This window comes from Cervus canadensis, chromosome X, assembly GCF_019320065.1.
Source record: "Cervus canadensis isolate Bull #8, Minnesota chromosome X, ASM1932006v1, whole genome shotgun sequence".
In the NCBI taxonomy this organism is placed as follows: Eukaryota; Metazoa; Chordata; class Mammalia; order Artiodactyla; family Cervidae; genus Cervus; species Cervus canadensis.
In genome coordinates, this window is record NC_057419.1 from 107687715 (window position 1) to 107759803 (window position 72089).

The 72089-nt window shown below is 39.6% G+C and overlaps 3 protein-coding genes across 3 annotated transcripts; all 3 read right to left on the reverse strand.

Moving 5' to 3' along the window:
* Nucleotides 1-4715: 4715 nt before the first annotated feature.
* LOC122434296 (spermatid nuclear transition protein 3-like) lies at nt 4716-5364 on the reverse strand. Its single transcript, XM_043457481.1, has 2 exons — nt 5248-5364; nt 4716-5066 (listed from the first exon to the last, which is right to left on the reverse strand). Exons 1-2 carry the CDS (start codon nt 5362-5364, stop codon nt 4851-4853), a joined length of 333 nt encoding a protein of 110 aa, XP_043313416.1. The 3' UTR covers nt 4716-4850.
* A 9502-nt stretch (nt 5365-14866) lies between these two features.
* On the reverse strand, nt 14867-15520 carry LOC122436030 (spermatid nuclear transition protein 3-like). Its single transcript, XM_043460161.1, has 2 exons — nt 15399-15520; nt 14867-15217 (listed from the first exon to the last, which is right to left on the reverse strand). The coding sequence occupies exons 1-2, from the start codon at nt 15513-15515 to the stop codon at nt 15002-15004; spliced, it is 333 nt and encodes a 110-aa protein (XP_043316096.1). The 5' UTR covers nt 15516-15520; the 3' UTR covers nt 14867-15001.
* A 9497-nt stretch (nt 15521-25017) lies between these two features.
* On the reverse strand, nt 25018-25666 carry LOC122436033 (spermatid nuclear transition protein 3-like). The gene is made up of 2 exons (XM_043460168.1): nt 25550-25666; nt 25018-25368 (listed from the first exon to the last, which is right to left on the reverse strand). Exons 1-2 carry the CDS (start codon nt 25664-25666, stop codon nt 25153-25155), a joined length of 333 nt encoding a protein of 110 aa, XP_043316103.1. The 3' UTR covers nt 25018-25152.
* Nucleotides 25667-72089: the final 46423 nt, after the last annotated feature.

Below are 72089 nucleotides of genomic sequence, written 5' to 3' on the forward strand. Positions count from 1 at the left end.
ATTCCCTAATACCACAGTCTTATATTCTATTTCCATAATCCCTTATGACTACTGATTTCTTTTCCATGTCTCTAATTTTGTCATTTTGAGAATAATATGTACATGGAATCATCAAGTACATGCCTTTTTGAGGTTGGCCTCTGTTTTACTTTGGCATGCACTTGAGATTCATCCACGTTGTTACATGTATTAATATTTTCTTCCATTTTATTGATGAGGAGTGTTACTGGTATGGTTAACTGTGTGACTGGTATGGTGGTATGGTTATGTAACTATGGTTAAACCACAGTCGAACCATTCACTCATTGAAGGACCTCTAGCCTGTCTACATTTTTAGGTATTACAAACAAAGTTTCAATGACAATTCATGTAAAAGCTTTTATGTTCATTTCTGTAGACTAAATATGCAGGAATACAACTTCTGGGTCAAATTGTACTTGAATGTTTATAGCATGTTCTTTAATAAAGTGTCAAACTGTTTTCCAGGATAGCTGTACCATTTGATACTCTCACAAGAAATGTATGAATAATCCAGTTTCTCTGCATCCTTGCCAGTTTATTGTGTGGTCACCTTTTAAAAATGTGTAGCCACTTTGATAGATATAGAGCGGTTAGAACTCTTTATAGCTTTAATTTGCATTTCCATCATAGCCAATATGCTCAGCATCTTTTCCTGTGCTTATTTGCCATTGCTGTGACTTCTTTGGTCAAGTTTTTGTTCAAGTCTTTCAATTATCTTGATCGTTTTCTATTGAGTGTCTCTTTTCACCTGATGACTTTTAGAGTTTTCAATAAGTGTTTTTCATTCCCAATTAGTTTCCATGCAATTATATTTGTTGGAGCTTTGCACATGTAAAATTATTCATATTTTATGTTTACGCATTCAGACACAATGGATTTAGCCTAAATTTGAGGAACATTAGTTTCTGCATGGCTTTCTTCTAGAACTATATGATATTTTTACTTTTTCTATGTACATTTGGTTTTCCATATATATGCCAATATATACATTTGTAAGTATCTCTGTGTAAGTCAAGATAGTATACATAGGCCACATCCTAGATATAGGATACATCTATAGAAAATATTCTACTTGTTTTGCTCTTTGAGAAAGACCCTATCTCTGAAAAGTAATTTTAATACAGAAATGCAGGGAAGTTGACTATTGATTTACAGAATAGACAGGGTATCTTGGTAAGACAGCCAGCCAAAAGTCTGTCAAGTTCTGGTACGGTTGTACAGCTGAATGTAAGCATTTTGTAAATCTAAAGCTTTTTTTTTTTTTTTAATTAATGTTTAGGTATGGAGATTCTATAAATAGGAAAGTATTATCACATATTAAATTCCTACATTAAGAGCTTTGGAGAAATGTTCAATCAGAAAATCATGGAATATACTGATGATATTGGTGTAATTGCAGGTTGGACCAGACATTCATCAATACTGTATAGAACTGCAGTGTTTCAAAGGTTGGGGATGAGATTATGGAAAGAATCCATATCATTCTTAGTATTGATCTACATAGAAAAATAAATTATTCATCAGTAGTTGTATCAGTATAATTAAAAATAGATTGAAATCTGCAGAAAAAAGCAAATTGATGTCTACATTATATATCACAAACTAGAAATCTGTCTTCCATTTTAGCCATGCTAGCTCTTCAGAAATGAATAGTCTTTTAATGACAAATGGAATCGAGGACTAGTTAGAAGGGAAAATATTTCATCCTTTCCCTTGCTCCATCATGACTGAAGACAAATTCTGAAAGTTCTATAGAGATCACATAACTAGAACAAACAATTTCATAATTTGTAAGGAAATACAAAAAACTCCGGATAGCCAAAGCAATTTTGTGAAAGAAGAATGGAACTGAAGGAACCAACCTGCCTGACTTCAGGCTATACTACAAAGCTACAGTCATCAAGACAGTATAGTACCAGCACAAAGACAGAAATACAGATCAGTGGAACAAAATGGAAAGCCCTGAGATAAATGCACCCACCTATGGACACCTTATCGTTGACAAAGGAGACAAGAAAATACAATGGAGAAAAGACAATCTCTTTAACAAGTGGTGCTGGGAAAACTGGTCAACTACTTGTAAAGAATGAAACTAAAACACTTTATAACCCCATGTACAAGAATACACTCAAAACGGATTAAGGATCTAAATGTAAGACGAGAAACTATAAAACGCCTAGAGGAAAACATAGGCAAAACACTCTCTGACATAAATCACAGCAGGATCCTCTATGACCCACCTCCCAGAGGAATGGAAATAAAAGCAAAAAATAAATGAATAGGACCTAACTTAACTTAAAAGCTTTTGCACAACAAAGAAAGTGTAAGCCAGGTGGAAAGACAGCCTTCAGAATGGGAGAAACTAATAGCAAATGAAGCAATGGACAATGAATTAATCTCAAAAATATGCAAGCAGCTCCTGCAGCTCAATTCCAGAAAAATAAATGATCCATTCAAAAAATGGGCCAAAGAACTAAATAGATATTTCTCCAAAGAAGACATACAGATGGCTAACAAACACATGTAAAGATGCTCAACATCACTCATTATCAGAGAAATGCAAATCAAATCCAGGATGAGGGACCATCTCACGTTGGTCAGAACGGCCCCTATCAAAAAGTCTACAAAGAATAAATGCTGGAGAGGAACAGTGTGGAGATTCCTCAGAAATTTGAAATGGAACTTCCCTATGACCCAGGAATCCCACTGCTGGGCATACACACTGAGGAAACCAGAATTGAAAGAGACGCGTGTACCCCAATATTCATCACCGTACTGTTTATAATAGCCAGGACATGGAAGCAACCTAGATGTCCATGGGCAGACGAATGGATAAGCAAGCCATGCTACATGTGCACAATGGAATATTACTCAGCTATTAAAAAGAATGCATTTGCATCAGTTCTAATGAGGTGGATGAAGCTGGAGCCTATTATAGAGTGAAGGAAGTCAGAGAGCAAAACGCTAATACAGTATATTAACACATATAAATGGAATTTAGAAAGATGGTAACAATGACCCTATATGTGAGACAGCAACAGAGACACAAAGGTAAAAACAGACTCTTGGACTCTGTGAGAGAAGGCGAGAGTGGAACGATTTGAGCAAATAGCATTGAAACATGTATGTGAAACAGATCTCCAGTCCAGCTTGGATGCATGAGGCAGGGTGCTCAGGGCTGTTGCGGTGGGACGATCCTGAGGGATGGGATGGGGAGGGAGGTGGGAGGGGGTACAGGATGGGGAACACATGTACACCCATGGCTTACTCATGACAATGTATGGCAAAACCACTATCATATTGTAATTAGCCTCCAATTGAAATAAATCAATTAAAATAAAAGAACTTTAAAAAAAATAAAGGGCAGCACACCCAGGGGGTCTTTCACTCTTATCGATTTTAAATCACATTCAGTGACTGACTTTGAATCATCAGTGGGGTCTCCCAGGCGTTACAGTGCCAGAAAGATTGAATTAGGGAGCTGCAGCCCAGGTCAAAGATAACATATCATTGAGTTAAAATTTGAACTCAACTCTTTGGATGCTGATGGTGAAACTCTGTGTTTTGGTTGCTTCTAAAAAGTTTTCTGAAGACACACAGGATTCTCATCTTCAGAGCCTCTGCCTTATATATCTCCATATTTGTTTAACTTCTCCTTGGAATTTTTGAAACATTTCAAAATGAAAGTTAACACCAAATTAAATATTGCATACTCTTTCTTTTAAACCATGATAAACTTGTAGAAGTTGGACTAACAAAAGACTTTATTGGGGAAGAAAGTTTTACGACTGGAGTTGTTTAGAAATCCTAGGATATGGTGATGATTACAAGACCAAATTTTACTCAGTCTTATATTAATACTTATGTAAATTTCTCTGTACAGACTTCCATGACTGTCGAGTGGATAGAACTCCATGCTTTCACTAGAAGGGCATGGATTCAATCCCTGTTCAGGGAACTACGCCTCCACAACATACATAGTACCCCCCACCCCTCCCCACCAAAAAAAAATTCTCTGTAGAGGGTGCTCCTGTTTGTAATGTGCACCGGGATTGGGCCACAAGCACTGGCCTTCTTTGGGAATATAATGCTCTCCAAAGTTTTCTTAGCAAATAGGTGGCCTAATCAATATTTGGTTTGTTCCCTCCAAACATTATTTGAGTCCCTGGGAGTGCTGGTTGTGGGTTTTAGTTGTATCAGCACTTTGTGCCTTGTGAGCCCCTTTAGCTGACAGCATAGGTGAGTGATGCAACAAACCCCATTATGAGGTAGGTGGCCAGGAGGTGATTTCTGTCTGCCTTTCTCAGGGGGAGTTTCACATTCACCGCCCCCATGTGAAAACCCCTTCCCATCTGGGCCTGGCAATCTAGACCCTAATGTCTTTCCACACCCCAGACAAAGGCAGGAACACCACACCACTACTCCTGGCCCTTGAAATCAAGTGTTAAGCAGGGTTATCCATCTTCAGTGCAGACTCCTGACCCACTCCACACCTCTACTCTCTGGCTAACTGGGGACCTGAGGGTCTGTTCCCCAACCTCTTGGGACCCCATACCCTCCCGTTTCCAGTGCCCACCTCTTCTCTTCTCTCCCTCCCTTCCATCAGAAAATTCACACACACACACAAATATCATCTTTTCACCATTTGATGTTTCTTTTATTTGCAGCCATCAGCTTACTATGTTCGTGTGAGAGTCTTTTCTTGGTTGGCCATTGCTAAGAATGCAGACCTCTGGAGACACATTTCTAAACTGTCTGACTTTTGCTATTCACTTACTGGCTGCCCAGGTTGTACTTCTCCAGAGTCTCTTCTTTTGGGGCGGCTGAGCTTATTTTCTCCTTTGATTCTGCCTCCTTCCTTGACTCTGCCTCATCTTTTGGTACCTTTTTCGGCTTCGATTCAATTTCTTTCGTCCACAGCGAGAGAAGAAACAGTTTGCTTTTCTTGTTTTCTTCACCTTCGTCGATTGAGTGGCATACGATCGGATTTTCTTTCTGAGGGCACCTTGTAGGGGTCTTCTGGCCCTCATGGTCATATTTCGTGCCTGCAAGACAAGACAAGTGTATTAGTTTTGAGGAAAGGACATAAAACCTGAGGTGGAAGGGAGATTTCATGAGAAAGGGATGTGGGCTAATGAGGGCTTTTGTGCCAGGCATGGGCAGGGTAGAGGTCTTGGGCAGCAAAGTCAGTGGAGAACATGGGAAGCTTAGTTGGAGTCATCTTACCTTCATACTGCCTCTGCACCTCCTTTGACAAAGGGTCTTCTCTTTTCCATTCTTCCTTGAAGCAAACCGCGTTGCAACTCTTCTTGACTGCGGTGGCTTCCTGGTTGCCTTAGTCATGATGGTGCCAAGAAGTGGCCTAACCCAGACTCTCTGCCTCTGACCTCCCTATTTATACCCTTGGAGGACAATGAGGAGCCACACCCTTCAATCTGATTGGTCCGTTAGGCACTGCTCCAGCCAATAGTAGCTTGGGGGGCTTAGACATCACAGTGCACCACTGTGCCCATCAACATGGGCTAGTGGATGCTGAGGGAGGCCGTGATGTAACTTTCCCACTGCTGACATGTCTGTGTGTCTGATTCTGGGGAGTGGTGATTCAGGGGCATGGTGCTTCTCCTCATGACTTTCAAACTTCCTTTCTGTTCTCTTTATCCTTTGACTTATATGTGCCACTTCAACACTCCTGCCTCTTGCATCCCTCTATGAACATCTGCCGAACCCTTTCTGTCCCACTTCATCCCTTCAGAGTCCTCTAAGCACTTCATCTCTAGATCACCTTCTGCCTGTTGGGGGTTCCTGAGGGGCTTAAGGAACTTAAGAGCAAGCACTTAAAGTGGACAAAGGTAATTAAGAACAGGTTGGATGTTTTATCTACTGTGATGAGCTTTAGCGACCCCCAGACTTGGTGAATCCTCTCTGTTGCCCAAAGTTCAATACACAGTCTCCAGAAGATTACACATCAGAGCAAAGACAGTTTTAAATGTCTCCTCCACTAAATTTTTTGGGGACACTTCAACTCTCATATTGAGTAGGGAAACTCAACTTGCCCCATCTAGCAGAAATCAATTCCTGATTGTTTTTTTTAAAGGAAGTTGCTCAAAGTCAAGAGTCAGTTCACCAGTGCACCACTGACTCTTGACAGAATCACTTCCCCAGTCACTCCTCCTTGACCATTATCAGTAGGTAGGGCCCATTGCAGTGCTGACCAATAGCTGAGCAGGAGAAGTATCTGTAGGTAGCTCCCTGAGAGTTGGTTGCTTGTGGGTGGGGCCAGTGAGGGACTGACCAATGGCTGAGCAAGTCCTGTTGCCTAGTAACAGGAGGCGGAGTAATACGGCACGGCAATGGCTACCCGCGAAGGGCTCTGCCCATGTTGCTCTGTTACATAAGGACACTTTGGGTCCAGTGTGCCGGCATCTTTTTGACTGACTCCTTTCCAACCTCAGATTTTTATTTCACATACTTTTTTAACTTTTGCCTATCATTCCTTTTGTTATATTCCCAGGCATTCCTTTCACCAGCACTTATCTCTGTGCCCCTCCAACCGCTGGCACTTGATCACATGTTCAGCATATAGTATAAATAGTTCAAAGCCAACAAGAATGTGCAGGCCAGCCCACGTTGAAAACTACTTTCACAAACCTTAAATTCACAGTGATTCTTTTTCTATTTACAGTGTAACAGAGCAGGATGAGCACAGCCTTAACAGGTAGCCATTGGTGTGTTCCGTTTCAACCCACCCTGTTCCTTGGCAACAGGTGTTGCCCAACCATTGCTTGGTGCCTCAGAGCGCCCCAGCCACAAGCAAACAGTTGTAAATGAGTGACTGTTGGCTGTCCTGCTTAGCTATTGGGCAGCACTGCAGTGGGCAATGCCCACAGGTTACTGTCACTGAGGGACCATTGGGGAAGTGATTAAGTCATGGGTGGTGTGGTGGCAATCAGGAGGAGACTGAGATTAGAGGCAGATTCAGGCCTTCTTCCAGAGGCCCTGGAGCTCACGCAGACTTGGGCCGGTGGGTGAGCTGGAGGGCCCAGGGGATAGCCTGGGGACTACATGCTGTAGCGCTCTTTAGTTCCTCTTTGTGTCTGCCTTAAGGGTGGTGTCGCCTGCATATCTGAGGTTATTGATAGTTCTCCCGGCAATCTTCCAGCTTGTGCTTCATCCAGTCTTGCATTTCTCACGATGTACTCTGCATATGAGTTAAATAAGCAGGATGACAATATACAGCCTTAACATACCCCTTTCCCAGTTTGGAACCAGTCTGATGTTTCATGTCCGGTTCTAACTAATGCTGCTTTCCCTGCATACAGAGTTCTCAGGAGGCACATAAGAGGGTCTGGTATTCCCATCTCTTTAAGGATTTCCCACAATTTGTTGTGATCCACACAGGACAATGCTTGAGTGTAGTCAGTGAAGCAGATGCTTTTCTGGAATTGTCTTGCTTTTTCTATGATCCAACGGATGCTGTCCATTTGATCTCTTGTTCCTCTGCCTTTTCTTAGTCAAGCTTGAACATCTGGAAGTTCTTGGTTCATGTATGGTTGAAGCCTAGCTTGGAGAATTCTCAGCATTTATTAGGTAGTGTGTGAGATGTCCCTATCCCCACAGTCGTGTCAAATCAAGTTCCTTCTTACATTAGTCTGGATTTGTTTTATTTAGTTGCAAAAATGGACATAAATTCTTTGGTGTAATGCTTATTTCCCACTTCACAGGTATTCATTCACCCCCTGCGGAATTTCAGGCACTGTTGTGGGTGCTAGGCGCGCATCGGGAGCCAATACACAGAACCCTGGTTTCATGGGGCTTACATTCTAGTCAGTGAGGATGGAAGGTTAATACTAACCACAAATAGTCAATTATACAGTATAGAGAGAACCTTATGAGTTTTGAGAAATGGGGAGTTTTTCCTCCCCAGAGGATAATGACGGAAGGCCTTATGAATCCAGGACATTTGAGCAAAGACTTAATTAAAGAAAAGAGGGAGTGACTTTGTGGCTATCTTGGGCAATAAAGACTGGGGAGAGGAAATGGCCAGGGCAAAAGCCCCCAAAAGGCATTGTCTATGTCCTTTCAATAAAACAAGGAGGCTGGTGCAAGTGGGACCAGGTGAGTGAGGACAAGACTAGAAAGTGATGAGCTGCTGATGAGAGAGAACAGGGCAGGAGAAGGAGGAATGTAATAGTAAACATCTTTCCGTTTACATGATGAATTGGTTCACCATACACAAACCACACTGGGCTGTGGTGGTAAAGAGGAGAGGCATTTGTCATAGCCTGATGGCAAGGCGTTTGGGGAGGGGTACTTTTCACTAAAGACACCTGAGATGAATCCTGAGCCACCTAAAGTAGATAGATCACCAAGTGGAAAGCTGTGAAAGTGTTTCCCAGACAGTGGGGGAGAACCTGCACAGGCACCGAGACCCAAGAAAGCTGGTTATACATGCCTTGCATATAACTGGAATCTACGGTATGATGGGGAAATTGTGAAGAAACGTGGCCTTGGAGGAAGAGGGAAGAACTTGATGGGACACCTGGCATATGCTAATTTAATGTCTGGGTTACCCTGCTTCGAAAGAGCATTATTAATGTTTTCTAATTGTAAATATATACTCAAGGCAAAGCGGTATGGAAATTGCAAAAAGGAGTATACAAATGAAACTAGAGAACACCAATAAGTGTGTCAATAGACATATATACTGTTCATATTCTGTCTTTGTTTTTCTAGCTAAATGTTTATGACATATATATTATATATGTTATATAATGCTAAATGTATACATATAATACATATATTTTTGGATGAACATATGTATATCAGTGATTTTTTTTTTAATTTATACAAATTGAATCAATCTATATGCTATATTGTAGCCTTCCTTTTCTATACCATATGCTGGGAGAATGTTTCCACCTCAACAAACATGCAACTACCAGTATTTCTGAGGATTACTGGGGTGTTCAAATGCTTGCTTATCTCATACTCCAGGCAAGTGCTATGAAGACAGGAACCATGTGCATCTTGCTCACTGGTTGCTTCCATATCTTTTCTATTATAAACAAGGCGGTAATAAACTTTGGGGTTCATGTATCTTTTCAAATTAGTGTTCATTTTCTTCTGATGTATAGCTAGGCGTGGAATAGCTGGGTCACATGGTAGTTCTATTTTTAGTGTTTTTAAGAAACTTCCACGTTGTGTTCCAAGGTGAGTGCACAAATTTACATTCCCACCAATTATGTACAAGGGCTTCCTTTTGTCCACATCCTTGCCGCCGTATGTTATTTTCAGACTTTTTGACTTGATGATAGCCATTCTGACAGCTGTGAGGTGATATCTCCTAGTGATTTTGATTTCTATTTCTCTAAGTATTAGTGATGGTCAGTGTTTTTCCATGTGCCTATTACCTCATACTGTCAGTAGTCTTTCTGATCTGGTTCTTTAAGTTAAGTTGAAAAACTTTCAAGTTCTTACAATCATCAATAGCATGTCCCTTTTTCTTGTTGAATAGTATTCCATCGGATGGATGCACCATTTGTATATTGGTTTACCAGTTGAATAACATTTGAGTTATTCCCAGTTTGGGGCTATTATTAATAGAGCCACAATAAACATTGGCATGAAGGGTTTTATGTGAACAGAAATTCATGTTTTACGTGGGAGTTATTTAGGAATGGGATCACACAGTTTTCCAGTGTGCAGATATTTATGAGTGATGAAAAACATTTCCCAAAGGGTCTTTATCATTTTGCATTCTTATGAGTCACTGAGGAGAGTTTAAGTTTCCCTCTTTTCCTGAGAGTTGTTTTATGTTCTCAGTTATTTTATTTCTTTTATCCAAGATACAATTTGCATACTTAATATGCCTTCAGTACTAATTACTAATTATTTTAATTAATTTTATGTGTTTATGAGTCATCTGTACAACTTATGTCATATCTTATGTCAACAATTGCTATTCAAATATTTTCCCACATTTTAATTGGTTTGTTTGTTCTCTTATTAGTGAGTTTAAGAGCTCTTATGTATTATGGTTATAATATATTTTATATGAATATTGATGTAAAATATATGTGTATTTGCATAATCACCTCAAGATAGAGAACTATTCTGTAACCTTAAAGGAATTCCCTAATACCACAGTCTTATATTCTATTTCCATAATCCCTTATGACTACTGATTTCTTTTCCATGTCTCTAATTTTGTCATTTTGAGAATAATATGTACATGGAATCATCAAGTACATGCCTTTTTGAGGTTGGCCTCTGTTTTACTTTGGCATGCACTTGAGATTCATCCACGTTGTTACATGTATTAATATTTTCTTCCATTTTATTGATGAGGAGTGTTACTGGTATGGTTAACTGTGTGACTGGTATGGTGGTATGGTTATGTAACTATGGTTAAACCACAGTCGAACCATTCACTCATTGAAGGACCTCTAGCCTGTCTACATTTTTAGGTATTACAAACAAAGTTTCAATGACAATTCATGTAAAAGCTTTTATGTTCATTTCTGTAGACTAAATATGCAGGAATACAACTTCTGGGTCAAATTGTACTTGAATGTTTATAGCATGTTCTTTAATAAAGTGTCAAACTGTTTTCCAGGATAGCTGTACCATTTGATACTCTCACAAGAAATGTATGAATAATCCAGTTTCTCTGCATCCTTGCCAGTTTATTGTGTGGTCACCTTTTAAAAATGTGTAGCCACTTTGATAGATATAGAGCGGTTAGAACTCTTTATAGTTTTAATTTGCATTTCCATCATAGCCAATATGCTCAGCATCTTTTCCTGTGCTTATTTGCCATTGCTGTGACTTCTTTGGTCAAGTTTTTGTTCAAGTCTTTCAATTATCTTGATCGTTTTCTATTGAGTGTCTCTTTTCACCTGATGACTTTTAGAGTTTTCAATAAGTGTTTTTCATTCCCAATTAGTTTCCATGCAATTATATTTGTTGGAGCTTTGCACATGTAAAATTATTCATATTTTATGTTTACGCATTCAGACACAATGGATTTAGCCTAAATTTGAGGAACATTAGTTTCTGCATGGCTTTCTTCTAGAACTATATGATATTTTTACTTTTTCTATGTACATTTGGTTTTCCATATATATGCCAATATATACATTTGTAAGTATCTCTGTGTAAGTCAAGATAGTATACATAGGCCACATCCTAGATATAGGATACATCTATAGAAAATATTCTACTTGTTTTGCTCTTTGAGAAAGACCCTATCTCTGAAAAGTAATTTTAATACAGAAATGCAGGGAAGTTGACTATTGATTTACAGAATAGACAGGGTATCTTGGTAAGACAGCCAGCCAAAAGTCTGTCAAGTTCTGGTACGGTTGTACAGCTGAATGTAAGCATTTTGTAAATCTAAAGCTTTTTTTTTTTTTTTAATTAATGTTTAGGTATGGAGATTCTATAAATAGGAAAGTATTATCACATATTAAATTCCTACATTAAGAGCTTTGGAGAAATGTTCAATCAGAAAATCATGGAATATACTGATGATATTGGTGTAATTGCAGGTTGGACCAGACATTCATCAATACTGTATAGAACTGCAGTGTTTCAAAGGTTGGGGATGAGATTATGGAAAGAATCCATATCATTCTTAGTATTGATCTACATAGAAAAATAAATTATTCATCAGTAGTTGTATCAGTATAATTAAAAATAGATTGAAATCTGCAGAAAAAAGCAAATTGATGTCTACATTATATATCACAAACTAGAAATCTGTCTTCCATTTTAGCCATGCTAGCTCTTCAGAAATGTATAGTCTTTTAATGACAAATGGAATCGAGGACTAGTTAGAAGGGAAAATATTTCATCCTTTCCCTTGCTCCATCATGACTGAAGACAAATTCTGAAAGTTCTATAGAGATCACATAACTAGAACAAACAATTTCATAATTTGTAAGGAAATACAAAAAACTCCGGATAGCCAAAGCAATTTTGTGAAAGAAGAATGGAACTGAAGGAACCAACCTGCCTGACTTCAGGCTATACTACAAAGCTACAGTCATCAAGACAGTATAGTACCAGCACAAAGACAGAAATACAGATCAGTGGAACAAAATGGAAAGCCCTGAGATAAATGCACCCACCTATGGACACCTTATCGTTGACAAAGGAGACAAGAAAATACAATGGAGAAAAGACAATCTCTTTAACAAGTGGTGCTGGGAAAACTGGTCAACTACTTGTAAAGAATGAAACTAAAACACTTTATAACCCCATGTACAAGAATACACTCAAAACGGATTAAGGATCTAAATGTAAGACGAGAAACTATAAAACGCCTAGAGGAAAACATAGGCAAAACACTCTCTGACATAAATCACAGCAGGATCCTCTATGACCCACCTCCCAGAGGAATGGAAATAAAAGCAAAAAATAAATGAATAGGACCTAACTTAACTTAAAAGCTTTTGCACAACAAAGAAAGTGTAAGCCAGGTGGAAAGACAGCCTCCAGAATGGGAGAAACTAATAGCAAATGAAGCAATGGACAATGAATTAATCTCAAAAATATGCAAGCAGCTCCTGCAGCTCAATTCCAGAAAAATAAATGATCCATTCAAAAAATGGGCCAAAGAACTAAATAGATATTTCTCCAAAGAAGACATACAGATGGCTAACAAACACATGTAAAGATGCTCAACATCACTCATTATCAGAGAAATGCAAATCAAATCCAGGATGAGGGACCATCTCACGTTGGTCAGAACGGCCCCTATCAAAAAGTCTACAAAGAATAAATGCTGGAGAGGAACAGTGTGGAGATTCCTCAGAAATTTGAAATGGAACTTCCCTATGACCCAGGAATCCCACTGCTGGGCATACACACTGAGGAAACCAGAATTGAAAGAGACGCGTGTACCCCAATATTCATCACCGTACTGTTTATAATAGCCAGGACATGGAAGCAACCTAGATGTCCATGGGCAGACGAATGGATAAGCAAGCCATGCTACATGTGCACAATGGAATATTACTCAGCTATTAAAAAGAATGCATTTGCATCAGTTCTAATGAGGTGGATGAAGCTGGAGCCTATTATAGAGTGAAGGAAGTCAGAGAGCAAAACGCTAATACAGTATATTAACACATATAAATGGAATTTAGAAAGATGGTAACAATGACCCTATATGTGAGACAGCAACAGAGACACAAAGGTAAAAACAGACTCTTGGACTCTGTGAGAGAAGGCGAGAGTGGAACGATTTGAGCAAATAGCATTGAAACATGTATGTGAAACAGATCTCCAGTCCAGCTTGGATGCATGAGGCAGGGTGCTCAGGGCTGTTGCGGTGGGATGATCCTGAGGGATGGGATGGGGAGGGAGGTGGGAGGGGGGTTCAGGATGGGGAACACATGTACACCCATGGCTTACTCATGACAATGTATGGCAAAACCACTATCATATTGTAATTAGCCTCCAATTGAAATAAATCAATTAAAATAAAAGAACTTTAAAAAAAATAAAGGGCAGCACACCCAGGGGGTCTTTCACTCTTATCGATTTTAAATCACATTCAGTGACTGACTTTGAATCATCAGTGGGGTCTCCCAGGCGTTACAGTGCCAGAAAGATTGAATTAGGGAGCTGCAGCCCAGGTCAAAGATAACATATCATTGAGTTAAAATTTGAACTCAACTCTTTGGATGCTGATGGTGAAACTCTGTGTTTTGGTTGCTTCTAAAAAGTTTTCTGAAGACACACAGGATTCTCATCTTCAGAGCCTCTGCCTTATATATCTCCATATTTGTTTAACTTCTCCTTGGAATTTTTGAAACATTTCAAAATGAAAGTTAACACCAAATTAAATATTGCATACTCTTTCTTTTAAACCATGATAAACTTGTAGAAGTTGGACTAACAAAAGACTTTATTGGGGAAGAAAGTTTTACGACTGGAGTTGTTTAGAAATCCTAGGATATGGTGATGATTACAAGACCAAATTTTACTCAGTCTTATATTAATACTTATGTAAATTTCTCTGTACAGACTTCCATGACTGTCGAGTGGATAGAACTCCATGCTTTCACTAGAAGGGCATGGATTCAATCCCTGTTCAGGGAACTACGCCTCCACAACATACATAGTACCCCCCACCCCTCCCCACCAAAAAAAAATTCTCTGTAGAGGGTGCTCCTGTTTGTAATGTGCACCGGGATTGGGCCACAAGCACTGGCCTTCTTTGGGAATATAATGCTCTCCAAAGTTTTCTTAGCAAATAGGTGGCCTAATCAATATTTGGTTTGTTCCCTCCAAACATTATTTGAGTCCCTGGGAGTGCTGGTTGTGGGTTTTAGTTGTATCAGCACTTTGTGCCTTGTGAGCCCCTTTAGCTGACAGCATAGGTGAGTGATGCAACAAACCCCATTATGAGGTAGGTGGCCAGGAGGTGATTTCTGTCTGCCTTTCTCAGGGGGAGTTTCACATTCACCGCCCCCATGTGAAAACCCCTTCCCATCTGGGCCTGGCAATCTAGACCCTAATGTCTTTCCACACCCCAGACAAAGGCAGGAACACCACACCACTACTCCTGGCCCTTGAAATCAAGTGTTAAGCAGGGTTATCCATCTTCAGTGCAGACTCCTGACCCACTCCACACCTCTACTCTCTGGCTAACTGGGGACCTGAGGGTCTGTTCCCCAACCTCTTGGGACCCCATACCCTCCCGTTTCCAGTGCCCACCTCTTCTCTTCTCTCCCTCCCTTCCATCAGAAAATTCACACACACACACAAATATCATCTTTTCACCATTTGATGTTTCTTTTATTTGCAGCCATCAGCTTACTATGTTCGTGTGAGAGTCTTTTCTTGGTTGGCCATTGCTAAGAATGCAGACCTCTGGAGACACATTTCTAAACTGTCTGACTTTTGCTATTCACTTACTGGCTGCCCAGGTTGTACTTCTCCAGAGTCTCTTCTTTTGGGGCGGCTGAGCTTATTTTCTCCTTTGATTCTGCCTCCTTCCTTGACTCTGCCTCATCTTTTGGTACCTTTTTCGGCTTCGATTCAATTTCTTTCGTCCACAGCGAGAGAAGAAACAGTTTGCTTTTCTTGTTTTCTTCACCTTCGTCGATTGAGTGGCATACGATCGGATTTTCTTTCTGAGGGCACCTTGTAGGGGTCTTCTGGCCCTCATGGTCATATTTCGTGCCTGCAAGACAAGACAAGTGTATTAGTTTTGAGGAAAGGACATAAAACCTGAGGTGGAAGGGAGATTTCATGAGAAAGGGATGTGGGCTAATGAGGGCTTTTGTGCCAGGCATGGGCAGGGTAGAGGTCTTGGGCAGCAAAGTCAGTGGAGAACATGGGAAGCTTAGTTGGAGTCATCTTACCTTCATACTGCCTCTGCACCTCCTTTGACAAAGGGTCTTCTTTTTTCCATTCTTCCTTGAAGCAAACCGCGTTGCAACTCTTCTTGACTGCGGTGGCTTCCTGGTTGCCTTAGTCATGATGGTGCCAAGAAGTGGCCTAACCCAGACTCTCTGCCTCTGACCTCCCTATTTATACCCTTGGAGGACAATGAGGAGCCACACCCTTCAATCTGATTGGTCCGTTAGGCACTGCTCCAGCCAATAGTAGCTTGGGGGGCTTAGACATCACAGTGCACCACTGTGCCCATCAACATGGGCTAGTGGATGCTGAGGGAGGCCGTGATGTAACTTTCCCACTGCTGACATGTCTGTGTGTCTGATTCTGGGGAGTGGTGATTCAGGGGCATGGTGCTTCTCCTCATGACTTTCAAACTTCCTTTCTGTTCTCTTTATCCTTTGACTTATATGTGCCACTTCAACACTCCTGCCTCTTGCATCCCTCTATGAACATCTGCCGAACCCTTTCTGTCCCACTTCATCCCTTCAGAGTCCTCTAAGCACTTCATCTCTAGATCACCTTCTGCCTGTTGGGGGTTCCTGAGGGGCTTAAGGAACTTAAGAGCAAGCACTTAAAGTGGACAAAGGTAATTAAGAACAGGTTGGATGTTTTATCTACTGTGATGAGCTTTAGCGACCCCCAGACTTGGTGAATCCTCTCTGTTGCCCAAAGTTCAATACACAGTCTCCAGAAGATTACACATCAGAGCAAAGACAGTTTTAAATGTCTCCTCCACTAAATTTTTTGGGGACACTTCAACTCTCATATTGAGTAGGGAAACTCAACTTGCCCCATCTAGCAGAAATCAATTCCTGATTGTTTTTTTTAAAGGAAGTTGCTCAAAGTCAAGAGTCAGTTCACCAGTGCACCACTGACTCTTGACAGAATCACTTCCCCAGTCACTCCTCCTTGACCATTATCAGTAGGTAGGGCCCATTGCAGTGCTGACCAATAGCTGAGCAGGAGAAGTATCTGTAGGTAGCTCCCTGAGAGTTGGTTGCTTGTGGGTGGGGCCAGTGAGGGACTGACCAATGGCTGAGCAAGTCCTGTTGCCTAGTAACAGGAGGCGGAGTAATACGGCACGGCAATGGCTACCCGCGAAGGGCTCTGCCCATGTTGCTCTGTTACATAAGGACACTTTGGGTCCAGTGTGCCGGCATCTTTTTGACTGACTCCTTTCCAACCTCAGATTTTTATTTCACATACTTTTTTAACTTTTGCCTATCATTCCTTTTGTTATATTCCCAGGCATTCCTTTCACCAGCACTTATCTCTGTGCCCCTCCAACCGCTGGCACTTGATCACATGTTCAGCATATAGTATAAATAGTTCAAAGCCAACAAGAATGTGCAGGCCAGCCCACGTTGAAAACTACTTTCACAAACCTTAAATTCACAGTGATTCTTTTTCTCTTTACAGTGTAACAGAGCAGGATGAGCACAGCCTTAACAGGTAGCCATTGGTGTGTTCCGTTTCAACCCACCCTGTTCCTTGGCAACAGGTGTTGCCCAACCATTGCTTGGTGCCTCAGAGCGCCCCAGCCACAAGCAAACAGTTGTAAATGAGTGACTGTTGGCTGTCCTGCTTAGCTATTGGGCAGCACTGCAGTGGGCAATGCCCACAGGTTACTGTCAGTGAGGGACCATTGGGGAAGTGATTAAGTCATGGGTGGTGTGGTGGCAATCAGGAGGAGACTGAGATTAGAGGCAGATTCAGGCCTTCTTCCAGAGGCCCTGGAGCTCACGCAGACTTGGGCCGGTGGGTGAGCTGGAGGGCCCACGGAATAGCCTGGGGACTGCATGCTGTAGCGCTCTTTAGTTCCTCTTTGTGTCTGCCTTAAGGGTGGTGTCGCCTGCATATCTGAGGTTATTGATAGTTCTCCCGGCAGTCTTCCAGCTTGTGCTTCATCCAGTCTTGCATTTCTCACGATGTACTCTGCATATAAGTTAAATAAGCAGGATGACAATATACAGCCTTAACATACCCCTTTCCCATTTTGGAACCAGTCTGAGGTTTCATGTCCGGTTCTAACTCGTGCTGCTTTCCCTGCATACAGAGTTCTCAGGAGGCAGGTGAGAGGGTCTGGTATTCCCATCTCTTTAAGGATTTCCCAGAATTTGTTGTGATCCACACAGGACAGTGCTTGAGCCTAGTCAGTGAAGCAGATGCTTTTCTGGAATTGTCTTGCTTTTTCTATGATCCAACGGATGCTGTCCATTTGATCTCTTGTTCCTCTGCCTTTTCTTAGTCAAGCTTGAACATCTGGAAATTCTTGGTTCATGTATGGTTGAAGCCTAGCTTGGAGAATTCTCAGCATTTATTAGGTAGTGTGTGAGATGTCCCTATCCCCACAGTCGTGTCAAATCAAGTTCCTTCTTACATTAGTCTGGATTTGTTTTATTTAGTTGCAAAAATGGACATAAATTCTTTGGTGTAATGCTTATTTCCCACTTCACAGGTATTCATTCACCCCCTGCGGAATTTCAGGCACTGTTGTGGGTGCTAGGCGCGCATCGGGAGCCAATACACAGAACCCTGGTTTCATGGGGCTTACATTCTAGTCAGTGAGGATGGAAGGTTAATACTAACCACAAATAGTCAATTATACAGTATAGAGAGAACCTTATGAGTTTTGAGAAATGGGGAGTTTTTCCTCCCCAGAGGATAATGACGGAAGGCCTTATGAATCCAGGACATTTGAGCAAAGACTTAATTAAAGAAAAGAGGGAGTGACTTTGTGGCTATCTTGGGCAATAAAGACTGGGGAGAGGAAATGGCCAGGGCAAAAGCCCCCAAAAGGCATTGTCTATGTCCTTTCAATAAAACAAGGAGGCTGGTGCAAGTGGGACCAGGTGAGTGAGGACAAGACTAGAAAGTGATGAGCTGCTGATGAGAGAGAACAGGGCAGGAGAAGGAGGAATGTAATAGTAAACATCTTTCCGTTTACATGATGAATTGGTTCACCATACACAAACCACACTGGGCTGTGGTGGTAAAGAGGAGAGGCATTTGTCATAGCCTGATGGCAAGGCGTTTGGGGAGGGGTACTTTTCACTAAAGACACCTGAGATGAATCCTGAGCCACCTAAAGTAGATAGATCACCAAGTGGAAAGCTGTGAAAGTGTTTCCCAGACAGTGGGGGAGAACCTGCACAGGCACCGAGACCCAAGAAAGCTGGTTATACATGCCTTGCATATAACTGGAATCTACGGTATGATGGGGAAATTGTGAAGAAACGTGGCCTTGGAGGAAGAGGGAAGAACTTGATGGGACACCTGGCATATGCTAATTTAATGTCTGGGTTACCCTGCTTCGAAAGAGCATTATTAATGTTTTCTAATTGTAAATATATACTCAAGGCAAAGCAGTATGGAAATTGCAAAAAGGAGTATACAAATGAAACTAGAGAACACCAATAAGTGTGTCAATAGACATATATACTGTTCATATTCTGTCTTTGTTTTTCTAGCTAAATGTTTATGACATATATATTATATATGTTATATAATGCTAAATGTATACATATAATACATATATTTTTGGATGAACATATGTATATCAGTGATTTTTTTTTTAATTTATACAAATTGAATCAATCTATATGCTATATTGTAGCCTTCCTTTTCTATACCATATGCTGGGAGAATGTTTCCACCTCAACAAACATGCAACTACCAGTATTTCTGAGGATTACTGGGGTGTTCAAATGCTTGCTTATCTCATACTCCAGGCAAGTGCTATGAAGACAGGAACCATGTGCATCTTGCTCACTGGTTGCTTCCATATCTTTTCTATTATAAACAAGGCGGTAATAAACTTTGGGGTTCATGTATCTTTTCAAATTAGTGTTCATTTTCTTCTGATGTATAGCTAGGCGTGGAATAGCTGGGTCACATGGTAGTTCTATTTTTAGTGTTTTTAAGAAACTTCCACGTTGTGTTCCAAGGTGAGTGCACAAATTTACATTCCCACCAATTATGTACAAGGGCTTCCTTTTGTCCACATCCTTGCCGCCGTATGTTATTTTCAGACTTTTTGACTTGATGATAGCCATTCTGACAGCTGTGAGGTGATATCTCCTAGTGATTTTGATTTCTATTTCTCTAAGTATTAGTGATGGTCAGTGTTTTTCCATGTGCCTATTACCTCATACTGTCAGTAGTCTTTCTGATCTGGTTCTTTAAGTTAAGTTGAAAAACTTTCAAGTTCTTACAATCATCAATAGCATGTCCCTTTTTCTTGTTGAATAGTATTCCATCGGATGGATGCACCATTTGTATATTGGTTTACCAGTTGAATAACATTTGAGTTATTCCCAGTTTGGGGCTATTATTAATAGAGCCACAATAAACATTGGCATGAAGGGTTTTATGTGAACAGAAATTCATGTTTTACGTGGGAGTTATTTAGGAATGGGATCACACAGTTTTCCAGTGTGCAGATATTTATGAGTGATGAAAAACATTTCCCAAAGGGTCTTTATCATTTTGCATTCTTATGAGTCACTGAGGAGAGTTTAAGTTTCCCTCTTTTCCTGAGAGTTGTTTTATGTTCTCAGTTATTTTATTTCTTTTATCCAAGATACAATTTGCATACTTAATATGCCTTCAGTACTAATTACTAATTATTTTAATTAATTTTATGTGTTTATGAGTCATCTGTACAACTTATGTCATATCTTATGTCAACAATTGCTATTCAAATATTTTCCCACATTTTAATTGGTTTGTTTGTTCTCTTATTAGTGAGTTTAAGAGCTCTTATGTATTATGGTTATAATATATTTTATATGAATATTGATGTAAAATATATGTGTATTTGCATAATCACCTCAAGATAGAGAACTATTCTGTAACCTTAAAGGAATTCCCTAATACCACAGTCTTATATTCTATTTCCATAATCCCTTATGACTACTGATTTCTTTTCCATGTCTCTAATTTTGTCATTTTGAGAATAATATGTACATGGAATCATCAAGTACATGCCTTTTTGAGGTTGGCCTCTGTTTTACTTTGGCATGCACTTGAGATTCATCCACGTTGTTACATGTATTAATATTTTCTTCCATTTTATTGATGAGGAGTGTTACTGGTATGGTTAACTGTGTGACTGGTATGGTGGTATGGTTATGTAACTATGGTTAAACCACAGTCGAACCATTCACTCATTGAAGGACCTCTAGCCTGTCTACATTTTTAGGTATTACAAACAAAGTTTCAATGACAATTCATGTAAAAGCTTTTATGTTCATTTCTGTAGACTAAATATGCAGGAATACAACTTCTGGGTCAAATTGTACTTGAATGTTTATAGCATGTTCTTTAATAAAGTGTCAAACTGTTTTCCAGGATAGCTGTACCATTTGATACTCTCACAAGAAATGTATGAATAATCCAGTTTCTCTGCATCCTTGCCAGTTTATTGTGTGGTCACCTTTTAAAAATGTGTAGCCACTTTGATAGATATAGAGCGGTTAGAACTCTTTATAGCTTTAATTTGCATTTCCATCATAGCCAATATGCTCAGCATCTTTTCCTGTGCTTATTTGCCATTGCTGTGACTTCTTTGGTCAAGTTTTTGTTCAAGTCTTTCAATTATCTTGATCGTTTTCTATTGAGTGTCTCTTTTCACCTGATGACTTTTAGAGTTTTCAATAAGTGTTTTTCATTCCCAATTAGTTTCCATGCAATTATATTTGTTGGAGCTTTGCACATGTAAAATTATTCATATTTTATGTTTACGCATTCAGACACAATGGATTTAGCCTAAATTTGAGGAACATTAGTTTCTGCATGGCTTTCTTCTAGAACTATATGATATTTTTACTTTTTCTATGTACATTTGGTTTTCCATATATATGCCAATATATACATTTGTAAGTATCTCTGTGTAAGTCAAGATAGTATACATAGGCCACATCCTAGATATAGGATACATCTATAGAAAATATTCTACTTGTTTTGCTCTTTGAGAAAGACCCTATCTCTGAAAAGTAATTTTAATACAGAAATGCAGGGAAGTTGACTATTGATTTACAGAATAGACAGGGTATCTTGGTAAGACAGCCAGCCAAAAGTCTGTCAAGTTCTGGTACGGTTGTACAGCTGAATGTAAGCATTTTGTAAATCTAAAGCTTTTTTTTTTTTTTAAATTAATGTTTAGGTATGGAGATTCTATAAATAGGAAAGTATTATCACATATTAAATTCCTACATTAAGAGCTTTGGAGAAATGTTCAATCAGAAAATCATGGAATATACTGATGATATTGGTGTAATTGCAGGTTGGACCAGACATTCATCAATACTGTATAGAACTGCAGTGTTTCAAAGGTTGGGGATGAGATTATGGAAAGAATCCATATCATTCTTAGTATTGATCTACATAGAAAAATAAATTATTCATCAGTAGTTGTATCAGTATAATTAAAAATAGATTGAAATCTGCAGAAAAAAGCAAATTGATGTCTACATTATATATCACAAACTAGAAATCTGTCTTCCATTTTAGCCATGCTAGCTCTTCAGAAATGAATAGTCTTTTAATGACAAATGGAATCGAGGACTAGTTAGAAGGGAAAATATTTCATCCTTTCCCTTGCTCCATCATGACTGAAGACAAATTCTGAAAGTTCTATAGAGATCACATAACTAGAACAAACAATTTCATAATTTGTAAGGAAATACAAAAAACTCCGGATAGCCAAAGCAATTTTGTGAAAGAAGAATGGAACTGAAGGAACCAACCTGCCTGACTTCAGGCTATACTACAAAGCTACAGTCATCAAGACAGTATAGTACCAGCACAAAGACAGAAATACAGATCAGTGGAACAAAATGGAAAGCCCTGAGATAAATGCACCCACCTATGGACACCTTATCGTTGACAAAGGAGACAAGAAAATACAATGGAGAAAAGACAATCTCTTTAACAAGTGGTGCTGGGAAAACTGGTCAACTACTTGTAAAGAATGAAACTAAAACACTTTATAACCCCATGTACAAGAATACACTCAAAACGGATTAAGGATCTAAATGTAAGACGAGAAACTATAAAACGCCTAGAGGAAAACATAGGCAAAACACTCTCTGACATAAATCACAGCAGGATCCTCTATGACCCACCTCCCAGAGGAATGGAAATAAAAGCAAAAAATAAATGAATAGGACCTAACTTAACTTAAAAGCTTTTGCACAACAAAGAAAGTGTAAGCCAGGTGGAAAGACAGCCTCCAGAATGGGAGAAACTAATAGCAAATGAAGCAATGGACAATGAATTAATCTCAAAAATATGCAAGCAGCTCCTGCAGCTCAATTCCAGAAAAATAAATGATCCATTCAAAAAATGGGCCAAAGAACTAAATAGATATTTCTCCAAAGAAGACATACAGATGGCTAACAAACACATGTAAAGATGCTCAACATCACTCATTATCAGAGAAATGCAAATCAAATCCAGGATGAGGGACCATCTCACGTTGGTCAGAACGGCCCCTATCAAAAAGTCTACAAAGAATAAATGCTGGAGAGGAACAGTGTGGAGATTCCTCAGAAATTTGAAATGGAACTTCCCTATGACCCAGGAATCCCACTGCTGGGCATACACACTGAGGAAACCAGAATTGAAAGAGACGCGTGTACCCCAATATTCATCACCGTACTGTTTATAATAGCCAGGACATGGAAGCAACCTAGATGTCCATGGGCAGACGAATGGATAAGCAAGCCATGCTACATGTGCACAATGGAATATTACTCAGCTATTAAAAAGAATGCATTTGCATCAGTTCTAATGAGGTGGATGAAGCTGGAGCCTATTATAGAGTGAAGGAAGTCAGAGAGCAAAACGCTAATACAGTATATTAACACATATAAATGGAATTTAGAAAGATGGTAACAATGACCCTATATGTGAGACAGCAACAGAGACACAAAGGTAAAAACAGACTCTTGGACTCTGTGAGAGAAGGCGAGAGTGGAACGATTTGAGCAAATAGCATTGAAACATGTATGTGAAACAGATCTCCAGTCCAGCTTGGATGCATGAGGCAGGGTGCTCAGGGCTGTTGCGGTGGGATGATCCTGAGGGATGGGATGGGGAGGGAGGTGGGAGGGGGGTTCAGGATGGGGAACACATGTACACCCATGGCTTACTCATGACAATGTATGGCAAAACCACTATCATATTGTAATTAGCCTCCAATTGAAATAAATCAATTAAAATAAAAGAACTTTAAAAAAAATAAAGGGCAGCACACCCAGGGGGTCTTTCACTCTTATCGATTTTAAATCACATTCAGTGACTGACTTTGAATCATCAGTGGGGTCTCCCAGGCGTTACAGTGCCAGAAAGATTGAATTAGGGAGCTGCAGCCCAGGTCAAAGATAACATATCATTGAGTTAAAATTTGAACTCAACTCTTTGGATGCTGATGGTGAAACTCTGTGTTTTGGTTGCTTCTAAAAAGTTTTCTGAAGACACACAGGATTCTCATCTTCAGAGCCTCTGCCTTATATATCTCCATATTTGTTTAACTTCTCCTTGGAATTTTTGAAACATTTCAAAATGAAAGTTAACACCAAATTAAATATTGCATACTCTTTCTTTTAAACCATGATAAACTTGTAGAAGTTGGACTAACAAAAGACTTTATTGGGGAAGAAAGTTTTACGACTGGAGTTGTTTAGAAATCCTAGGATATGGTGATGATTACAAGACCAAATTTTACTCAGTCTTATATTAATACTTATGTAAATTTCTCTGTACAGACTTCCATGACTGTCGAGTGGATAGAACTCCATGCTTTCACTAGAAGGGCATGGATTCAATCCCTGTTCAGGGAACTACGCCTCCACAACATACATAGTACCCCCCACCCCTCCCCACCAAAAAAAAATTCTCTGTAGAGGGTGCTCCTGTTTGTAATGTGCACCGGGATTGGGCCACAAGCACTGGCCTTCTTTGGGAATATAATGCTCTCCAAAGTTTTCTTAGCAAATAGGTGGCCTAATCAATATTTGGTTTGTTCCCTCCAAACATTATTTGAGTCCCTGGGAGTGCTGGTTGTGGGTTTTAGTTGTATCAGCACTTTGTGCCTTGTGAGCCCCTTTAGCTGACAGCATAGGTGAGTGATGCAACAAACCCCATTATGAGGTAGGTGGCCAGGAGGTGATTTCTGTCTGCCTTTCTCAGGGGGAGTTTCACATTCACCGCCCCCATGTGAAAACCCCTTCCCATCTGGGCCTGGCAATCTAGACCCTAATGTCTTTCCACACCCCAGACAAAGGCAGGAACACCACACCACTACTCCTGGCCCTTGAAATCAAGTGTTAAGCAGGGTTATCCATCTTCAGTGCAGACTCCTGACCCACTCCACACCTCTACTCTCTGGCTAACTGGGGACCTGAGGGTCTGTTCCCCAACCTCTTGGGACCCCATACCCTCCCGTTTCCAGTGCCCACCTCTTCTCTTCTCTCCCTCCCTTCCATCAGAAAATTCACACACACACACAAATATCATCTTTTCACCATTTGATGTTTCTTTTATTTGCAGCCATCAGCTTACTATGTTCGTGTGAGAGTCTTTTCTTGGTTGGCCATTGCTAAGAATGCAGACCTCTGGAGACACATTTCTAAACTGTCTGACTTTTGCTATTCACTTACTGGCTGCCCAGGTTGTACTTCTCCAGAGTCTCTTCTTTTGGGGCGGCTGAGCTTATTTTCTCCTTTGATTCTGCCTCCTTCCTTGACTCTGCCTCATCTTTTGGTACCTTTTTCGGCTTCGATTCAATTTCTTTCGTCCACAGCGAGAGAAGAAACAGTTTGCTTTTCTTGTTTTCTTCACCTTCGTCGATTGAGTGGCATACGATCGGATTTTCTTTCTGAGGGCACCTTGTAGGGGTCTTCTGGCCCTCATGGTCATATTTCGTGCCTGCAAGACAAGACAAGTGTATTAGTTTTGAGGAAAGGACATAAAACCTGAGGTGGAAGGGAGATTTCATGAGAAAGGGATGTGGGCTAATGAGGGCTTTTGTGCCAGGCATGGGCAGGGTAGAGGTCTTGGGCAGCAAAGTCAGTGGAGAACATGGGAAGCTTAGTTGGAGTCATCTTACCTTCATACTGCCTCTGCACCTCCTTTGACAAAGGGTCTTCTTTTTTCCATTCTTCCTTGAAGCAAACCGCGTTGCAACTCTTCTTGACTGCGGTGGCTTCCTGGTTGCTTTAGTCATGATGGTGCCAAGAAGTGGCCTAACCCAGACTCTCTGCCTCTGACCTCCCTATTTATACCCTTGGAGGACAATGAGGAGCCACACCCTTCAATCTGATTGGTCCGTTAGGCACTGCTCCAGCCAATAGTAGCTTGGGGGGCTTAGACATCACAGTGCACCACTGTGCCCATCAACATGGGCTAGTGGATGCTGAGGGAGGCCGTGATGTAACTTTCCCACTGCTGACATGTCTGTGTGTCTGATTCTGGGGAGTGGTGATTCAGGGGCATGGTGCTTCTCCTCATGACTTTCAAACTTCCTTTCTGTTCTCTTTATCCTTTGACTTATATGTGCCACTTCAACACTCCTGCCTCTTGCATCCCTCTATGAACATCTGCCGAACCCTTTCTGTCCCACTTCATCCCTTCAGAGTCCTCTAAGCACTTCATCTCTAGATCACCTTCTGCCTGTTGGGGGTTCCTGAGGGGCTTAAGGAACTTAAGAGCAAGCACTTAAAGTGGACAAAGGTAATTAAGAACAGGTTGGATGTTTTATCTACTGTGATGAGCTTTAGCGACCCCCAGACTTGGTGAATCCTCTCTGTTGCCCAAAGTTCAATACACAGTCTCCAGAAGATTACACATCAGAGCAAAGACAGTTTTAAATGTCTCCTCCACTAAATTTTTTGGGGACACTTCAACTCTCATATTGAGTAGGGAAACTCAACTTGCCCCATCTAGCAGAAATCAATTCCTGATTGTTTTTTTTAAAGGAAGTTGCTCAAAGTCAAGAGTCAGTTCACCAGTGCACCACTGACTCTTGACAGAATCACTTCCCCAGTCACTCCTCCTTGACCATTATCAGTAGGTAGGGCCCATTGCAGTGCTGACCAATAGCTGAGCAGGAGAAGTATCTGTAGGTAGCTCCCTGAGAGTTGGTTGCTTGTGGGTGGGGCCAGTGAGGGACTGACCAATGGCTGAGCAAGTCCTGTTGCCTAGTAACAGGAGGCGGAGTAATACGGCACGGCAATGGCTACCCGCGAAGGGCTCTGCCCATGTTGCTCTGTTACATAAGGACACTTTGGGTCCAGTGTGCCGGCATCTTTTTGACTGACTCCTTTCCAACCTCAGATTTTTATTTCACATACTTTTTTAACTTTTGCCTATCATTCCTTTTGTTATATTCCCAGGCATTCCTTTCACCAGCACTTATCTCTGTGCCCCTCCAACCGCTGGCACTTGATCACATGTTCAGCATATAGTATAAATAGTTCAAAGCCAACAAGAATGTGCAGGCCAGCCCACGTTGAAAACTACTTTCACAAACCTTAAATTCACAGTGATTCTTTTTCTATTTACAGTGTAACAGAGCAGGATGAGCACAGCCTTAACAGGTAGCCATTGGTGTGTTCCGTTTCAACCCACCCTGTTCCTTGGCAACAGGTGTTGCCCAACCATTGCTTGGTGCCTCAGGGGGCCCCAGCCACAAGCAAACAGTTGTAAATGAGTGACTGTTGGCTGTCCTGCTTAGCTATTGGGCAGCACTGCAGTGGGCAATGCCCACAGGTTACTGTCAGTGAGGGACCATTGGGGAAGTGATTAAGTCAAGGGTGGTGTGGTGGCAATCAGGAGGAGACTGAGATTAGAGGCAGATTCAGGCCTTCTTCCAGAGGCCCTGGAGCTCATGCAGACTTGGGCCGGTGGGTGAGCTGGAGGGCCCAGGGAATAGCCTGGGGACTACATGCTGTAGCCCTCCAGAACCCTCACTAAGGGTCTCCACTACCCTTGGCCGAAGCCTTGAGAAGCAGTGTACCTCTCCCCCATCTCTGTCTCTGTGACATACTAGCAGTGGTTTATTTTCTGGGTGTCAGTCTGTGAGAACTGGTCTCCCCATTGGAGGCCCTCAGGACACTGAGGACCTGTTGTGTAGGATCTCTGTCTCTGTCAGGAATGACAGCTGTGCAGATTGTGGCAACCTGGCCCTGAAGATGCTGCTGACTGAAATCTGCTTCCCCTTACCCAGGACTGGGACACTGCAGGGTGAAAGCTGTGCCTTGAGACTGCCCTTCCTTGTCGGGACAGAGAATATCATTCATCAGGTTGAGATTCATAGGAACATCATTACCTGACCATGACCTCACCTTAAGCACAAAGCGTGTGACACCAAGAATTCTGTAGCAACTTACCACAACTCTAACATTTGTTTTTAAACGCACTTACTGAAAACTTTCAGGAACTTTGGCTTCTTAGGGCATGAGCTACCCATCTCCTTATATGAGGCTTTAACAAACCTTTCCCTGTTCCAAACATTAACGTTTAGGTTTGATGGGCCTCATTCTGTGTCAGGCACATGGACTTGCAATTTTGTAAAAAGAGTTTTGTCTAAGGACAGACTTTGCCTCTCTTAAACAACAGCAGAGACTGGCCAAGTGCTCACAATTATCCATAAGATACCTGCTGACTTGACTTGGCTAAACTTTAGCCAAGCTTCTCTCCTCTGAACTTCAGCTTTCCCCCAAGCTTGAGCAAGCCCTAAGATTCAAGCATTTCGGTCTCCCTTAACGGCTCATTCTGAGAATCAGCTCACTGCAGAGACAAACATTTCCTATTAAACTGCTCCATCATGCAGTCTGCTCAACCATCCCCACCACTTGTCCCATCATACACACACACACACACACACACACACACACACACACACACACACACACACACACACACACTCTCTCTCTCTCTCTCTCTCTCTCTCTCTCTCTCTCTCTCTCTCTCTCTCTCTCTCTCTCTCTCTCTCTCTCTCTCTCTCTCTCTCTCTCTCTCTCGGTTCCTGCTGGCCCTGCTTATCCTTCCATGTTAAAGAAACATCTTTTTCTGTTCTAGTTTGAGACATGTGAGGAACTCTGGTCAAAGCATTCTCCCTATTGCAATCAGTTCAGTTCAATGGCTCAGTCGTTTCTGACTCTCTGAGACCCCTTTGACTGCAGCACATCAGTCTTCACTGTCCATCACCAACTCCCAGAGCTTGCTCAAACTCAAGCCCATCAAGTCGGTGATGCCATCCAACCATCTCATCCTCTGTCGTCCCCTTCTCCTCTGGCTTTCAATCTTTCTCGGCCTCAGGGTCTTTTCCAAACAGTCAGTTCTTTGTCTCAGATGGCCAAAGTATTGGAGCTTCAGCATCAGTCCTTCCAATGAATATCCAGGACTGATTTCCTCTAGGATTGACTGCTTTGATGTCCTTGCAGTCCAAGGGACTCTCAAGAATCTTCACCAACACCACAGTTCAAAAGAATCAATTCTTCAGTGCTCAGCTTTCTTTATGGTCCAACTCTCACATCCATACATGACTATATGGAAAACCTAGCTTTGACTGATGGACATTTGTCGGTAAAGTAATGTCTTTGCTTTTTAATACGCTGTCTAGGTTGGTCATAGCTTTTCTTCCAAGGATCAAGCGTCTTTTAATTTCATGGCTGCATTCACCATCTGCAGTGATTTCAGAGCCCAAGAAAATAAAGTCTGTCACTGTTTCCATTGTTTCCCCATCTATTTCCCATGAAGTGATGGGACCAGATGCCATGACTTTAGTTTTTTGAATGTTGAGTTGAGCTAGCTTTTTCCATTCTTCCCTTTCACCCTCATCAAGAGGCTCTTTAGTTCCTCTTTGCTGTCTGCCTTAAGGATGGTGTCATCTGCATATCTGAGGTTATTGATATTTCTCCCGGCAATCTTCCAGCTTGTGCTTCATCCAGTCTTGCATTTCTCACGATGTACTCTGCATATAAGTTAAATAAGCAGGAGGACAATATACAGCCTTGACATACTCCTTTCCAGTTTGCAACCAGTCTGATGTTTCATGTCCGGTTCTAACTATTGCTACTTGCCCTGCATACAGAGTTCTCAGGAGGCACATAAGAGGGTCTCGTATTCCCATCTCTTTAAGGATTTCCCACAGTTTGTTGTGATCCACACAGGACAATGCTTGAGTGTAGTCAGTGAAGCAGATCCTTTTCTGGAATTCCCTTGCTTTTTCTATGATCCAACGGATGCTGTCCATTTGATCTCTTGTTCCTCTGCCTTTTCTTAGTCAAGCTTGAACATCTGGAAATTCTTGGTTCATGTAGCTTGGAGAATTCTCAGCATTTTTTAGGTAGTGTGTGAGATGACCCTATCCCCATAGTCATTTCAAATCAAGTTCCTTCTTACATTAGTCTGGATTTGTTTTATTTAATTGTACAAATGGACATAAATTCTTTGGTGTAATGTTTATTTCCCACTTCACAGGTATTAATTCACCCCCTGCAGTATTTCAGGCACTGTTGTGTGTGCCAGGCGCATATTGGGAGCCAATACCCAGGACCCTAGTCTCATGGGGCTTACATTCTAGTCAGTGAGGATGGAAGGTTAATACTAACCACAAATAGTCAATTATACAGTATAGAGAGAACCTTATGAGTTTTGAGAAATGGGGAGTTTTTCCTCCCCAGAGGATAATGACAGATGGCCTTATGAACCCAAGACATTTGAGCAAAGACTTAATTAAAGAAAAGAGGGAGTGACTTTGTGGCTATCTTGGGCAATGAAGACTGGGGAGAGGAAATGGCCAGGGCAAAAGCCCCCAAAAGGCATTGTCTATGTCCTTTCAATAAAACAAGAGGCTGGTGCAAGTGGGACCAGGTGAGTGAGGACGAGACCAAAAAGTGATGAGCTGCTGATGAGAGAGAACAGGGCAGGAAAAGGAGGAATGTAATAGTAAACTTATCTTTCCATTTATGTGATGAATTGGTTCACTGTACACAAACCACACTGGGCTGTGGTGGTAAAGAGGAGAGGCATTTGTCATAGCCTGATGGCAAGGAGGTGGGGGAGGGGTACTTTTCACTAAAGACACCTGAGATGAATCCTGAGCCACCTAAAGTAGATAGATCACCAAGTGGAAAGCTGTGAAAGTGTTTCCCAGACAGTGGGGGAGACCTGCAAAGGCACCGAGACCCAGGGCTGGATATGCATGCCTTGCATGTAACTGGAATCTAAGGTATGATGGGGAAATTGTGAAGAAACATGGCCTTGGAGGAAGAGGGAAGGACTTGAAGGGACACCTGGGCATATGTTAATTTAATGTCTGGGTTACCCTGCTTCGAAAGAGCATTATTAATGTTTTCTAATTGTAAATATATACTCGAGGCAAAGCAGTATGGAATTGCAAAAAGGAGTATACAAATGAAATTAGAGAACACCAATAAGTGTGTCAATAGACATATATACTGTTCATATTCTGTCTTTGCTGTTCTACCTAAATGTTTATGACATATATATTATATATGTTATATAATGCTAAATATATACATATAATACACATATTTTTGGATAAGCATATATATCAGTGAATTTTTAAAATTTATACAAATTGAATCAAACTATATGCTATATTGTAGCCTTCCTTTTCTATATCATATGCTGGGAGAATGTTTCCACCTCAACAAACATGTAACTACCAGTATTTCTGAGGATTACTGTGGTGTTCAAATGCTTGCTTATCTCATACTCCAGGCAACTGCTATGAAGACAGGGACCATGTGTATCTTGCTCACACGTTGCTTCCATATCTTTTCTATTGTAAACAAGGCTGTAATAAACTTTGGGGTTCATGTATCTTTTCAAATTAGTGTTCATTTTCTTCTGATACATAGCTAGGAGTGGAATAGCTGGGTCACATGGTAGTTCTATTTTTAGTGTTTTTAAGAAACTTCCACGTTGTTTTCCAAGGTGAGTGCACAAATTTACATTCCCACCAATTATGTACAAGGGCTTCCTTTTGTCCACAACCTTGCCACCATATGTTATTTTCAGACTTTTTAATTTGATGATAGCCATTCTGACAGCTGTGAGGTGATATCTTCTAGTGATTTTGATTTCTATTTCTCTAAGTATTAGTGATGGTCAGCATTTTTCCATGTGCCTATTACCTCATACTGTCAGTAGTCTTTCTGATCTGGTTCTTTATGTTAATTTGGAAAACTTTCAAGTTCTTATACTCATCAATAGCATGTCCCTTTTTCTTGTTGAATAGTATTTCATCAGATCGATGCACCATTTGTATATTGGTTTACCAGTTGAATAACATTTGAGTTATTCCCAGTTTGGGGCTATTATTAATAGAGCCACAATAAACATTGGCATGAAGGGTTTTATGTGAACAGAAATTCATGTTTTATGTGGGAGTTGTTTAGGAATGGGATTACACAGTTTTCCAGTGTACAGATATTTATGAGTAATGAAAAACATTTCCCAAAGGGTCTTTATCATTTTGCATTCTTATGAGTCACTGAGGAGAGTTTAAGTTTCCCTCTTTTCCTGAGAGTAGTTTATGTTCTCAGTTATTTTATTTCTTTTATCCAAGATACAATTTGCATACTTAATATGCATTAAGTACTAATAGCTAATTATTATAATTAATTTTTATGTGTTTATGAGTCATCTGTACAACTTATGTCATATCTTATGTCAACCAATTGCTATTCAAATATTTTCCCACATTTTAATGGGTTTATTTGTTCTTTTATTAGTGAGTTTGAGAGCTCTTATATAGTATGGTTATAATATATTTTAATGTATATTTATGTATATGTATATATATATGTAAAATATACATGTATTTGCATAACCACATCAAGATAGAGAACTATTCTGTAACCATAAAGAAATTCCCTAATACCACAGTCTTGTAACTACATTCTTTTTCCATAATCCCTTATGACTACTGATTTCTTTTCCATGTCTCTAATTTTGTCATTTTGAGAATAATATATACATGGAATCATAAAGTATATGTCTTTTTGAGATTGGCCTCTGTTTTACTTTGGCATGCAGTTGAGATTCATCCACTTTGTTACATATATTAATATCTTCTTCTATTTTATTGATGAGGAGTGTTACTGGTATGGTTAACTGTGTGACTGGTATGGTGGTATGGTTATGTAACTATGGTTAAACCACAGTCGAACCATTCACTCATTGAAGGACCTCTAGCCTGTCTACATTTTTAGGTATTACAAACAAAGTTTCAATGACAATTCACGTAAAAGTTTTTATGTTCATTTCTCTAGAATCAATATGCAGGAATACAACTTCTGGGTCAAAATATACTTATGTGTTTATAGCATGTTGTATAATAAAGTGTCAAACTGTTTTCCAGGATAGCTGTACCATTTTATACTCTCACAAGAAATGTATGAATGATCCAGTTTCTCTGCATCCTTGCCAGTTTATTATGTGGTCACTTTTTAAAAAGGCATAGCCACTTTGATAGATATACAGCGGTTAGAACTCTTTATTGTTATAATTTGCATTTCCATCATAGCTAATATGCTCAACATCTTTTCCTGTGCTTATTTGACATTGCTGTACCTTATTTGGCCAAGTTTTTGTTCAAGTCTTCAATTATCTTGATCATTTTCTAATGAGTGTCTGTTTTCACTTGATGACTTTATACAGTTTTACATAAGTGGTTTTCCTTCCCAATTAGTTTCCATGCAATTATATTTATTGGAGTTTTGCACATGTCAGATTATTAATATTTTATGTTTACACATTCAGATACAATGAATTTAGCCTAAATTTGAGAAATATTCGTTTTTGTATGGCTTTCTTCTAGAAATATATGATATTTTTACATTTGCTATGTACATTTGGTTTTCCACATATATGCCAATATATAAATTTATAAGTATCTCTGTGTAAGTCATAATAGTATCCATAGGCTACATTCTATATATAGGATACATCTATAGAAAATATTCTACTTGTTTTGCTCTCTGAGAAGGACCCTATCTCTGAAAAATAATTTTAATAAAGGAAATGCAGGGAAGTCAACTATTGATTTACAGAATAGACAGGGTTTCTTTGTAAGACAGCCAGTCCAAAGTCTGTCAAGTACTGGTATCATTGTACAGCTGAATCTAAGCATTTTATAAACCTAAAGCTATTTTTTTTAAATCAATGTTTAGCTATGGAGCTTCTATAAATAGGAAAGTATTATCACATATTAAATTCCTACATTAAGAGCTTTGGAGAAATATTCAATCAGAAAATCATGGAATATACTGATGATATTGGTGTAATTGCAGGTTGGAGCAGATATTTATCAATACTATATAGAACTGCAGTGTTTAATAGGTTGGGGATGAGACTATGGAAAGGATCAATATCACTCTTAGTATTGATCTACATAGAAAAATAAATTATGCATCAGTAGTTGTATAAGTATAATTAAAAATAGACTGAAGTCTGCAGGAAAAAAATATTGATGTCTACATTATATATCACAACTAGAAATCTGTCTTCCATTTTAGTCATGCTAGTTCTTCAGAAATGAATTGCCTTTTAATGACAATTGGAATTGAGGACTAGTTAGAAGGGAAAACATTTCATCATTTCACTTGCTCTGTCATGACTGAGGACAAATTCTGAAAGTTCTATAGAGATCACAAAACAAGAACAAATAATTTCATAATTTGTATGGAAATACAAAAAACTTTGGATAGCCAAAGCAATTTTGTGAAGAAGAATGGAACTGGAGGAACCAACCTGCCTGACTTCAGGCTATACTACAAAGCTACAGTCATCAAGACAGTATGGTACTGGCACAAAGACAGAAACATAGATCAATGGAACAAAATAGAAAGCCCAGAGATAAATCCACCCACCTATGGACACCTTATCTTTGACACAGGAGGCAAGAATATACAATGGAGACAAGACAATCTCTTTAACAAGTGATGCTGGGAAAACTGGTCAACTACTTGTAAAGAATGAAACTAGAACACTTTCTAACCCCATGCACAAAATAAACTCAACATGGACTGAAGATCTTAACATAAGACCAGAAACTATAAAACTCCTAGAGGAAAACATAGTCAAAACACTCTCTGACATAAATCACAGCAGGATCCTCTAGGACCCACCTCCCAGAGTAATGGAAATAAAAGCAAAAATAAACAAATGGGACCTAATTAAACTTAAAAGCTTTTGCACAATGAAGGAAACTATAAGCAAGGTGAAAAGACAGCCTTCAGAATGGGAGAAAATAATAGCAAATGAAGTAACTGACAAAGAATTAATCTCAAAAATATACAAGAAGCTCATACAGCTCAATTCCAGAAAAATAAATGATCCATTCAAATAATGGGCCAAAGAACTAAACAGACATTTTTCCAAAGAAGACATACAGATGGCTAATAAACACATGAAAAGATGCTCAACATCACTCATTATCAGAGAAATGCAAATCAAAACCACAATGAGATACCATTTCATGCCAGTCAGAATGGCTGCTATCCAAAAGTCTACAAGCAATAAATGCTGGGGAGGGTATGGAGAAAAGGGAACCCTCTTACCCTGTTGTTGGAAATGCAAATTAATACAACCACTATGGAGAACAGTGTGGAGATTCCTTAAAAAACTGGAAATAGAACTGCCATATGACCCAGCAATCCCACTGCTGGGCATACACACTGAGGAAACCAGAACTGAAAGAGACACGTGTAGCCCAATGTTCATTGCAGCACTGTTTATAATAGCCAGGACATGGAAGCAACCTAGATGTCCATCAGCAGGCAAATGGATAAGAAATCCATGGTACATATACACAATGGAATATTACTCGGCCATTAAAAATAATACATTTGAATCAGTTCTCATGAGGTGGATGAAACTGGAGCCTATTATACAGAGTGAAGTAAGCCAGAAAGAAAAACACCAATACAGTATATCAATGCATATATATGGAATCTAGAAAGATGTTAATGATAACCGTATATGCGAGACAGCAAAAGAGACACAGATGTATAGAACAGTCTTTTGGACTCCATGGGGTAGAGCGAGGGTAGAATGATTTGAGAGAAAGGCATTGAAACATGTATATTATCATATGTGAAATGGATCCCCAGTCCAGGTTTGATGCATGAGACAGGGTGCTTGGGGCTGGTGCACTAGGATGACCCAGAGGGATGGGATGGGGAGGGAGGTGGGGAGGGCGGTTCAGGATGGGGAACACATGTACACCCGTGGAGGATCCATGTCAATGTATGGCAAAACCACTACAATACTGTAAAGTAATTAGCCTCTAATTAAAATAAATAAATTTATATTACAAAATAAATAAAATGAAGCATAAAAAAAGAAAAAATATAAAGTGAATGAGTAAATAAATAAAAGAAGGTAAAAGGGAACAGAAGTGGAAAAGAGAGCAAGAGCACATTTTTGCTTTGCAATATAATTTTTAAGAGTTTTTTTTAAAAATGTGTTTAACTGTTTTGGTAGTTAAGTCACAGTAATTAATACATTCATGGTTTTTTTTTCCCTTTTAATTTTGGAAAATTATATCAGGTCATCCTATAATTATTTTAAATTAACTCTGAATAAGGGTCATTCTGGTACATTCTCAAAATGACATTTTATTTTTTTTAAATAAAGCATTGAGAAACACTCTTAATAGAAGAAAGCTATATCTGGCCTCACATACATGGATTCTCCTTTTCTCAGCAGTAATTTCTTCTGTGAACAAAATAAGCCTTATCTAATATTTGGGAATATACAATATGTTATAAATACTTTCACCTACCATGTGATTTATAATCTAGCTTTACTACTAGCATCTTTTACCCTATAGAAGTTTTAAATTTGCATACAGTCCAATCCCATAGAGGTTTTGCAGGTCATGTCCTGTTTAAGAACAACATCTTCAATTAGTTAACTCCCAAAGGCTACATTTTAAACAACATTATGAAACTATTATATTTTCTAGTAGTTTTGATTTTTTAAGCATATGAGAGATTTAATCCACTTGGAATTATTTTATCTCCTTGATGTGACATAAGAATTTATTTTCTTTTCCACTAAATCAGTGATACTCAACTGGGGCAGATTTTGCCCCCAAGGGACAGGTGGCAGTGTCTAAAGACATTTTTGGTTGTGACAACTGGAAGAGGTCATGATAATAGAATCTAGTGGGTGGGGGCCAAGAATGTTGCTAGACATCCTACAATACACAGCATAGCCTCACATAACAAAGAATTATCCAATGTAAAATGTCAACAATGATGAAGGTGAAAAACCCTGTCCTAAAGAGATGCCATTGAAGAAAAAGATTGGATTTTGGACAAAGCACCTCAATCCTTTGCTGAAGTGGCTGACAGATTTCCAGTTACATTAATTGGCTAAAACGAGAATTCAGCATTTTGACTGTTGGCCTTTTATGATCTACTGTGAATAGCTCCTACTTGTTTATTTTAGGAAATACATATTTTTCTATGAAATGTTGAAAACATGCATACACACACACATATACATGGGATCATGTGGGGCTACGTAGGATGATAGATTTGAGTTCAGATGTATCCCTCTGAAACCATATCATGAGTCTCCTTTATCACATCACTACTGTGGGCTCTATACTATCTTCCCCCATCCACATGGATAATAAGTTGAACAATACATTTTCAAGTAATCTTTGCTTGTTTGTTCTTTTTTATTGTTATTTTAACTAACTGGTTTTCCAATTTCATACTCTATGTCCAAAAGAAACACGCTAGAAATAATATAGATGCTCAAACCAAGATAAAATAAAAGCAACGTTCCAGAATAAATCTTTTCCTTACCTTTACTGATCAAACAAGGGAGATATAATAGACTCTAAAGCATTTATCTTCTTCTGAGATGATCCTGTCTATAATTTTGGTCTTGGATCAATGTTGTTTCCTGTTGTTGCTACTGACCTTTCTTAAGTACACAGTCTAATAAAATTGGAAAAGTTGGGAAGAATCTGCTGTTAATATCATAGCACTCCCATGGCTATGACCAATAAGGTATTTTAGGTTTTAACAGAGGAAAAACATAAGATTAAAAATGAAGTATAAATTTAGGGCTTTTTATGTATTCTACAAAACCCCAACAATCCTTTAAAAACTCTCATTAAGCTGTTTGCTGTTAGCCATATGTCAGGAGTGACCTTAAAATATGATGTAAACTATGGCCTGACATAGCTGGGAAAAATACACTGTAGCCATTGTTTTTCAATGTCAAACTGTAGTACTCTTTCTGAATCTGGCTTTCTAATTTAAATGGTAAAAACATAATTTGTCTGAAGGACTGGTGAAGACATAAGGCCCCTGATACCAGTGTTGGGGCAAATTTGGAGAAACTATTGCATTTCCAAGGTGGTACTGCTAATTCTGGAATGTTATTATACCAGGAGCCTGGTGTACCTGTGGACTTTGCCATTACCTTTGTCAAACTGGCATTGGCAATGAGGGTTTGCATACAGTATTCTTTGACTTTAGGAGATGGGGAGGGTACATCTGGGACTCTCTAGGCTGCCTGACCTGAGTATTCTGATTGGTAACTAGTACACATAAGGTAAGGCTGGATATAAACTTGTTTTTGCAGTATACCCAATACAGTGGTATGCTGGTAAATGTTGAATGATGTTCTTTAATTAAAAAAAAAAAAAAACCTGATCTGTGGCATTTGTTAATTTCCATTGTGTAAATACAACAGACATGGCTGATGTCCAATTAACAACTTGACTTAACAGAGTTGGGAAGAGATGTACACAACCAGTATGTACTCATTCCAACATGTTATCTTTGTCTTCAGTCAAAACATTTATAAAGTTAGCACTCACACATAGTATAGAGATCATATTTCTTAAGTCTGTCAATGTATAGAACCTTCTTCCTAGTCATTCAAAAATATGTTTGTTCTTAAGTTTGGGGGAGGCGGTTAGAATTGTGGCAAAAATAGAAACAAAATGTTTGGATATAAAGATTCTAATTATGAAAATAGGAAGCCAATCAGCTTGAAAAGCAGTGTTTGTTTAAGAAAAAAATCTATTCCCTTCTAGTCCTGTAGAATTGTAGGAAAAAAGGAGAAGATAGAATTTGAACAAAGAGATGATTCATCAGGTCTTTGCCTCACATGTTCAGTCCCACATCTGGGGATAGAGAGGGTGTGATTCTGAAATACATAAATCATTTTAAAGGAATACCAGATTCAGATAAGCTTAGCCCCACGATTTTCTCTGACAATACATTGCATACTGGTATCACCCCAGTCTGGAGGGAGGCTGTGACAGAGAAAAGGGTGTAGTACAATATGATCAGGAATTGCAGTCCCCACATGGTGCAGAAAGTATGTAAAACTGCAATTTCCTTATAGGGTATCAAAAAAGTACGGAATGGTACTTCCAAGAGAATTTGCAATAAAAGGCTACAGAGGTAGGGGTGATGTGGCTGTGAAACTAAGTGCTTACAGGGCAGATTGACTGTGTCAGAGTGCCATCTCTAACTCAAGGGTCTGAGCCACCTGTGCAAACAGAGGAGCAGACCAATTACTAAGTTAGAAATGGTCACCGAGAACCAAAATGCCAGGATGTGAGGGCATGAGCCAAACATTTTAGAATTCGGGAATAGCATGATACTACATGTTCAGGGAAATGAGAAATATACTTAAGGGTAAAAAGAAGCTCCTGGACAATGGAAGACATTATCCATGAGAATATGGGGCTTATCTCTTCTCTGCAGTCCCCAAGTCATGTAAGTTTGGTTTCCCCGTACATCTAAAATTCATCTTGGAGAAGAGCAGGGAGGGGGTGGAGGAATAAAATCACAACAGGTCTAAGCCATCTGAGTAGATACTTGTAACTTAAAGAGATATTTCCATGTTATGTAGTAGGGAGAGCTGTGTGTGTGTAAGAGGGGGTTACTCCTTGGAAAGTCACAAGTTAGAGAAGCTACATTTTTGTCTACTTGGGCAATTTTGTGATTTCCTGTACCTATAATTACCTTTGTCATGATTGGGGAAATGGGAAATGGCCATCCTGAATAGCTTTGGGCCAGAAGGAACACGTGAAGATGCTACTTTCTTCAGGCCTACTTCTGCAATGAAAAGGCAATAGAGTAAAGTTGGACTTGAGTCATGGGTAGTCATGGATGAGGAGTCAAAGGCTTGCAGAACCAATGCCTTAGGAAATATAGGAGAATATCTCTAAAATCTGTTTGCACTTTGCAAGGTGTTATGCAAACCTCATAATAAATGCTCTAAGGGCATAACCTTTGTTGCCAACAAAGGTCCGTCTAGTCAAAGCTATGGTTTTTCCAGTAGTCATGTATGGATGTGGGAGTTGGACTATAAAGAAAGCTGAATGCCAAATTGATGCTTTTGAACTGTGGTGTTGGAGAAGACTCTTGAGAATCCCTTGGACAACAAGGAGATCCAACCAGTCCATCCTAAAGGAAATCAGTCCTGAATATTCATTGGAAGGACTGACGCTGAAGCTGAAACTCCAATATTTTGGTCACCTGATGTGAAGAACTGACTCATTTGAAAAGACCCTGATGCTGGGAAAGATTGAGGTGGGCAGAGAAGGGGCTGACAGAGGATGAGATTGTTGGATGGCATCACTGACTCAGTGGACGTAAGTTTGAGCAAGCTCCAGGAGTTGGTGATGGACAAGGAAGCCTGGTGTGCTGCAGTGCATGGGGTCACAAAGAGTCAGACACAACTGAGCCACTAAACTGGAGGGCATAACCAAACCTATCATGCTCACATCACCAAGCCATTTGCTATAAGAATGCAGGGTTCTGGTATAAAATTGCTGCCCCTAAATCAGCCTATTGAGTTATCTAGTCTTTTTAACTTTTTTTCTTATCACTCTCCCCTGTTTTATTCCACTTGCTGCCCCATCCAGTGGGTCAGTTCCCCTCACCCACTAAGCCCAGTGAGTGGTAACCACTACTTACGTTATGTGATACATATCATGTTGAGATCTACGAACACAAAGGCACTGTTATCACAACATTAGACAGAGAAAAGAGAGCTCTTGCTGAGAAAGAGTAATGTATTTGGCTAGAGTCCCAAAGCAGCTGAGATCAGAGGGACAGGGTGGAGGACAAAAAAGAGAAAGATAGCTATACAGAGAGAAATTATAGGTATACTAAGAGAAAACAATGCCCAAGAGCAGTCTTAGTGGCTAGTCCCCAAAAGTGGCAAAATAAATGCCTGTCTACCTTCTTTGATGCTGTATGCATGTACTCACATCAATGTTACCCCATATGTTTTTTCCTGGATTTGAAAACTTTTTCCTGGGCCTTTGCCAGGCATATTAAATGACCTCTCCTTCTGTCATCTGCTGCCCCTATCCCACTTTAACCCATAGGTCCGAATAGCCTCATTTACATGTTTTTCTTTAGCTTGTACAAAAATACCCTACTTCACCCCCAAATCTTGGCATCTCTCCAAAGGTCAGCTTACTAGTTCTCCATGGTTTTAGCTTTGCTGGATATACCATTGAGAATAAGGTGCAAATGCTACTTCCTGGCTGTTTTTTCTGCCAAGGCCAAACATTCCCATGGTCATTAAGAATATGATCTAATTTTCCTCAGCAATTCTGAGAAAGTCCAGAGTCAGATTATATACCAACATAACATTAAGAAAGAGTGATAAATATTGACTATCGATGTACTAAGAAAAAAACAATGGGCTAGTTACCCTGTGGAAACGAAGAGAACAAATGTGAAGCCTCCATTTTCACAGAACTGTCTGTTTAGTTGGACAAATAGATATGTAAACAGATAATTTCTATAAATTCCACAATTACAATGATGGAGAAACTACAGAGCACTGGGGAGCAGGGGCACTAAAAATGTAGTGGGATTTGTTTGACCTAATGTGGTTCAGAAGTTCAGAGAAAACTTCTTGAGCAAAGAGATGCTTCAGCTGAGTTTTAAACGGTGAGCATGTGGGTTTCCAGGCTTCCCAGATGGCACACGGGTAAAGAATCCACCTGTCAGTGCAGGAGACGAAAGAGACATGGGTTCAGTCCCTGGGTCAGAAGATCCCCTGGAGAAGGAAATGGCAACTCACTCCAGCATTCTTGCCTGGAAAATCCCGTGGACAGAGGAGCCTGATGGGCTATGGTCCATGGGGTCACAGAGTCATTCAGGACCAAACACACATGTACAAAGTCCACATGTTTTAGGCCAGGGTGTTTTGGAACACCAGCTCACTGAATGCATGTACACAGCCAGTCACCCCCACCCCCTCCACCACCACCACCACCACAATACCTGCCCACACATACTTTCTTTTCTTTACAGGCATGGAACACTTGTTACATTAAATTTAATTCTTGCCTTGAAATGGCTATTTGGGCTCCTTTCTTGTAGTCAGTAGTAAGCCTCTCTGTCGTTTCCACCTGGGTAGATGAAGGCCTCTATTTTTTAAAAAGGAGGGGGAAAAAGAGAGCAAAAGAATTCATCCCTACCAATATTCCCAAACTTTTTTTAACATGGTATGCATAGATATTATTTGTACAATTTACCTAGAAAGATAAAGCCTGGCCTTTAAGATGGGGAGGATCACTGCCAAGAGCATCAGTATATAAGCTATGCCCTTTTCAGACCATCTGATATTCTGTGTCATTCTGGTTGAGAAGCTCTGCTTCAAGTACATTCTAACGTATTGATTGATTAATTCATTTATTTATCTGTTCATTTATTCAACAAATATTTAATGCTTATCATGTGTCAGATACTGTTATCAGCATGAAGGACACAACACTGAACAAGTTAGAGAAGGAATCAGCTCTCATTGATCTAAGATTCTAGCAACAGTGTGGAAAGGGGATTGGACAATTTAAGTACAACAATTTCACATATTTATAAAAGAGCATGGAATAGAGAATGATTGGAATTTGAACAGAGACTGAAAATTATTTTAGAAATGGATGGGTACTCTCCCATTAAGAATATTTGAGCTGACATCTGAAAGGTATGAAGAAGCTGGTGCTACAAACACCTGGAGGAGAAATGTGTTTCAAGGAAGAAGAAACAGCAAACAGTATGACTTAGCAACAAGACAAAGATGTATGTTCTCACAACTTCTATTCAATATTGTACTGGTAGTTCTATTCAGGGCATTCAGGCAAGAAAAAGTGATAAAAGGCCTCCAGAGTGGAAAGTCCGAGCTGTTTTAACCTGCAAAACTTCTAACACCAAATTTATGATATTTTCTTCCATACCAACCAATTGTCTAACTCTTCAGACTCAAATTGGGTGTTCTATAGTTCAGTTTAATTCTGATACAGATTAGCCAGAGTTAGCACAGATATGTTAAGAGCTCATTCCCACAAGACTGCTCCTACTTCAGACTCCCTTCTCAAGTCCTAGGTTACTTCCTGTGATTCTGACTGACCAGATATAAATCAGGGGTTCCCATGACCCCCTCCCTGGATTTGCTAATTTATTAGAACAACTTACAGAACTTACCTGATGGCTCGGACAGTATAGAATCCACCTGCAATGTGGGAGACCTGGGTTCGATTCCTGGGTTGGGACGATCCCCCGGAGGAGGGCATGTCAACCCACTCTAGTATTCTTGCCTGGAGAATCCCCATGGACAGAAGAGTCTGGTGGGCTAGAGTCCATGGGGTTGCAGAGAGTCAGGCACGAGTGAGCGACTAAGCACATAGCACAGAACTTAAGGGTTCCTAGGTGGCGCTAATGGTAAAGAACTCGCCTTCCAATGCAGGAGATGTAAGAGATGCAGATTCGATCCCTGGGTCAGGAAGATCCCCTGGAGGAGGGAATGACAACCCACTCCAGTATTATTGCCTGGAGAATTTCGTGGACAGTGGAGCTTGGTGAGCTGCAGTCCACGGGGGTCAAAAAGAATCAGACATGACTGAGCATGCATGCGTGTGCACAGAACTTAGGAAAATGCTTTACTTACTATTACTGTTCATTATGAAAGATACAACTCAAATAGTCAAATGGAAAAGATGCATCAGGCAAATTGTGGGAAAGGGGGCACACTCTGGGTGTGCCACTCTCTCAGCATCTTGTAGTGTTTAACAACTCAGAAGCTCCAGAACCCCATCATTTAGGGGTTGTTAGAAGTTTCATTATATTTATAATTAAATCATTGGCCTTTGGTGATTGACTCAATCCCCAGCCCCTCTATACTCCTTGGAGATCAGGGAGTGGGACTGAAAGTTCCAACCCTCTAATCACGACTTGATTTTTCTGGTAACCAGCCCCCATCTGAAGCTATTTAAGATCCCTCAGCAACTAGTCATCTCATTAGCATATAAAAGACTCCTTGTCACTTCAGAGATTCTAAAAGTTTTAAGAGCACTATGCCAGGAACTGGGACAAAGTCTAAATATATTTTTTATTATATCACAAAAAGGATGAAGTAAAACTATTAGAGTATGTATGATATGATTTTGCATGTAGAAAATACTTAGAATCCACAAAAAGCTATTAGAACTAATAAACAAGTTCATTAACACTGCAGGATACAAATCAATATACAGAGAGCAATGGTATTTTCACACACTAGCAGTGAACATTTCAAAAGTAAACTTAATGTTAGTCCAATTTTCAAAAGTATCAAAATTAATAAAATGCTTAGGAATAAGTTAAACAAAAGAAGCCCCAAACTTGTACTATAAAAAATCACAGAATATTGTTGAAAGAAATTAAAGAACACCTGAACAAATAGTCATCTCATGTTCATGGATCAGAAGGCAGTACTGTTAATATGGAAATCCTCCACATATTGATCTACAGAACCAGTGCAATCCCAATCAATAATCCAGCTGCCTTTTTTGCAGATACTGACAAGCCAAGAATAGCCAAAGTCATCCTGAAAAAGAACAAAGTTGAATTACTCACCCTTTCCTATTTGAAAATTTAGTACAAAGTTACAGTTTCCAAGACAGTATGGTATTAGCATGAGATTAAAAAATATCAGTTACTGAAATAGAATTTAAAGTCAAGAAATAAACTGCCTCATCTGTGTTCAGTTGAATTTAGATAATTATGTCAAGGTCATTCAAAGGACAGTGGTAAAGAATCCTCCTCCCAGTACAGGAGACATAAGAGAAGTAGTTTTGATCCCTGGTTGGGGAGATCCCTGGAGTAGGAAATGGCAACATGCTCCAGTTTTCCAGCCTGGTGGACTACAGTCCATGGAGTTGGAAAGAGTTAGATGCAGCTGAGCACATACACACACACAGCACACAGGCATAACTTGATAGTCACATGCAAATAAATGGTGAGACCCCCCCCCCCACCCAGAGTGTATTGGGCACACTCTGTATCAGCATGGCAGTATTACCTAGAACAGAATAATCTGGCCAAATATGCATCTCCTCACAAACCCAGTGCTTTATCTTATGTGGAAACTAGAAAAGAAAATGGTAAAACGCACTGCAGACTCAAGATTGCATAAATTAATATGAACTCTGCAATAAACCGCTTTTATATGCAGTAAGTTTCCCATTTCGAGAAGGAAAGGGAAACCCACTCCAGTATTCTTGTTTGGGAAATCCCACGGACAGAGGAGCCTGCTGGGCTACAGTCCACGTGGTTGCAAAGAGTTGGACACGACTTAGTGACTAAACAAACAACAACAAAGAGTCAGAGTATAGGGGCTTCTCAGGTGGCTCAGAGGGTAAAGAATCTGCCTGCAATGCAGGAGACACAGGAGACGTGGGTTCAACCCCTGGGTCGGGAAGATCCCCTGGAGGAGGGCATGACAACCCAGTCCAGTATTCTTGCCTGGAGAATTCCATGGACAGAGGAGCCTACTACAATCTGTGGCGTCCCAAAAGAGTCAGACATTACTTCGTGACTACAGACAACAAGTTTACCATTGCTGGTGTTCTAGAAGTTGTTAGATGGCTTTTGATGGAGACTGAAAATAAAGAGATTTCTAAACTGGGTTATACAGATAGAAAATTAAGGGAAGTGCAGTAGAAATAAGCTGCACTTATTTCTAGAAAGCTAGAAATGTGTCTTGATTCAAAGGCAAGTAATTTAAAAGTGTTTTTGATGTGATTTTTTTTTTATTTTTATCAATATATGGGCCATCTTTTAATATCACTTCACACTTATTTGACATATTGACTCCTGGGCTTCGCCCTATATTTACTCTGTCAGAATTTCTGTAAGGAAGACCAAAGATTTTTGTAACCTGTCCCTCAGGTGATGATTAGGAGGACTAAAATTTGAAAAATACTGCTCTGTAATAAAGTGGACAGGGGTTTTCAGTCTTATGAGTCAGTTTTCCAAGTGTCAAAGTCTATTGTAAAGTGCAATTGTGAGAACCACAGGGGTTTTGTGATCAAGGTGCTAAAGCAATGTCTTTGTCTAGCACCTTCAGTAAATCATCTCCTGTAGTTTTTGATCTGCACTATACTTGTCCTTGACCATGCATTTCAGTTATGCATGCCCTTGTATCCTCCCACGTCAAGTAGCATTATGTATTACATGTCATCCATTCAGGATTCTGTTTAGAATTTTTATTGATCTTGGAATATTCTCAAGTTCATTTATAAGATTCTGGGTTCATACAATGGAAGAAATAATAACTACACTTTTGTCTAATGAGCAGGTTTTACCATCATTATATGACTCGTTTCTTTGAGAATCTTCAGTGGTACTTGTAGTTCTTTCAATTATATGAATCCTCAACTCCAGCCAGAGAGGAGAGCATCCCCCAAGTTGGACCAATCATAGGACTTCTATCCCTGGTTATTGCTAAGCTACAAGTGTATATCCTAACTGGGACAATTAGTGTAAACAACATTTTTTCTTTCAGAAAAAAATAAATATGTGGTCTTTCTCAGCTGAAGATACTAAAATTTGAAAGTGTGAGTCTAAGGTTATCCATGATGTTCTTGATATTCAAGCTGGAACAGAGTGAGGAGTGCTTTTGTCCCTCACCTCAAGTGTATGGAAAAGAGTTTAAGAGGATCACATGGATGTCTTCATTTTTGCCCCTTATAGTTTGGACTAATTCTCATTCATGCCAGAGCAATCTAAAAGGCATGAAACAAGATGGTTACTCATTGGTAAACCAAACTAAAGGCATTTTATATGGCTGCTGATACTTCTTGAGTTTGTTGTGAAAATCCATGAGAGTTTCCTGTAGACCTAAAGGGTTATGTCCATAGTATCTTTGGTTTTGAGCAAGACGGGACACCTAGAGTAGTGACAGACCTTAGCAGAGGGAAACCGTAGATCTTACAAAATGCTAGGGAATGAAGACAGCTTTAGAGAGGAGCCAGAAGAAAGATTAATTGGCACTTATTTTGGCTGCCATCCATCAGCTCTTCTGCATCCTCTCTCTTCCCGTTTGTATCTACTCTTTGCTCTGAAAGGCTAACCTTGATGCTCCCTTGCCCTTTGGCTTGCAGTTGGGTTTCCCCATGGGGATCCACATCAGAACATCTGAGGGTAGGAGGAGATCAGATCAGATATTTGTTTCCTGGCTCTTTTTCTCTGAGGTCCCTCAATATGCCATAGCCCTTTACCAGAGGTCTCTGGTTTTCTTCTTCGGGATTCTGGTGATCACTCCCTCCCTTGATCCACTCAGGCCTAGAGGTGTTACCTCCCACTGTCAATAACCCCAGCCAGTTTCATTTTCCCTTGTCATCTGCCTATGCTCCACCTCCAGTTTTGTAAATAGTCCCTTTTAATGTAAACCTTCTTCAAGTGATCTGGATCTGAGGATGTCATCTGTATGTATCCTGGGGGACTCTGATGGGTACAGCCTTCATCAAGGGCACTGCAGATGAGGCATGCCACTTTTCTGGACATGCTTCAGAATCCATGAATCACCCTACCAGAAAGGCAGACTTAGATTCCCAGGTTAGTCTTGGTCATACAGAGATATTCCTACTCCATAGCTTATCCTCCTTCCCTTAGTTGTAATATAAACCTGAATTACCAGGTTGAGGGAAGAGGAATTGAGAGACAAGGTGTGAAAGGAACATTCCTTTCACTTATGTCAGGGGGGAGGAGAGGGACTCTCACTTCCTAACAAATATGAAGTTTTAATTATTACATGGGGCTGAATATTTTAATTTGTTCTCAGAGGACCTGTATTACATAAAAATAACTTTAAAGATCTATGAGTCCTACAGCATCTTTATTTTTTTTTCTAGAGCTACAGAAAGAAATAGCCAAACTAAATAAATATGAGTTCAATGAAACCAAAAATAACAGTAATAAATGTGCTTTATGTTTACACTGTGTTTGTTCAACATGACAGCCACATAGGTTACATCAAGCTATATCTGCTTCTCAAATGAAAGAAGAATTTCAAATCCTCTTTGGGCAGTGATATCATGCTTTTCTTTTACAAAGAATTAATACTGCTGTACCACTCCACTGCTTACTAGATGAAGACACTTGTTAGACTGTCAAACAGTTATTACTTCTAAGCCTGGGCTACTACATTATGAGGAGCATAAACAGGGCTTTAAACCATGGTAATTCATGTCCATTGTAGGAGCTGACGGAGCTACAAAGACAATTGCTCTAATTGTGTGCCTTCGTCCTATGTCGTTAGGTTGAGTATAACCTTACCCGTGCTTCCCCAAAATTGCAGCACTGGGGTGTAGGATATAGAACATCCTAGAGAAGAGCCAACATTAAGACCAAGAAGATGATACCTCATACTACATGGCAGGGGTATGGTAAGAATTATATAAGAGAAAATACTGTGAAACTGGTGGCTTGGAGAGTTCGATTTAGGGAAGTATAAGGTGTTAAGTCTGGTTAGATCATCTAGAAAGTGGTTTTATGGATAGTGAGAAGCATTGCTCCTTATGTGAAATGTTTACCTAATATGGCAAATAGGGACACAGCTGCTAAAAGGAGCTATTGATAGATGAACAGTAAGAGATTGCAGATTAATTCATGATATTCTTCATCCACAATATATGGCTTGATAAACTCTTTCTCATGCCGTATGAGTTAGGATAACCATTGATTTGTTTGTTTTATCATTTATATTTTTTAGTCTGACATATTCTTTGGAGTCCTTAAGGCAGCTGGCTTCACAATTTTCCATATGGCAGAGTCTTTGCAAGCTGCAGATCTTTTGGGACTAAGAAGAAGCAGACGCTTCATTATAACACAGGCATGCACTGCTAAAATCCTTGCGTAGTGATTATAACTAATATAACTGGTTGGTCAGTGGTCACTGAAGTAAAGTAAAATGAGGTTGTGCACATGTGTGGGTGCTTTAGACAGTTTTAATGTTATTTTTTTTCCCTGACATTTGAACATATTTACTGCCTGGGTCTTCTATAGTTTTTTAATTATTTTCTTTTGGCTGTATTTCAAGCTCTGGCAACTATTGACTGAACTTCTGTTTCTGTCACTTCTGCTCATTCCTAGTTGATTTCATGTAGAATGTGAATTTTAGTTAATTGATATTTTAATTGTCCATTTTGTAAGCATGGAACTCCTGCATATGTCATGACCTTCAGACAACTAGATCTGTTTTCAAGGTAATCACTCAGGCACACTGGTAATCGATCAATCGACAAATGCACTCAGGCAAAATTGACCTGGCTACTGTGACTATATTGGGACTACTGGCAATGGGGAAGGAAGACTCTCACCATCTTTCTTTCTCCCATGCCAATACATCAGAAGGAGCCCATTGGTAAACATTATGACTGACTGCCCATGAGCCCTCCTGGTCTATGCTCTGTGGAGTGAAATAGGCTGGCTTTGGACACCCAAGTCCAACTAGTGGGAGTGACTGCTTTTTTGTTTCAGTTTCAGTTCAGCCACTCAGTTGTGTCTGACTCCTTGTGACCCCATGGACTGCAGCACTCCAGGCCTCCCCATCCATCACTAACTCCCAGAGTTTACTCAAACTCATGTCCATTGAGTCGGTTATGCCATCCAACCATCTCATGCCCTGCCGTCCCCTTCTCCTCCTGCCTTCAATCTTTCCCAGCATCAGGGTCTTTTCCAATGAGTCAGCTCTTTGCATCAGGTGGCCAAAGTATTGGAGTTTCAGTTTCAGCATCAGTCCTTCCGATGAATATTCAGGACTGATTTCCTTTAGGATGGACTGGTTGGATCTCCTTATAGTCCAAGGGACTCTCAAGAGTTCTCCAACACCACAGTTCAAAAGCATCAGTTCTTTGGCACTCAGCTTTCTTTATAGTCCAACTCTCACATCCATCCATGACTACTGGAAAAACCATAGCCTTGACTAGATGGACCTTTGTTAGCAAAGTAATGTCTCTGCTTTTTAATATGCTGTCTAGTCTGGTTTTTGTTTAGAAAGACCTAATGATTCCACCCCTAACGGCACTCAACATGACATGGGGTGATATATCTGTACCATGTCTGCTGACTCCTGGCTAGGTCATGAGAATGTTTCTTTTAAAGCCTTCCTTTCCCCTTGTTTGGTGAAAACCAGGTGTGGCCTTACCTCCCTTATAACTGGACAGGACACTGCTGCTGTTGACCACCTCTCCATTGACCCAGTAAGTGCATGGTTCAAAAATTGGTCCACACATCCTGGCAAATAAATGACTTCTCTGAGCACACTAGGTCTCTTACCCTCAATATATTTGGCTGCTATTGTCTGTATTACATTTGTTGAATCTGGTTGCAGTGCCCCCTACATACCTGACCCCAGGGATATTGTGAAAGAGGGGCGGACCAAGATTGTAAGGGTCATGCAGGGTGTATAGGGGTGGGATGTGTGGTCAAGCCACTCAACATAGTTGTCCTCGGATTCTCAATACATTCCCTGCCCAACCAGTGCTTGCTTCACCTATATCTTATACACATGACTGCCCTTCCTACAGGGCTTCTCCCAAGCCCCAGCTGACAATTGTTCTTATGAAAGGGGTGCTGAGGAGTGTGCCTCTACTAGTCAAAATAAAAAGCATTCATGTAAATCATATGTTCTTTTGTAGATATGTACTTTTAATTTTAAACATTAGTATTTTAATTAACAGTACTTTGACTTACTCATTCCAGTGGTATTTATTGTATAGCTGAATTATTAGCTATTATACCCACTGATACATAAAAAAAGGGGCTACAAAGCTGCCATTTATCTTTTTTAAATATCAAGTATATACACATACAAAAAATATATATGTATATATCAAATATGTGCAAATATACATATGCATCTTTTTCATCAAGTATATTTTAATCAGTTTCATTGAGATATAATCTCCATAAAATGAATCCACCAATTTTAACTATACAATTCGCTGAGTTTTGACAAATGTATAGTCTCTTTTGACCACAACCATAACAGAGATATATTTGCATTGTCTCCTGAAGTTCCCTCTAGACTTTTTGTAGCCATTTTCCTCTTCCCAATTCCAGGCCCTGGAAACTATAGATCTGCCTTCTGCAACTATAATTTTGTCTTTTCTATTATTTTATATAAATGCAGTCATACAGTTTTGTGTTTGACTTCTTTCACTTATGTTGCTTTTGAGATTCAGCCATATGGCTACATATATCAGTAGTTTATTCCTTTCCATTTCTGAATTGCACTCCATTGTATAGAGCACACAACTGTTTTATCTATTCATTACTTGGTGAATATTTGGGCTTTTCCTAGTCTCTGGCTTGCATGTTCATTTTTTGACAGTTTATATAAAAAGTTTTTATTTTGGATGAAGTCCAGCATGCCATTTTTAAATGTTTCCTACTTCGTATAGAAATGTTACCCATCCAAGGTCACAAATATTTTTCCCCCATATTTTCCCTACAAGTTTTATAGTATTAATTCTTGTATTTATGTCAGTGACATAATTCAATTTGATTGTTCTGTATCGCTTGGGGTATATATACACATTATATATATATATATGTCCATATATGTATATACACATATGTGTATCTATCTATATATGCACTTATATGTATAAATATTTGTATGTAGATACATAGTTTTTGGCTGCTTAAAAAAAATCCCTTTCCAAATTAATTATCTAAGCACTTATTGAAAATAAACTGACCATATATGTGTGGCTCTGTGTCTGAGACCTCCCTTTTGTTCCATGGGTTTACACATCTGTTTCATTGCCACTACTGCATTATTTGAATTACTATAGTTTTTAAAGTAGGTTGTGAAATCAGACAATGTGAATTCTCCAAACATTTTTATTTGCAGATCATTTTGGTTATTCTAGATCTTTTTCATTTCAATGCCAATTTTATAATTAGCTTGTCATGTTTTACAAAAATGCCAACTGGGATCTGTTTGGTTTGTGTGTGTGTATTGGTCAATTTGGAGACAAGCCGCCTTTGGAGACCAAGTCTGAATGATACAATGGAAACAGTGAATCCCTGGTAGTTGCAGAGGAATGTGAAAGTAAGGTAGACTTAGAGACAGGCAGAGTTGTATGCGGAGTAACATCTGGATAATTGAAGGATTCCCTGGGAAAAGTATACTCTTTATAAAGCCCTGAACAGTGACGTAGGGTGTGGCTAGTTCATTTCTGACAGTTGTTTTTTTTTTCTGAGGTGAATATTCAGTGCTGATAATAGTTTCCTTCTCATAGGCAATCAGGAATGGCAAGACAGGTCAATTCATTTCACAATGATATTACAAATGTGGGTTGGAGTATAAGTCATATCTATAGTGCCCACAGTTTTACAGGCCTCATTTATAATAAATTCTGCTTGTCTTCAAATCTAAGAAGCTTAACACCACATAAGAGTTAAGGAAATGATATTCCAAACCTTGGTTTGCAATCACTGTGGAATAGACAGTAACTGAAGAAAAGCATTGGGTTTCTTAGTCTGTTGCTTTATCTTGCCATGGATCATATGATACTGTACAGTTCCTAGGGTTTGCAGCTACTAGAGTCATAGACTGCATGCTCTTAAACAGAGGTACATAGAGGGGGAGGGAATCATGTAGAATCACCATAGAACCCAGCTGAAGCTTTATCCAACTTAGGAGCAGAAATGGAAATGAAGGGATAATGTTTATCTATTACACACATTCTTCTAAGTAAAAGAAAGATCAGCCCAATGGCCAGATTCTCATCATTGGTTGTATCCTGATGAGCCATACTTGAACCAATCAGGAGTGGGGCTCAGATGGCTTTGGGTGGATATTATGTTTTCATAACTGAACTCTTATTTTATGAAGGACACAGGTTCTGGAATATAGCATAAAATTAAAACAAACTACCACCAGCACATTTGGTTCTTCCTGAGCTTTTGAGCCCTGTAAAGGTGTTTCAGAGTGAATGATTCCTCAACAAGAAATCTAAATCTTTCCAAGTGGAGCTTCCAGGTTTTGAACTTGCCCTTGGAGATTCAGAGCAGCTTTTTTCAAAGAATGTAACCCTGATCACCATGTACAAACTTGTAGGAAGGGTCTCTGCAGGAAGGGGACTAAGTTGGTTCTATGATGGGCTGAATCACACCAGCTGGTGCCACAGAAATTTGCCCACAGAAGACTGGAAGACAAGGAGGAAAGTTGAGGCATATTGTTGATTTTGACTCTCAAAGGCATGGTACGTCCTAAATTTGCACTGAAAGGGCCTAACTTCCCATATCCAGGAAGTCAAAAGCTTCAAATTAAGACTGTACCGTGAACAAAACTTCTAGCATTACTATGATTTATAGCCAATAGGAAGTGTGCAATTCATTGGCATAATCACATTCAAACTAGGGTTTGATTTCAATCATTCACATTGGACTGTAAGGAGAAACTGCTCCTTGGTAAAAGCTGGTCATCATTAGGGATAGATAAATGATTAGAGGCCCACATGCTGCACCTCCATGATGTGATTTGGGCTTAATTGGCATTCTCTGTAGAGCAGCTGGGACTGAACAGTCATCTAACTTGAACTCTCTTTTCATCCTTAGAACTTTTAAGAAAGAAATATTTGGAGATACTGTACAACCTAATGTGAATATTTGAGGCTGTTTCTGGCCATTGCCAATTCTAAATGGCTACCAGTGGTGCTCTTTTGTGCAATGAATCCATCTTGTTCAAAATCCCAAAGTGCAAAACGAATACTGTTGGATTGTAGATGTTTTAAAAATGTTTCCTAAGCCTGTGTCTTCATCTGTTCAGGCTACTATCACAAAATACCACAGACTTCATAACTTATAAAAACAGAAATTTATTTTTCACAGTTCTATAGGTTGGAAAGTCCAAGTTCAAGACTCCAGCATGGTCATGTTTCGATGAGAGCCCTCTTTCTAGTTCATAACTGGTGTCTGTATATGATAGAAGCAGGCTAGGTAGTTCTGTAGGTTCTCTTTTAAAAGAGCACTAATCCCATTTGTGAAACCTCCATCCTCATGACCTAAGTTCCTCTCAAATGCCCTATACAGAGTACCATCACATTTGGCATTAGGGTTTCAGCATATAAATTAGGAACAGGGCACATTCAAACCATAGCACCTCAGTAAACTATGAAATCTTACAAATATGTACCTGTGAGTTTCAATACTCTCAAAATATTGTACTTTACCAATAAATTGTTGATGTTCAGTTGTTCAGTCATGTCCGACTCACTGTGACCCCATGGACTGCAGCATGCCAGGCTTCTCTGTCCTTCACCATCTCCCAGAGCTTGCTCAAACTCATGTCCATTGAGTTGGCAATGCCATCCAACCATCCCATGCGCTGTCATCCCCTTCTCCTCCTGCCTGCAATCTTTCCCAGCGTCAGGGTCTTTTCTAATGAGTTGGCTCTTTGGACCAGGTGGCCAAAGTATTAGAGTTTCAGCTTCAGCATCAGTCCTTCCAATGAATATTCAGGACTGATTTCCTTTAGGATGGACTGTTTTGATCTCCTTGCTGTCCAAGGGACTGTCAGGAGTCTTCTCCAGCATCGCAATTTGAAAGCATCAATTCTTCAGCCCTCAGCCTTTTTGTGGTCCAAGTTTCACATCCGCACATGACTACTGGAAAAACCATAGCTTTGACTATATGGACCTTTGTCGGCAAAGTGATGTCTCTGCATTTTAATATGTTGTCTAGATTTGCCACAGCTTTTCTCCCAAGGAGCAAGTGTCTTTTAATTTCATGGCTACAGTAACCATCTGCAGTGATTTTGGAGCCCAAGAAAATAAAGTCTCTCACTGTTTCCATGTTTTCCCCATCTATTTGCCATGAAATGATGGGATTGGATATCATGATCTTCGTTGTTTTTTTTTTTTTTGAATGTTGAGTTTTAAGACAACTTTTTCTCTCTCCTCTTTCACCTTCATCAAGAGGCTCTTTAGTTCCTCTTTGCTTTCTGCCATTAAGTTGGTGTCATCTGCATATCTGAGGTTATTGATATTTCAAAGTTCATGTTTTTAATGATTAAAAGTAATATATTCTTAAAAGCTTCCTGAGGCTAAGCAATACTATTTGGGGAAAAAAAATCAAAAATGCTTCTGCTAGGAAGAGTTTAATTCTCTTCGGTACCTGTCTTCCCCTTAAGGAGTCACCTTGAATAAGTGTATCTGAATCCAGAGGTCACTATGCCTCCTAAGGCAAATATATAACAGTTTCTGTTTTTAAGTTCTGGTAACTGCTTACAACTGGTAACTCCCCTTACTACTGTGTCCTCTCTCAAGGTTCCCCTATACCCACAAATTAGTGAAGTGTCCCTTTGGGGTGAGTTCAATTATCTCATTTTGAGTATACTCTCTTTTCTCTCTTGGGACCCTATCTAGTACATCTTCCTACTACTCTTTACCTTTCCACTTTCCTATGACATAGTCTATACCCTTACTTTTAAGGAAACTATAATCTTTTGCTTTTCTTCTCATATTTATTTCAGAGCTATTCTTGATATTTTTCTTTAAAGTAGATGCCAAACCAGTGTAGCCAATGTATCACCAATGACTCTATGGACCATGGGGATGCCATGAGCAATGTCCAGCATGAGAAGCTGATGCTAAAAAATAGCTCCCTCAATACATGTGTTACCATATTTTAAAAACAATTTCATAAGTGTCTGTGGATTGTTGGGACTTGGCATCCTTCCCTGTAGCTGGGAAGCACAAAGGAAGGCTGACTACATATTCCTTCTTTTCTCTTGCATTACCCTTGATCCAGAAGATGAGTTTTATGGAGGCCCATTAGCAGCATATGCTTTAGCATAACATTAGCAAGCATATTGCTTGCTCCTGAGCCAGGGCCAGATAAGAGATAAGCATCACCTTCAAGTCCCATGTGAATAGGTGAAGTCTATCTCCTTGGACTATCTCTGTGATATTTTCTGCTACCCACCCCCACCATAGGGGGGCACAGCCAGGAAGGAGATGGGGTATAGAAACAGAGGAGTGCTCCCCCTGTTCTTTGACCCTTAATACTTTCCCACACTAAGGTCGCTAATAGGCTAGCACATGTGGCACAGACTCAGTTCCTCAGCACGTTTGGGCCTCTGTGGAAGCCAGATGACAGTGTGCGTGGCATAGAGATAATAGTACCTTTGAAGAGAGATACACACTGTCTCTCTTTTGTAAACACTATTTCTTTGACAAAAGGACCCAGGTGAGGGATACTTGTCACTCGTCAAACTCCATAAACTTTATTTTTACTTGAAGGGTATGCAGTGAAAGCATTAGTCACTCAGTCTTGTCCGACTCTTTGCGACCCCATGGACCACAGCCCAACAGGCTCCTCTGTCCATGGAATTCTCCAGGCAAGAATACTGGAGTAGGCTGTCATGCCCTCCTCCAGGGGATTTTCCTGACCCAGGGATCAAACCTGGGTCTCCTGCATTGCATTCTGTGTTCAAATAACTGAAGAAGGTGGGTCTATAGTTATACACAGGGCTATGCAGTGAAAGCAGAGGGTATGTTAGATTCTGCTAGGGCCTCTTTGTTACTGGTAATGCTGCTGACTTAGCTCTGTATCCCGCTCCCAAGTTAACTCATTCTTTGGCTTCCATTTCAACAGTAGAAGGTCTCTAATTATGAGCTTTTCACCTTGTTCTCCTTTTGGTCATTCATTTCCCCTCATTACATTCATTCACATGAGACCTCTTCCACATGATAATTCATTGTCTCTATAGAAAGTTTCTGCTTTGAGAATTGATGAAGTTGCCCTGGATTTAAAGTATAAGAGAACAACTTTGAGTTAGTGAGTTAAAAGTGTGTGTGATTTTTATTTTTTATTTTTTTGCCTATACCACACAGCATGTGGATCTAAGTTTCCCAACCAGGGGTGGAACTCGTGCCCCCTGCATTGGAAGATTGGTGTCCTAACCACTGGACTGCCAGGGAAGCCCCTATAAGTGGTCTTCAGCATGTCAGTTAACCTCTCTGAATCTTACCTCAGAGCTAATATGGAGGTTAATCACAACTTCCTCTAGAGTTATAAAGATAAACTAAAAAGAATCATATAAATATGAGCAATTACAAATTTTTGTCTTTTATTATTACTTGTCCTGTCCAAGAATTTTATCATATTTTAGGGTAAATGGTATTTACCTGATTTTTTATTTCTCTGTCTCGTCAAGTAACTCTAGCTGCCATGAGGACAGAAGCTGTGTTAACTTGAGTTCATCACTGTCTGCCCACCATCTAACATGGAGCTGATCTGGGTCTGATGCTCCCTATGAAATTTAACTATAATTGTCAAGGAGAGCAGCAGCATTGTTATAGCAAGCAGCACAATCTTGGAATTCATATCTGTAGAACTTGTTATCAACCAGAGCTTGAGAAAAAACAGCCCCAGTTCCTCCTTACTCAACCACCTCCCTTTTCCTTTAGGGACATTTCATAAACATCCCAGTAACTGAGCGTGAGATAGGCAGGAAAATGTGTGAATCTGTGATAAATCTGTGCTTGCAAAAGGATGGTAATAATAGGCTCCATTCCTTTAACTGCCCATCTTCAGTATCAGTGGATAGAAATGCATCAGAGAAGAAATATCTACTCTATTGCTGCTACAGCTAAGCTATTATGTTTAGAAAATTCAATCTGGCAGTCCAAACCTGCAGCTGATTTTTGTGTGGTGTCCTAAGATATACTTATCTAGAAATTAGCTATTGTACTGCTTCCTGCGGCTCGCCAGGTAAGATTACAGTAAAGGACAAATAGAGGACGTTGGCACCAGCATTCCACTATTATACCGGCTATTAAAACAAATGGAGACAGAATTCCAGTACACAATGTTCACTGAGATGATTTTACCAGCGAGGAAATCCCAGATAAAACACAGTAAATGTCAAACCTGTGAATGCCATGCTGCACAGATTTCTATCATGAAAGAAAATAGGTGCTTTACATTTGGGGCAATACACCCCCAAAACATTTTTCATCTCTCTGCTTCCATATACCACTCTACTTGGTATGTTTGCTTGTTTAGTTTCTTGGCTGCTTTTATCAAATAAGAAGCTTCTTGATGAAGACGTTTCAATCAGAACACCCACAATGGGAGCTGATAGAGTCTAGGGCATAGCAGGCATGTCATTGATTTTTATTCAGGTGAGGAGCTATGATGCACAGGGGTCTTTCCAGGGGAAGCAGCTTTAGAAGCTGGACTTGTACCCCAAATGGTTGCTCTCTCACCAGGAGATCCATACTAACTAAGGTCACGGACAGTGAGGTGTAAACCAGAATGCCAGTTAATTCCTTTGCCATGTTACATGACATTGTCAAGGGACCAAAGCTCTCCCACCCCTTAGTTAACATACATCTTACGTACACCTATGGGAAAACTCAAATACAATTCAGAAGTATACGTGGCTAGCATAGCATCCAAAGAAGGGGTATAGCTAGAGAGCTCCATCAGCAATGAGCTTCTTACTGCAAATACAGCGACCACTGCTGGCCTTCTTGGACCAGTGCAGCCTCTTCTCCTGAATTATGCTTGAATGACACATAATTTTTCCTTGACAAGTGTACTAGTTATCTATGGCAGTATAACAAACTATACAAACTTAGTAGCTTAATTTCAGAGTTTGTATGAGTCAGGAGTCTGGGCACAGCTTAACTAGGTCCTCAAATCAGGATCTTACAAAGCTGAAAACTGCAAGTTGGATCATCTGGGTTCCTTTATGGAACTCAGGGTCCTTTTCTAAAGTCACATCATGGTAGCAAAATCAGTTCCTTCAGGTTGTAAGAGTAAGTTTCCCTTTTCTTAATGGTTGTTAGCCAAGGACCATTCTCAGCAACTAGTCCTTCACAACATGACTGTTTTGCTTTTACAAGGCAATAGCAGAATCTCTCATCCAATCTAAGATAGAGTCTGTATAAAATAACAAACACAGAGGTGACTATTCCATCATCTCTGACATGTCAGTTCATCAAGTTGTACACTTCTGATGATATTCACAGGCTCCATTCATACACAAGGGAGGAGAATAGATGGTGTGTGTACTTTCAGGTATGATACGATATGAAAAGGTATAATATGTGGGCCAGTTTAGTGTTCTTCCAACCATAGTAACTCTCCATTCTCTGGGCAGCATATCTTAGTGGAGTGGTTCTTTCTCCACTACAGAATAGACTCATCTTAAAGATTTTTCCAATTACAGATTCTCAAACCCAATGCTCAGAATTCAGATGCCATATTTAAGGCAGAACAGAACCATTTCTCTTTTCAGGCCCCAGAGGTGATTCTGATGAGCAGGTAGGTGGCAGGCCACTTGAGCTTCTGTTCCAGTTCTGAAATCTGACCCATATGTATCTGAATCCTGATTTTTTACTCTGTAATTCACTAGCTACATGACCTTGGAAGGATCACTTGATGACTCTAAGCCTTGGTTGCATAATCTGTGAAATGAGGATGATATAAGGGATATACTTCAGTCATTGGTTCTCACACCAAGACTGACTAAACCTATGCATGGAACATGGTTAGCATATGCCTGGCACATTGTAAGTGTACAAGTGATGTAGCTGTTATCTGGTAATATAGCTGACACATCTTCCTTCTGACAGTAAAACACTTGCAAACCTTGTATTAGTTATGTATTCTGTTCAGGTGACTCTGTAGACTGCTAATCTTTGCAAGTTATTTTGGAGTTACACAGCTTAACTCACAGAAGATCATCTCATATGTAAGACCTGGATACAGAGACAGAGAGTAGGCAATTCATACTCATCTTCAAGCCCTGTGTGCAGGGAGATCTTCCATTGGAATGACACTGCCAACATATGCTAGTCCAGAAGCATCATAGTCATGCAAGGCTGACCATCTCTAGTTGTTTTCATCTGCTTATTTCTAACATATGTACTTGAATTCTTATTTTTATCACAGTCTAGGATAAGATTATTTTTGTGGACAGTAGAAGTTTTCTCCCAACACACTAATTGATTTTTTTTCTTTTGTCACTGTCTCTAGGTCAGGCTCAAAGAAAACCTGGCTTGATTTATCAACAGCATAAAATCTTGCTGTGTTGAATTTGTCCAAAGAGCTGTTGCTCTCAAATCAATATTCTGCTCAAATGTAAGGCAAAAGTTTTTCACCCTGTGAAAGTCAATTTTCAAACACTTAACAAAGTATAAATTCCTTTCAAAGGCATTGCATAACAGTGTCATTCCCTTGTGTGGTTACTCAGTAAACACTTATTGACTGACAGAGTTTTTGACTCTGTGAGGAAGCCCATACTAAAAAAAAAAAAAAAAAGAAAATCTATTTCAGTATTTTTGCTTCAGAGTTCCTTCTTGGCTAGACCTCACGTAGGAATCTGTCTACAGATGCTAGAAGTGTGACAGGAGAATCAGCAGAATGGAAAGGACCTTACTAGAGGCAAGTGATCTGAGATCAAGGTTCTAATTTCCACTTGGCTGCCTCCTAAAAGTGAAAATGTTACTTGCTCAGTCATGTCTGACTCTGTGACCCCACGAACCGTAGCCCACCAGGCTCCTCTGTCCACGGAATTCTCCATGCAATAATACTGGAGTAGGTTGCCATTCCCTCCTCCAGGGGATCTTCTTGACCCAGGGATTGAAGCTAGGTCTCCTGCATTGCAGGCAGATTCTTTACCATCTGAGCCACCAGGGAAAAAATAAGGCAAAATTTCTGACTTCTCTGAACTCTGGTTTCTATAAACTGCTTCCTGCCTGACCATTTCAGAAGATGGTGAAATCTAAATGATATCAAGTTGGTCAAGTTCTTCGTGGATTGTAAGATACCATATCTTAGTATTGGCCCTCAGGTACTACTGTTAAAGATGATGGAAGAGGACCACAGCAACAGTGATGATATGGGGTCACTTTCAATAAGTGTTATAAATGTCCTATGGCTAGTTTTCTCTAGCAAGCCAAAGTGGTGGCAGAGGTAGCCAAGATGATTTCTACCAGGTCCATCACACAAATATATGCTCTTATTCAACCAAGTTTGACTCTAAACATGGAAATTTGCCTTCGTGTGGGAAGGGCTGGTATAAGGTACATGTGGGGCTGGTAGAACCCTTGATGTACCTCTCTGGTGGCATAGAGAATGCCATGGGCTTCATCATATTCTTCTTTTCTTCCTTACAACACAGGAAAACAATGCTATCCAGAATGCCATCCCCCTCCTCCCTTGCTCTAAAAAGGGACTATGTGACTGAATTCTGGGTAATAAAATATGTATGGCAGTGATGTGCACCACTTCCATTTCTGGCTTCTAAAACTTTCCGTGTAACCTCCTATGCTTTCATTCTCCACCAACTCTATCTCCTTGTGACTGGAAGTAAAGGGTCTGACATGGCAGAGCTATGAGTTACCACTCAGAAGAGCTGCCCACAAGGAACAGCCTTGAATCTGTGTTGAGGGAAAGAGAAAATTTGTTAGGTTAAGACACATTTTTAGATTGTTACACCAAATAATGTTTATTACTCTGATGAATATAAATGCTCAAACTTCATAGTCTATGCTATATTGTTGGAGCCCTATCCTTGATAAAAACTCAGATGGATGCATCACTGATAATGTTTTCCCCATAGAAAACCCAAGGTTAATTGAGCTTCTGGAAAATACAGTTCATATCGTCTATTCATGTGCTCAATCAGGTCACATCCTCAGAGAACAGAAAATCATAGAACTCCAGGCATGAACATTTATAGTCACCTAGTCATTTATCTCACCTCAAAGCACACACATCTTGATTAGGGGATGTAACTGCCACTGTAAGGCCAAGGTCAGGAATAAGGCTGCTTAAGAAATAGTAGAGGAGAACTTCCGTTAAGATACTAAGATTCATAACTGGTGTCTACTCAGTTTGCAGTGAGGCCACTTCCATCTATCGTATGACCTTGAACAAATTTCTTAAATTATCTAAGTTACTCATTTTTCAAAAGAGCATACTGTTCGTTTCACATGTGGTTATGAGGGATAAATGAGGTATTGCATACGGTGATAGAAAATCACAAATCTCGATATAAATACAAAATATTTTAATTATTAACCAGTAGTTGCCCTTGTGTGATCATTAAAAAAAATGTTTATTTAGATCCATGGTCAGAAGTAGTTTTAATCCTATGTTTGGTGTAGACATCAACTCAGGTAATGAATCACCCCTATTCTGTTCATAGGAATTTGCACAAATCAACCTAGAATCAAATATCCCAAAGCAATCAAATAAATTTAGCACAAGATAAGGAAACTATAGAATATTGTGACTAAAGACACAGAGTCTGATTTCAGAATGCTTTGGTTTGCTCTCTAGTTTCACTTGGTATTTCCTGTGAAGTTAGGTTATTTTACCTGAGTGCCAGTTTTCCTCATACTTGAAGTTCATACAGTGGTCCCTATCTTATAGGGTTGTTGTGAAGATTAACTTTGTTGAAATGGGTCAAGTGTTGAGAATATCTTCAAGCATGCATTAAATATATATCATAGAACTTCATGGCATATGTTATATTTGGGTAGGATTTACTCTTCTCCATCTGTCCTCCAAATTCTGAACTAAAATGACCTCCCATATTGCTAGGTGCAAATATGCTTTACTGATTGTAACTTGCAGAACCGATTGTAACATGAGGAGCTGCTCCTTACCTCACTGTTTAATTTTCAACAACGTTATAGGAGGAGGCACAATAGAGACCTTCCAGTCATGCATGCCATAATTTTTATTGACCTTTAAAATGTATCCTAAACAATTGAGATGTTTTCATATTGCAAAGAGATTCTGAAGGATGGCTGCAGTAACCTGTCATATTGCTGTCATTAACACTGACCTGAAGTGTGTGGAAGGAAAGCCCTGCTTTCCAGTGTCAACACTTGCTGTCACCTGCAGTGCGTCCATGTTCCAGTCAAATGAGACATGCATTCCTGCTGCCTTTGCACCTGGCACAGCCTGGTCTGCCTCCTCTCTCTCTGCAGACATTGACATGCAGGCATCTAAGCCTTCATGAAGGCAAAGATGTCACTACATGTGCTCTTTTAAACAGCCCTATAGTGATGACCTTTTTCTTTTCTGTTAGTAGGGAAAAAAATTGAAGATGTGAAAGTGATTTATATTTCCAGCAAGAGGAAAGTAACTAGAGAAAAGGGTCATTTCAGTTCAGTCTCTCAGTTGTATCTGACTCTTTGCGACCCCATGGACTGCAGCATGCCAGGCTTCCCTGTCCATCGCCAACTCCCAATGCTTGCTCAAACTCATGTCCATCGAGTCGGTGATGCCATCCAGCCATCTCATCCTCTGCCGTCCCCTTCTCCTCCTGCCTTCAGTCTTTCCCAGTATCAGGTATTTTTCTAAGGAGACAGTTCTTTGCATCAGGTGGCCAAAGTATTGGAGTTTCAGCTTTAGCATCAGTCCTTCCAATGAATATTCAGGACTGATTTCCTTTAGGATCAACTAGCTTGATCTCCTTGCTGTCCAAGGGACTCTCAAGAGTCTTCTCCAACACAACAGTTCAAAAGCGTCAATTCTTTGGCACTCAGCTTTCTTTATGATCCAACTCTCTCAACCATACATAACTACTGGAAAAACCACACCTTTGACTAGACAGACCTTTGTTGGCAAAGTAATGTCTCTGCTCTTTAATATGCTGTCTAGGCTGGTCATAGCTTTTCTTCAAGGAGCAAGTGTCTTAATTTCATGGCTGCAGTCACCATCTGCAGTGATTTTGGAGCCCAAGAAAATAAAGTCTGTCACTGTTTCCATTGTTTCCCCATCTATTTGCCGTGAAGTGATGGGACCAGATGAATGGTATTCATTTTTTGAATGTGGAGTTTTAAGCCAGATTTTTCACTCTCCTCTTCCACTTTCATCAGGAAGCTCTTTAGTTCCTCTTCACTTTCTACCGTAAGGGTGGTGTCATCTACATATATGACATTATCAATAACCTCAACAAATATCAATATTTCTCTGGGCAATCTTGATTCCACCTTGTGCTTCATCCAACCCAGCATTTCATATGATGTACTCTGCATATAGTTAATTAAACAGGGTGACAATATACAGCCTTGACCTACTCCTTTCCCAATTTTGAACCAGTCTGTTGTTCCATGTCCAGAGAAAAGGGTATATATTTGGAAATCTCACAATTTAAAGAATAAACAATTTCCAATAAAGAAAGGACATTTTTATTCTGCAGGCAAATGACTTAAAATTTATAAATGTGGTTGGTTGAATGATGTTTCTCCAGCAATGTTCATCTTCTAGTTTCTGGAAGCTGTGACTGTTACCTTACATGCCAAACTGTTCTTTGTTGTCACAATTAGTTAAGACTCTTGTGATGTGCAGTGTAGCCTGGATTACACAGGTGGGCCCCATTAAATCACCATTGACCTTATAAGAGCAAGTCAGGAAGGCCAGACAGAGAAGTAATGTGATGATGGAAGCAGGGATTGGCATTCTTTGGTTTGTGGTTGCATCACAGAATCTGGGGGCTGGAACAGACAAGGAAACAATGTTCCCTCTTAACGCCCCCAGAAGGAAATCGACTCTGGAGGTCTTACTTCACACTGCTGATCTTAGGAACTTTCAGAGAATGAACCACTAGCATGTTAAGTAACTAAAAGCATGGACATTTGTTACAATGGCAATAGGAAACTCACATTGTAAGGCAAGATCTCAAGGAAAGGAATACAAAGTATAAAAATAAAGGAAAAGATTAAGATGTATCTATAGAAAAAAATATTTGTAACTAGGAGCTTGAGATTAATAGATGCACACTACTACCTACTAATAAAGAAGGACCTACTGTATAGCACAAGGAACTATATTCATATCTTATAAGTTATAAGGGAAAAGATTCTGAAAAAGCATATATATATATATATATATATATATATATATATATATTATATATGTGTGTGTGTGTTGTTTGTGTGTGTGTATGTATATATATAACTGAATCACTTTGCTATACACGTAACTAACACAACTTTTTATATCAACTTGCACTTCAAGTTAAAAAGAGTTTAGCAAAATTGAATTTAGCTTCTCTAGACAATAAGATTAAGTCATAGCTCAAAAAAAACCTTTATTCTCCATTTTGAACTTCTCTGACTCTTATTCTCACCTGTAGAGCATTCATGCTTGAACCCCAGAAAACACACTGAGGCTGCTTCTGCATGTTGCACACACCACACCAAGCACCCTCCTCATTCTCTCTCACATGTCACATGCAGGGATCATATGTCTGACTTTACTTCCCATCATTCCACCAGACTTGCTTTGAACAACAAGAACAAACCTTTCTGAAACCAACACCACATGTTCAGGTTCATTTTACTCGACTCCTGCTCAAACCACTTTCTTTTCTTGACTTCCAGGATATCCCCCCTTCCTTTTCATTTTTCTCACTCTTTTTGTTCATACTTTGATACCTCACTGCTATCTCTCTGACCCGTGTTTATTGGATTCTCCAGAGCTCAGTCCTTACACTGTTTTTTTTTTTTTTCCTATCCATAGTAATTCCCCAGATGATCTCATTTAATCCTTCTTATTTAAATATATCTTTTGTTGGAGAATTCCTATTTTATATCTCTGGCAATATTATCACCCTGAATTCCAGGCTCCCAAGTTCATCTACCTATTCAAAATCTCCACTTGAACGTTGTGAAAGAAATGGTAATAAGCAATAGTTGCAATCTCACACACTCTGCTAGAATCTTGCCATTCCCTCATCCAGAGGTGGCTCTGTTTCTCGTCTACTTAAACCTGAATAGGCCTTTCTGATACCCTCTGTGATAGAATGTGGCCTAATTGACACTATGTAGCTGTCAAGGCTGGGTCATAAAAGGCAATCTGAGATTTGCCTTTCTGTCTCTTCATTATGCTTGTCCATGAAGCCCAGCAAGTATGTTGTGAGGAAACTTCCGTCCCATGAAGAGGACACTTGCTAGAGCTCTAGGCAATCCTCACAGGCAAGATTCTTGTTGACAGTAAGAAGCACCAGACACGTGAGTAAGTGAAGTCTTAGATCATTCCAGTCCCGCTTTTTAATCACCCAGTGAATGCAGTGGAACAGAGATTGGCTGTGCCCATCAAATCATACCAAACAGCAGACTTTTAAGCAAAACAAATGCTGTTACTGTTGTTCTAAGCCCCAAAGAGATGGAGTGGTTTGTTGCCTAAAAGTAGAAAATTGAAACAAATGGGTCTTCAGCAGCTCAAACCTAATTTGTATCAAGCTGATTTCCTATTTTACCTTCCATCCCCCACACCTGGCTTTTCATAAGCGTCCCCATCTTAGTGGTAACTCAATCCTTCTAGCCACTCAGGCAACACCAATGGAGTCACTCTTGATTCCACATTCTTTCACAGCCCACACCTAAACTACCAGCAAAACATTAGAACAACAATAACAGCATTTGTTTTGCTTAAAAGTCTGCTGTTTGTTATGAAACATTAGCATTTCCTTCTAAATACATCCAAGGCTGGATGTATTACCTCCACTGAGAGCAAATTGTCCCAGTCACCATCATCTCTCATCTCAGCTTTGCCCCTGCTTTCAGACCTTTGACTCGTGCAGTCTCTTTTCAACACAGACAAAACAGTGACCATTTAGAAAGTTAGGGAATATCCTGTCACAGCTTTGTTCATAACTGTCCAATGGCTCCACACTTAACTGACAGAAACAGACACAGTCCTAGCTGTAAAGAACATGGTCCTGCAGGATCTACAAGCCGCTAGTTCTCATCTGCCTCCCTGATTTCATCTCCCACGATACTTCCACTTCATCCCTCTGTCTCACCATGTAGACCTGGTTGATGTCCTTTGAACACCCAAGGAATGGTCCTTCCTCAAGGCTTTTGAATATGCTTTTTCCTCTAGTTGGAAAATTCTTGATTTTAAGTCTCTGTACGTTGATTTTTGTTTCAGTGGCAATCATATAGAAAATAATAGCTCCTCGTTCCCTCCCCAGTGCTCTCTTGATTCACTTTGCTGTGTTCAGTTTTCTCTGGAGCATTTTAACATACTTTTTGCTTGTTTATTTACATTCACTCCCCTCCCCCATCACAATATTCTCTCTACATTTAAAGAATTTTGTTATTCGGTACTGTTTTCCTAGAACTTTGGATTCATGCCCAGCTCATTGGTATATACTCAACAAGTATTTGCTAAGTGAACAAAAAGTCAAATGTACTATGCATTTGTGTGTGTGAGAGTGAAACATAGTTGTTTTTAAACTTATTTAAATCTAATAAGAACCCTATGAAGTTGATGATGTTATTGCCATTTTATAGAATTGAAAACCCAAGAGAAAAAATGAACACTGAATAATGCAGTTGAGTGGATACTGCCCAGAGAAAGCATTCAGATGGCATGAATGCTAGTCTCTACCCCATCAATCAGGACCTCTGTGACACTTGCCAAGTGAAATTGATCTTTTACAGTGTAACTTCCTTGGTAATCTGACCATAGAAACTTTCCTGTCCACATAGGCTTTTGTGAGGAACAAATAAGAGATGCTATAGTTTTGCCAATTTCAACAGCAGTGTATAAATGTACGTGCCATTATTATTCTCAAAAGATTTTATATATATATAATTAGAGACCCCTATATATATATATATCTTTACACAATGAACCCCCCTGTCAACCATTTTTGGACCCTCTCCCACTCCCTGTTTTTGCTCTCTTCCACGGTTTCATGACTGGCCCCTGCCTACCTGTTCCATCATCACCAAAGAGCAAATCCCTGCTTCAAACACAATCTTTCATTGTATCCTCCGGGACCATCAATTTCTCTGCCCTCTGAATGAATAGTGTGTGCTCTGTAGGATGTGGGTAATTAAAATAACACCAGGTGCAAATATATCTCCTTAGTGTCAGTCACCTAGCATCACCTGGTGATTTAGATTTTAATTATCTTATCTTAGATTGTCAGCCCAATGGGGAGATATTTTTTCAGCTCCTTTGTCTTGGAAAGATCCTAGAACTCTTTTTGCAATTTAGTGATTTAGTAATAATTAAATCATAATAAAAGTCTTCCTGATGGCCATAGTATGAGATGAAGGATTTCAGTATACTTATGTGAGAAACACAGCAAAATATAAAACTCCTGCCCTGAAAAGTGAGAGGGTAACAGGCAAGTCTGAGGGTCCCCAAGCGGAGGAAATAGACTGCAAGAGTCAGACTTTTTTTTTCCTCTCTCTTAAGTGGCAGGAGGAAACAAACTACAAGTATCATACTTTTTCCCCCCTTTTCTATACAAAATTAAAAGGTTTCTTTTAAAATTCTGTGTTGCCACTTGGTTCCACCTGAACTTAACTTTTCTCAAACCTTGAGCTAACCAACGAGTTTTTCTTATGGAAATATTTTTCTTAAGCTATGTTAATGAACCATGTATTTGCTTGGAAATCTGCCTTTCTTCAAGATTCCTGTCAATTGTTTTATGGCCCAGGATGACTCACCTTGTGCCAATGCTATCTCAAAATTCATGATGTGAGTGAGGGGCCTGGTGCCACTCTCTGAGTTTTGAGACATTTCCTTTCTGTAATTAGCAGTTTCTGTTCAGTTCAGTTCAGTCACTCAGTCATGTCCGACTTTTTGCAACCCCATGGACTGCAGCAAGCCAGGCTTCCCTGTCCATCACCAACTCCCGATGCTTGCTCAGACTCATGTCCATAGAGTTGGTGATGCCATCTGACCATCTCATCCTCTGTTGCCCCTTCTCCTCCTGCCTTCAGTCTTTCCCAGTATCAGGTTTTTTTGTTTGTTTGTTTTTGTTTTTTTTTTTTTTTTCTAAGAAGTCAGTTCTTAGCATCAGGTGGCCAAAGTATTGGAGTTTCAGCTTTAGCATCAGTCCTTCCAATGAATATTCAGGACTGATTTCCTTTAGGATTGACTGGTTTGATCTCTTTGCAGTCCAAGGGACTGCAGCTTGCTAATAGGTATGTGATTTCTTTCTAAAAACCAGCGAGGGTGCACTCTTTCTGCCCTCTTCTGATGTCTATGTCAGAAGCCTTCTCTATCTCTTTTATACTTTAATAAAACTTTATTACACAAAAGCTCTGAGCAATCAAGCATCGTCACTGGCCCTGGATCAAATTCCTCTCCTCCAGAGGCCAAGAATCCTGGAGTCTTTCATGGCTCATAGCGGCAACCTTTCAAAAGCTAGTAGAGTTTTTGTGAGGTTCAAGGGCTAATGCAGCTGAAATTACTGTGAAAACTTTGTAATCCATTTTAAATGTAAATGGAAATAATCAATAATAGTGAAATGTGTTCGTAGTCATTACATATCCATGTCTAACCAGGCAAAGATGAATGATTGTTGAAAAAGTTAAAGGAATTTTGTTTTCCTTTTAGGGAAATTGTTCTTTTGATGTGTCCTGAGACACACCTATGTTTCAGTTGCTAAACCTAAACTGATGAGGACTCTGCTAGAAGCTACAGTTGATTTCATGATTTTTTAAACTGAAATAGCCTGAGGGATATTGCAGGGTGTTAATAGATACACTTTCTTCATTTTTGATGGAATAAAGAATCTGCTTGATATAAAACTTCAATCACAAAACCTTCAGGCTGGAATAGCCCTCTAGAGACAATTCAGTCCTTTACCCTACTTGGCAGGAGAATTTCAGTTCAGATTGTGCCTAAACAAAGAACAATCAAATGGTCTAGGCCATTGAAAAAGCACGTTACATATAATTGTGTGATAAATAAAAATATATCAGTGAGATAATAGATAAATATACTGAAAGTGATTCACTCAATACTCAAGCATCACAGTTCAGGACATCTTGGCTATCTCTGGAATTCTCTCACAAACACTGTTGGGAATTGTCATGAAATTATCTTTCAGAACTTGGACTCTAGAGTTAAGTCTTCCTGGATTGGAGTCGTAGCTATTCCACTTAGTAGCTGTGACTTTGTGCAATGTATGCAACTTCTCTAAATCTCACTTTACCCACCTTTAAACCGGGGACATTAATTGTATCTATCTTACAGGATTGTTGTGAGGGCTGAATGAGTTAATATATTTGGAGTGCTTAGCAATATTTTGTAGGTGATCAGAAATACTTGTTGAATAAATGAATAAAATATGTTATTCCTATTGTAAGGTTTTCTTTTTTTAATTGAAAAAGACAGTCTGATATGAGCTTCTTTATACTTGTTACCAGTCATGTGTTTAACTAGAGCCCATAACTAGAGGTGGAATTGTGGGGTATATTATGTTTATTTGCCCATTTGCTAGATAATTCCAAAATGTTTTCCAATGTTGTTGTTGTACTAATCTAAATTCCTACACCAGTAGTATGTGAGTTTGCCTTGTCATTTTTAATTTTAGGTTTGGAAAGGTATTTTATTGTGATTTTTAATTTGCTTTTTGTAATGGCTAATGTTGTTGATTTGAACAGTTTATAAAAAGACATTTACTGAAATCTGTGAAATACCTGTTTCTTAAGTACAAATCTTAAGTATAAATCTTAAAAATTTATATCAGGAGGAATTTAATTCATATTTATATTTAATATTCATTGAATTTGTAGAGTGAAGTCTATCTTGTTGATACAGTAGTGAAAGTAACAGAAAATTCTTGCCTGGAGAATCCCCATGGATAGAGGAGCCTGGTGGGCTACAGTCCATGGGGTCGCAAAGAGTGGGATACAACTGTGTGACTAACACACACACACATATATATATATATATATATAAAATAATGTTTTGTGGAAAAATAAGGTCCAGAAAAGTGTATACAATTTTTACTTAAATATTTTTTAACAAATCAGACAAAACCAATCAACATATATCTTTTTGGAGTAGGTAATACAAATACATTCAGATCATAAAGTTAGCAAGCAAGTGCTTAATAAACTCAGGACAGCAGTTACTTCTGGATTGGAAGGAAAAACTGTGCAATTGAGAAGGGACACCAAAGGTGCTCAAATGTGCCGCTGCTAATGTGCTATTTCTTAGGCTGAAGGGTGGGTACATAACTGTCCATGTATTCAAGTTATTTTTAAACTGTACATGTGCTATATGTACCTTTTATGTCTTTGATATATTCATAAATAAAGTGAAAATATTCAATAATGGATCCGAAAACAGCAAATATCTGACTTGTTTTAAAAAGTAGTTTTGGGATATTTGCTGCATATTGAAACAAAACCAAATAATATCTTTACCTCACACAAAACATCAAAATAAGATGGGTTACCCATCAAATCATAAGAAGGTTATAACTTTCAAATTATTAGATTTAGACTTTTTACACTCCCAAAGATCCAACTAGTACAAGAGGGAATCAGTAGGTATTAATGCATATTAGGTCAAAATAGACAAGCATGATTTTTTTTTTAGCATTTTCTAGACTTTATTATTTTTTCATTTATTTTTATTAGTTTGAGGCTAATTACTTTACAATATTGTAGTGGGTTTTGCCATACATTGACATGAATCAGCCATGGATTTACATGTGTTCCCCATCCTGATCCCCCCTCCGCCCTCCCTCCCCATCCCATCCCTCTGGGTCTTCCCAGTGCACCAGGCCCGAGCACTTGTCTCATGCATCCAACCTGGGCTGGTGATCTGTTTCACCCTTTATAGTATACTTGTTTCAGTGCTGTTCTCTCTGAACATCCTACCCTCACCTTCTCCCACAGAGTCCAAAAGTCTGTTCTATACATCTGTGTCTCTTTTTCTGTTTTGCATATAGGGTTATCGTTACCATATTTTTAAATTCCATATATATATGCATTAGTATACTGTATTGGTGTTTATCTTTCTGGCTTACTTCACTCTGTATAAAGGGTTCCAGTTTCATCCATCTTATTAGAACTGATTCAAATGTATTCTTTTTAATGGCTGAGTAATATTCCATTGTGTATATGTACCATAGCTTCCTTATCCATTTGTCTGCTGATGGGCATCTAGGTTGCTTCCATGTCCTGGCTATTATAAACAGTGCTGGGATGAACATTGGGGTGCACGTGGAAATAAAAGCAAAAATAAACAAATGGGACCTAATTAAACTTAAAAGCTTTTGCACAATGAAGGAAACTATAAGCAAGGTGAAAAGACAGCCCTCAGATTGGGAGAAAATAATAGCAAATGAAGCAACAGACAAGGATTAATCTCAAAAATATACAAGCAACTCCTGCAGCTCAATTCCAAAAAAATAAATGACCCAATCAAAAAATGGGCCAAAGATCTAAACAGACATTCCTCCAAAGAAGATATGCGGATGGCTAACAAACACATGAAAAGATGCTCAACATCACTCATTATCAGAGAAATGCAATT

What these genes read in the sequence shown, in the direction of transcription:
- LOC122434296 (XM_043457481.1), bottom strand. Translation starts at nt 5,364, where the DNA reads ATGACTAAGGCAACCAGGAAGCCACCGCAGTCAAGAAGAGTTGCAACG. An exon ending in GGTGCAGAGGCAGTATGAAG is followed by an intron (nt 5,067 to 5,247) that starts GTAAGATGACTC and finishes CTTGTCTTGCAG; the next exon opens with GCACGAAATATGACCATGAG.
- LOC122436030 (XM_043460161.1), bottom strand. Translation starts at nt 15,515, where the DNA reads ATGACTAAGGCAACCAGGAAGCCACCGCAGTCAAGAAGAGTTGCAACG. An exon ending in GGTGCAGAGGCAGTATGAAG is followed by an intron (nt 15,218 to 15,398) that starts GTAAGATGACTC and finishes CTTGTCTTGCAG; the next exon opens with GCACGAAATATGACCATGAG.
- LOC122436033 (XM_043460168.1), bottom strand. Translation starts at nt 25,666, where the DNA reads ATGACTAAAGCAACCAGGAAGCCACCGCAGTCAAGAAGAGTTGCAACG. An exon ending in GGTGCAGAGGCAGTATGAAG is followed by an intron (nt 25,369 to 25,549) that starts GTAAGATGACTC and finishes CTTGTCTTGCAG; the next exon opens with GCACGAAATATGACCATGAG.